This window comes from Eschscholzia californica, unplaced genomic scaffold, assembly GCF_041429995.1.
Source record: "Eschscholzia californica isolate CP2 unplaced genomic scaffold, dmEscCali1.0.p SCAF_3, whole genome shotgun sequence".
Lineage (NCBI taxonomy): Eukaryota > Viridiplantae > Streptophyta > Magnoliopsida > Ranunculales > Papaveraceae > Eschscholzia > Eschscholzia californica.
Window position 1 is genome coordinate 39595165 of NW_028238420.1, and position 70550 is coordinate 39665714.

The window sequence follows — 70550 nt, forward strand, 5'->3', positions numbered from 1 at the left end:
CTAATCAAATCATCTTCAAATCTAACAGTTGGAAAGAGTAAGCCCCCACAACTCTTTCCAATAAAGTCTATCTAAATGTTTCTAACTACTCAAATATTTTCTTGCGGTAAAATCAACTATCATTTTCACATTCGATAATGTTTCCATCTGTAAATTATTATGGTAAAAGATGATTCACGTAAAAGCTACTCCCTCCGTCCCGTTCTCTTTGTATTTGTGGGAAATTGAATTTATTAAAGACATGTTATTTATTGTTAAAAGATAAAAAAAAATTTCTTAAACTACTCACATTTAACATTAAAATATAAATACAACATTAGTAGAAGCGTAGAACTAATTAGAACTTGTTAATAGTACTCGAACTAAAAGGTGGTTTTAAAAGTTTCATTATGTTAATAATTAAATAAATGTGTTATAAAAGAAAAATGAACAAACATTTTGAGACATCGACAAAAAGTGAATAAATAATTTAAACAAAAAAGGAATAACAACCACAAAAAATAGGACGGTTCGAGTATATGATTGGAGTCAATCTCAAACTAAAAGAGCTTATCTGATTTGGAAGTCTGGCAATTTAATTACTTCAATCATGCATTTATTATTAGTTCACCTTTTTAAACTATAGCTAGAAATCAAATAAATTATCCTTAAACTAGTGGGTATCTGATGTGTTTATTTGTTTGATGGGACATGAAGTATAGTTATACTTATATATGTATATATGTATATATATATATGTGAATAATTGATTGCACGTCTCATATAATAATTCTACATTATTAATGACTTAGCGTACTACAATCGAGAAGCTGTCAACAAAAGATTTGATTAAACATCTTCATAGGAAAGTGGTTAGATATAGATATCTATCGTGTTGTCTGTATCTATTATGATAATATTGACAATTCAAATTAATTATTGAATACTTGGATACCTACATACAGCCGTAACGTGTGAAATAGATTAAAAATCTAGTCTGATCTCATGATTATTTTTTGTCTCTTGTTTTTCAGTTTGAGTATAGATCACGAAACAGAAAGTAAAAGATCATATCAAAAACATATGTGCATTGAACATGATAATTATCAAACATACATAGCAAATGTAAATAAGTAGTGAGACCTTTGAAAAAGTTATGTAGTAATTCGTCACAAACTTAATGATTTTTCCACTCTTTCATAACTAAAAAGGGTGAGTTTGAATTTGGACAATATAAATATATTTAAATTAACATCATCGAGCATTTCTTATATTTAGTAGTTGGAATTAGCATTATCTTGCATAGTTTTCATTTTCAACGAAAATTAAGACTTTGTTATTACTTTCTTATATTTTAGAGTGGATTTGTACTAAAGACAAGGATCCATTTTCTAAAATATTGTAATGGTAGATCTTAATTTATACAAAAGAAAAGATAAGATTCACATGTTGGTGTCCCTGTCAATTTCATAAGATATTGATACATGCATGCATAAAGGAACCCCCATGAGGCCATGACTATTTAATGGATGCATTAAAGAGAAGAAACTTGTGGGTGTAGATGCTTTGCTTGTCTTAGTTTAGTTGGCTTTGCTTGTCTTAGTTTAGTTGGCGAAGAGTATAGATCAATTTTCTTGTTCAAGTATTAACACCTCAAAAGGAATTGGAATAGTATACCAATTCATTTAAGATGAAATCTAAAGAATTAGAGACTAACTCATCAAAAAGAGAAAAAAGGAAAAGGCAACAACAGAACCCGGAAAATGATATATTCTTGTGCTCAGATCATATCGACCGAACAAAATTGTTTAATCTTTTCTTACTAATTTAGCACAAATATAAAAATACTTAAATTTATTAGTAGATCTAAGCTTCCATCAAAGATTAGTGGTATATAGTCACTGCATTATGTATTGGGCAAATATTCGCCGCTTCTAAAGGTCGTACAAATTATCCTATCGGTCATTATTTATACTTTTAATAACTTAAGTTTAATAAATTATAGGTTCTATCCGCACTACAAGGAATTTAAACGGAGTTTTTTCGAAATTTTAGACTAGATGCACTACCAACTCGACTAGCAGTTGTTGGCTTTGAATTATTAGAATGCTAGTTATGCCTATTATATTTAAAGTGGACCTCCCTCCCTTGATGCAGGCTAGCCGATAAGCCCGTCCACGAGTATTGTCAACATGGCCCATGATGAAAAGTATCATCGATGACTATAATTCATAAGAATCAGAGGTCAAACTGACCAATTTCATCCCTGAAAATCAACATAATAACCTCATAATTTAAGATGCAAAAACACATTCATACACAAGTTGGTGAATTAACTAACAATTACACTCCTTGATGATCACATAAAAAACTAAATTACAACATTTTGTCTCTTAAAATCAGTATAGAAATTCGAAAAAACCTCAGAGCAAACACTTAAGAGATCCAACATTAAGTTGTTCCAGCACGAGATGGAGCATGGGTACATTTTCAGGTTTTATGGTTGATATTTATCTTCTCATTTTCCTCACTATGAACTTAAATTGCTGTAACTATAAGGCTTGGAAACGACAGTTTGTTTTTCCACCGTCTCTTAGTTTATAAAATAGTATAAAAAAGAACTTCGAGTAGGCCAAGAGTATTTAATGAAGACATTCCCAACAATAAACAAAACGGAAACTTAAAGACTAGAGCCATCGAGAAGCACCATGTGTTCAATTCTCTGAAGCAAAAGCGACCTTCTGCAATATCATGTTCTCAGCAGAACGAACTGCTGCACGTGACCCTGTGATTGTAACTTTCCTGCAAGCAACATCATGTACCAAGGAAACACATATTAATATCCGCATTATATATATATATATATATATATAGGGAGAGAGAGAGAGAGAGAGAGAAAGATTTCCTTTACCTATCAGCTGTACCAGGCATGAAGTCACCTCGATCCGATATCTTAATCCTTGCTCCACTAACCTGCACAATATAGAAAATTGAATATCCATAACTGATGCAAAGTACTGGAAGGAGAGTAAATTTTTTTGCTTCAGCTTTACACCATTTACCTGGTTAATCTCCATAAGACCCCTTCCACCACGACCAACAACCAAGCCGATATGCTCGTCGGCAACACCAATTGTTGATGAATTGCTTCGATCTTCCTGTGATATCAACATCGAAATGTCACATGTTAACAACAAATTATAGAAGAAGTGTCATTCAAATGCCTACATTTTAGTGGAAACGGCCAAGAAGGTCAAAATTATCCCCGTAACCTGATTCTCTTTAGGCTCTGTGATATGGACTTTTGGACCGTAACTGGCAAATGTTCACTGAAGTTTAGAATTATAATGGACTCTAATATCGTTATCATTGACTCATTGTGTGTGATTACTAACGTACTTGAGTGTACTTTAACTCTTTTCGTTTTTTATCAACTCCAAAATCTTGGCATTATTACATATATCTGGATGTAACAAATTCCAGGTTTCCAATTTTGTTCGAATATCTACAAGTACTAGTATGAAATTTTTTAACTCCAAAATCTTGTCACTACTACATATATTTGATGTAAACTAATTAAGATGATCCGTCAAAATTTTGTTCAAGTACCTATAAAAACTAGTATGAAATGCTTAACTGATGTTTTACTTGGTAATAAGATGATCCGTCAAAATTAGAAACTAATTGAGTGCAAATTCTATAAAGGCAGGTCCGGTTGTCCAGTTTAAAACTGGTTAGAAAACTCAACAAATGGCCCGTAATAGGAAAAGGTGAGGAACCCCACACACAATAAAAGCACTAATGAAACAGATATGTTATGTGTTGGAGCCGTTACATGAATCGAAACCACTTCAAAATCGTTTTAATTCATGCAAGTTAGTGTAAAGAAAGATGAGAACCTTGTTATTCTGAAATTTTCCTCCAGCACCATTCGCTCCATAGTTGGTTGTATTATATGGTCCTGGTCGACCAGGAGGAGCAAAATATCCATATGCAGAACCAGAGAAATTAACACCTGAAAGTTCAGATAGAGGAAACATTACAAATTTACCTCCCTGCACCAAGCTTACTAAGAACAAGACATGATTGTCCAATTTCTAGAATATAGTTATCAGTAATCATGTAAACCAGAACTTCACTCCTTCTGGTGTCCTTTCACATTATGTAGGAAGACTTAAGAGAGATTAAAACAACTGTAAATGTAAGCAAATTATGGGAGAAAATGGTTTACAGTCTACTTTGGTGAATAGCTAGGCTAATAAGTTCAGTTGTTTTTAGATTTCATTCCTATTGAGAATTATATATATATATACGAATTTTTATTTTGAAATGGAAGATTGGTAGGAGAGAAATGAAAAGGAAAAAGGTATAGCACAAAAAATTGTCAATAAATGACATTGCATATAGATTGATTAATTATTTTTAGTATAGATAAAGCACAAGGTTCTTTTCGCTTTTTCTTTTGTTTAGATATATCCAATAAATATTGAACCATAAAATACGAAATTGTCCAAATGAGAGTCATGTAGCTCAGGGGTTGCGACAACTTACTAAGAGAACCTTAAGTAATCTAGAAGCTACTGACATTTAGTAGTTCTTTTAATAGGTTACTGTTAAACTTGCCTACAAATATTCATGAGCTTATTTTTCCGAACACATGATACTAGAAAGTTTTGTCACGTAAGCACCACAATGTCATAAATGGGATGTGAATGAACAAACACATTTTGCGGGTACCAAGTCAAGCCATAGTAATTTTCTGTGCTCAGAAATTTCTTTTGCTATTTGGAAGTTTCAAAGAATTACGAATTCATAGAAGTTAGAATTAAGAAATCTTTAGTATTATATGAAAAGAGTAGTTAAAAATTCGAACTGTAAAAGTATTTTAAATTTGTGCTCAATAAAACCTAAGTTTTCTCTACCGTTGAGAACTTGGGATATTTAACTTTATTTGAAAATTGGGATATTTAATTTGCATTCGAGCTCTACAGGAAGTTTTAAGCTTTTAATGGAATTCTGCTGCGACACAAGTAGATATATATATGCCTTTTTTTGTAGATTGTGATGAAAATTTTACTAAACAATACAATTTTGGCTGAACAATTCTCTCATCTTATAGACGTTAAGAGACGAAAACTACACTACAGTTAAACGATTCCATCGTACTCGATACTCGAACCGTTATTATCTTTATGTTAAACTAAACATGATTTCATTAGCGCATCTTCGTAGGTAAATGTCGAAGTAGAGGATGCAGTACCAGTAATGGAGGGAATAGGATTTTGTAAAATATACATGCATATATAGAGAACACATACCTGCATATGAAAAAGGTGCATGGATAGATTGTGGGTAATTAGCATCTTCTGCTAGCTTTGATACAATCAAAGAGATTGCCCGCATTTGCTCATCCAGAGACCCAGTCAGTGTCACTAGCCTATCATTCAACCCAACAAAATTCTGATCCTGAGGGGATATCTTAATGCCAGCTCGGGAATCTTCGATAAATGACCTGCCCAAAAAATGGTTTGATATTAATAGTCCATAATTTAGTTTACTTATCAGTAAGGTTCTAACTGAAACTGAACGATTAATACAGCAAATACCACTTTGAGGCAGAGAAAATAAACCGACAATTTACACGTTGTTAGGCAATATCAAGTTCCTATTTCTCATGTCAGGGTTGACTCACACTCGCATGTGATGAGTGGGATCGGCCAGACACCAAATTCAGGTTGTCATCCACAGTTTCAAGAACATTCATATGTTACCCCTAAAATCTGGAAGGAATTCATATTTTTCATTTTGCCCCTACATTGAAGCTTAAGCAGCATCGGTTGACAATTAAACAAGAATTCTGTTTGATTCTTTCAAGAAAATAATTCTATTACAAAAATCAAGTAAGCGACCAAATGAATGGCAAAAAGACTAAGTTTAATACTAATCTCCAAAATCTTAGGGTAAAGATATTCAGCTGGTTAATGCTTTCTGACAAAGGATTCCTTTTCTGGCGAGACATCACTTGAGAAGGGGGTTTCCTGAATGGTGACTAGGAAGAGAAAACAATCCATAACCAAAAGAGAACTAATAAAACATAAAACATATATATCTTTTTCAGCATATTTAGTTTTAATAAGTATCTTTTCTGCACAAATAACAGGGTTTTTAATGAATATGTCACGTAAGCCTTTCGGGAAATTCACAAGTGAAATAACATGGTTAGAACTTTATTACTTTATCGTAGCTCCTTCTTTGCCAATTATGCCACCACAAGATCTGTTTGGAACAATGAGCCTCACTTTTGTTCTAGCATCCACATCTTCCTCTTCTTCAGCTTGAACCTGGTTAATGCAACAACCAAAAGTTCATCATAATAGCAACAAACAAATGAAACATAACTACATAAGTACAGTAATAGTGGTTAGTGTGAGAATAGTCTCACGTGAGAGAAGGGGTATCTAGCAACCAAGAATGTTATGTATAGGTCCTCTCCACTCATTGTTAATTGGTTTTGAGTTGGATGACCACAAACTTAATATGGTATCAGAGTTAGGCCCACACGTGCTCCACGTCACCCGAAAAGCAAAAAAAAAAGCACGTGCTAGGCTCAAAGAATGCCACGCGTCAGGGGGCGTGCGACGTGCGAGAATAGTCCCACATGAGAGAAGCGTATCTAGCAATCAAGAATATAATGTATAGGTCCTCTCCACTCATTGCCAATCGGTTGAGTTGGATGACCACAAACTTAACAGTTAGACCACAAAGCTTACCTCGCTGAGTAATTTGGCAAGAATAAGTTCCATTGCCTTCAATATTTCATCAGTTCCTCCTGACACCATGATTATCCTATCGGATGTTCCTGGAAAGTATTCCTGACTACGAGAAAGTTGAATCCTTGCTCCCGAATCTGATTGGAATTCGGTAATTGTGGAGCCCCCCTTTCCAATAACTGAACCAGCAGCCGAATTGGATACGAGGAATCTAACATAGAACGGCTTCTCTTTGTCATCTGAAAAACCCAAGCATCGTCATTAAAGAAACGAAAAAGTATAGGAATGCTAGCATGCACGAGATAGACATTCCCAAGAATGGCCAAATCGAAACTGATTGTAAAAAAAAGAATACGCAAATTAAACCACGGAGTTCACCGGCCATAAAGACACAAATCCCAACTTAACACATAAAGAAATTACTCTATGAATGAAAATTTTCAGTACCCCCCTAAACTGGTACGAATTCAGCCACAAGGAACTACCCTTAACACATAAAAAATCGTAATTCCCTCTCAATCTTATTACGAATAGAATCAAAACCTAAGGTAATTTTAAACTAACCTATTTCTCATTCTACCTAGTGTTTTAGATCTGAACCTTACAAATTTAGAGTATTCAGATAAGAACAAAATTTACAACAATTTTAAGTCCATAAATGATTAAAGTATGAAAATATGACATATTTAAAATTAGGTTTTGATAAAACTTAACAAATTTTATTTCCATTTTGAGCTAAACCAAGTTAGACAGATCTCAATTAAAGAGAGGCAAAATGATTAAATTGTATAAAAAGTGAATTCATTATTACCTGATGCGGGGTATTTATTGGGACCAGATCGCCTTGGTGGAGCCTCTGGAGATGATACATATGATGATGAATCAGGCGAATCCATTATTTGCTTTCGTATTCAGTGGATCAAAAGACCAACAAGATAGCGAAGATTAGAGAGAGAAAGTCACAAAGCTTGCATTCGAGTTGAGAAGAAGAAGAAGAAGAAGGGATGATAAATAATAATAGGTGATAAGTCTTCACTTTCTCTCTCTAAAACTTTTTCTCTCTCTCTTACCTTCAAACAGTATTTGTTCGCTCTGTACAGCCAACTTGTTTTATTTTGGTTTACGGTGAGATGGAGAGAGAGAGGGGAAAGAGTGGACTTTTGTGGTCGTATTGCCGCGGGAAGCTGTGAGGAGATTGGGGACTTCATTTAAAATATTGAATTTTCTTTTCAGTTGTTTTACAAGTCCTTCACTTGTAGTTTCAGTTTTTTAACCCTCCTCATCTGCAATAGAATTATTATTTAGCCCTAATTTTGCACCCAGTATTTCATTAGAAAACATCAACTCATCAAGTGGGTCTCGTGATTTCGTGCAACTATCTTTGGAGTATGCGTATTTCAAGTACTTTGTCTTCAACGTGTTAAAGCATTGTGGTACGGATAATACATGGAGATATAATTTTAAATAGTTTGACCATTGGTCCAGTACCTCATTTTAAATTTATTTTATTGCAAAAATTGCAGATCTATATACTTTCTATTAGTTTTACAAGTATAATTTTGCGAGAAGACTGAGTTAAAATCTAAAAACCACATTAGGAGATGTACCGTTTTTTTTAATTTTCGTCTACCCAAATTCAAAGTACGAGATGCGCGGACGGATAATATTGGTAGATGTAGTGGCTGGCGAAATCACATAATTTGTTACTCTAATAATCAAATTAGGTCATGGAAAAAAATATTAGATCATGAAGAAATGAAGATCAATTGTTTATAGAACGTGCATCCTTTCACTCCATATAGACGCGCTAGAGATATCTTAATATGTATATGAAATGCACAATGAATTAAGTGATGGAGTAGTGCTGTCCTTTCCCTGTTTCCTTTTTATAGTCTCCGTTAGTTGAAGATATTGTGACAGCTAAGTTTTGCTGTTGATTTGTGGTTCAAGGGAAAGACTTTGCTTAATCATTTGAAGAAATGCATTAAAGAAAGATCAAAGAGTTGAAAGTATTGAACTAAACAGTAGGTAGTGTTAGAAGATAGCCTCAAACTGTAATTGAACCATTAGCTAAAAACTTCAAGAGCAATTAGATTTTGTTTTACCCAAGCTCAAATTTCAACTGATAATCTGTTGTTTGCAAAAAGTTCAAGCTGGGAGCATGAAAACTAGGCAGACCACTCCTTGAGATACAGGAAGCAGCTATTGCTCAGTAGTTTTGGTAACCACCATGTGAAGCTGTTAACCTCCACCGTTCACGATTAAGACAGCAAGATGGTTCCCATGGAAGTCGAAATCCCCTGAGGCCCCTGACCTGCACCCATCATTCGAGTCCGCGACCTCCACCCATTATTCAGAGCCCGCGACCTGCACCCATTGTTCGAGGCGAAGGACGAGCCGCGACGAGTAAGAGAGCTAAGTGCTGGCTGCTGAGACAGCTAGATGGTTCCCATGGAAGTCGAAATCCCCTGAGGCCCATGACCTGCACCCATCATTCAAGCCCGCGACCTCAACCCATTATTCAGAGTCCGCGACCTGCACCCATTATTCGAGGCGAACGACAAGCCGTGACGAGTAAGAGAGCTAAGTGCTGCTGCTAAGACAGCAAGATGGTTCCCATGGAAGTCGAAATCCCGAGGCCCATGACCTGCACCCATTATTTGAGCTCATGACCTGCACTCATTGTTCGAGCCCGCAACCTGCACATATCATTCAAGACGAACGACGAGCCGTGACGAGTAAGAGAGCTAAGTGCTGGCTGCTAAGACAGCAAGATGGTTCCCATGGAAGTCCAAATCCCGAAGCCCATGACCTGCACCCATTATTTGAGCCCATGACCTGCACCCATTGTTGGAGCCCGCAACCTGCACTTATCATTCAAGACGAACGACGAGTCGCGGCGAGTAAGAGAGCTAGGTGCTGGGTGTGCACCGTTTGGCATGTGAGCCCTGGCAGAAAAATCGGTGCAGATCTTGGCTTAGTAGCAAATATTCAAATGAGAGTTTCTCCAAGTGTAGATTTTTCAATGGATTCCTATGAAAACTTCACTGATCACATGGGCAGTGCCAAGGAACCCCATTCTTACTAATGGAGTAATGGTATTCTTTGAAGTAGAGCCTTTATGAGCAGCAACTATTTGCAGCCTACTCGAATAGATGGAGAAACCTCTCAACCCATATCTTGATTCATCCTATGGCGATTCCATCTACAGTTCTTATTCATCGAACGTGTCGACTTTCAGTAAGTGGGAAACAACAGAATTTTGGGATACTTAGAAAACCTGTATAAACTATTGGAGTAGAGGCTCTAGTGTTCATATGAGAAGAAATCATTAGTCACAATAGTACAGAGACATCAAGATCCATATAATTTTGGCCTGATTTCATTCCTTAAATTCTTCTATCATATTTAGTTCTAAGTAATTCTTATATGCCCTTCTACAAGCTAGATTGGAAATCAATAAATCACTGTCAAAAGAACATAAATGAACCAGAAAATTCTCTAAGCAGATTCATTACATGGCTTGAAGGCACTGGTTTATGTGAAACTTAAATTGACTATATTATGATGTGGAAATCAAGCTTAAGCCTACAAAATTGAACTAACTTATTGCCCAAATCAATTCAAGTCAGATTATCCCCAAATTCAGCTAATAAAGATTAGAAATTGAAATCATTCAAATCACACGAAAGGGTAGATCGATGAAGATATAGAAGAATTAATATCACCAAAAAGATCATTCATTCAAATCTCAATGATAATACAAGGTGATTTTGAGATTAGCATATACTACTAGTACTACTTTACATACAGTAAAAAAAACCTAATTAGCAACTACCCAACTTACTTGAAAATAACAAAAGCAGAAAGATTAGAAAACCCTAACATTCGAAAGACTGAAAATTTTGAAACCCTAAGAACTAGTGAACTTAGTGACGGCCTTAGTTCCTTCAGAAACAGCATGTTTAGCAAGTTCACCAGGTAAAACCAAACGAACAGCAGTTTGAATCTCTCGTGAAGTAATGGTAGGTTTCTTGTTATACCTAGCAAGTCTTGAAGATTCTTGAGCTAATTTCTCAAATATATCATTAATGAAACTGTTCATAATTCCCATAGCTTTACTTGAAATTCCAATATCAGGATGAACTTGTTTCAGAACTTTGAAGATATAGATCTTGTAAGTTTCAACGCTCTTCTTTGTTCTCTTCTTCTTCTTGTCTGATGAAGCTGATTCCTTTGGGAGTTTCTTCTCAGCTTTGGGTTTCTTCTCGGCAGCTGGAGATTTCTCGGCCTTCTTCTCTTCTGTTGCTACTGGTTTCTTCTCGGCGGGTTTCTTCTCTGCCTTGGGTGCCATTTTTAGAGAGAGAAAGAACTTGAAAAGAGACTGTTTTAGAGAGAGAGAAAGTGATGATAGACTAGATTTGAGGATACTGTGGGTTATGGTTTGAGATATATAGGTAGTCTATGGGTGCTTCTAAAGGCACCGGGCCAAAAAGCTGTTAGCATCCATCTCTATTAGCACCAGACCCAACCACTCCTTTCTCTATTAGCACCAAACAACTATGTAGGCACCGGTTCCTTCTCAGTTAACTCTAACTCCACCATCCATTTCTCACAAAACCAACCAGAGATTCCAATTTCAAACTTTCTCTCTCTAAGCAAACTGAACTCTACTCACCAAATCGTTCCTAATCTCACGAATCTAATCGTAAACAACAATTACCTCTTTATTATCAAAACACCGCCTTCTAACAGAAACCAGATTTGGATGACGAACTTGGCTAATCGCACCGATTTCTCATCTCCTCCTCTGTTTTTACTATTACAGTAGAAATTGAGTAAAACCACTACTGCTACAAAAACCAGAAAACTAGTTGGTGTTATTTGCTGAGCGGTTTTATTATAATCAATAATAATCTTATCTTCACAAGTTTCAGATGAAGGAATTCGAAGATGGGTTTCACTAATTGAACTGAAATTCCAAGATAAAATCATAAAATGTTATGAATTTGACAATGATTTCAAGTTGAAGCAGAAAAACTCGCAAACATATATTCATTCAAATAAGGTAAAAGATCAATCTTTGATGAAAAAATTGGTTTTAATGGTGGTAAATTTGTTTCATTTATTGAAGATGATGAGAGAGAAATTTGAAGTAATCTTTGATTACCATCATAAGAAATCCAAGCTTGATGAATAGAACCATCATTTAATGAAACTCCAACCTCTGAAGCATTAATAGTAATGGTGGAAATAATACTACCCAGATTGATTCCAACATGATTATCATTAGGATCACCAAACTGAACATTCCTGCGAGAGTATCGAATTTGACTGCGATTACTTTATAATCTTCATCACAAGCATCATTCATTTATTTGGTAATGTTGATTAAAGGACCATTCATGAAATTGTTGTTATGTTTTGAATCAACTTTAATTGGTCTTTTTAATAAGAAGATCAGAAGACATATTGAAAAGATAAAGTAGAATGAGAACTTATTATCAAGGCTAGCCATTTTAGAGAGACAAAGATAAGACAGAGTAAACTGTTAAAGGAACTTCACAAGTAAGCATATCTCTCAATGAACCTGTAGAAATATAAAGGATAATGGTTTGCCACATGTCTCAATGGTCGCCGGTAGGTGTCGGTGTCGGAGAATGTTACACTCTTTTCTAGAGTTTCGTTTTGGAAGAAGATGGAAGAAGCAAAAGAAGGTGAACGTCACCCACATTAAAAACCGGTGCTTACAGAGACCTCAGGTCAATAGCTATTGACCCGAGTCAATAAAATTTTTGGATGCTAACAGCCTTTTGGCTCGGTGCCTTTAGAATCACCCGTAGTCTATTTATACATTTTATGATGTGAGTTTTTATTGGTTCGTTTTGCTCGACGCGGATCGTGGGTATAAACCGTTGATTTTGGTTGGACAATGAAAGGTGGGGATTAGATTGAATCGAGCGGGACGAGGATTAAGGAAGGGACAGAATCCGACGCTTTTATATTCTTACACTTCACTTACACTCAAATATCCTTGTGAGTTTTTATTGGTTTGTTTTGCTTGACGGAGATCGTGGGATTGTTGTGGGATGAAAGAGAGAGAAATCTGACGCTTTCTCCATCTTTGAAGTTTTCCAAAGTGTGCTGCTTTTGTATTCTTACACTTCGTTTACACTCTATCATTGTCCAGAGGAAAAAAAGAAAAGGAGAAAACGTGGACGGCAGGATTCGAACCTGCGCGGGCAGAGCCCACATGATTTCTAGTCATGCCCGATAACCACTCCGGCACGTCCACCATTGCTGAACCGTGAGAGATCATTCATTATTTTAAGATGAATGCAATAATTGCATTTTACAAAAAAGGAGCCGTCATAATTTGGAAGAAATACAAACGTATTAGCCAGACTACAAGGGCAAGTAGAGAACAATGGAGATCGTTAAAACGACACTCTCGAAAAGAAAACACAATGAAAGAATATAAACCAACTAAAACGATAAACCAAAGCATTAAAATTAAACCACGAGGTGAAATAACCTAAACCAATTGAGAAGATCAAACATGGTCCAACAATTTTACGTTCCACACGGCAGGAAGCATTGGGAAAGAGATTGAACTGATCTAATCATGGGTGACATACAACACATACATTCCCATACTAGAGCATAAAGGTAATAGACTAGTGGCAATGTCGAATGGAGTAAGTGACTAAAGAATAGACTAAAGCCAATGTCGAATGGAATAAGTCGATGTATGACTAAAGAATAGACTAATGGCAATGTCGAATGGAGTAAGGTGATCATCACGCAAGGCCGCAACTCCAAGTAGATAGAAGCAACTTGATAGCTAGACCTTCGGACAATGAATGATATGGAAAAGAAGATCAACTCTTGTATGTGGACTACCTCATACTATCTTCATTCACCATGATTTCACACACTTTTTCCTTGAACTTCTGAATTCAATTTTACAGCAAAAGTAAGGAAGAAGATGTTTCTTCTCTTACATTTTCATATCCTTATCTCTCTAAAATAAGCTCTTCGATAGTTCTTCCTACTATCAAAATGGTAGTATAAGAAAACTCTAGTAATCCAGAGTTTGTAGCTCTGTACTTCTTTTCTACAATGTTATCTTTACTATCAAGTATAACTCTTCATAGTTCGAGCGAGTTTAAGCAATGAAATTTATCCAACATTTGAATCAATGGGTATTTGCAGATTCAATGAGGTTAAGATGCACTTAGAAATTTAAGAAAAACATAGAAGAACAGAAATTAGGGCAATCCATAAAAGAAATATGAGCACTAAACAAAAATGAACACTAGAAATTACAGATACCACTCATAGAAGGTAACCCCTTAGAAAAGTAAAACCCTAAAATTATCCTACTACATTAAAAATTCCAACATGGGTATGATTCATACAGACTGATTAAACCATTTTAATTAGGGATTTGAGAACCAACAGCTTCTAACATCAACTTGGTTTGTTCTTGAATCAACTCAGTTTTCTGTACCAAAATTTCAGCTTCTGCAATTTGCTGTAATCTCCAATTCTCATTAAATTCCCCCAATTTTGACACACCCAAACTGTTCAAACCCTCTTTCAAAATCGATTTCCCAGGAAATTGAGTCACTTCTTCCATCAAAAACGAGTAATTCTTCTCCAGATCTACAGCAAAATCATCATGAATCATCTCAACTTTTGCAGTTTCTTCATCATTGGGTTGTTCGACTACTTCTTTTTGTTCCGATTTCTTCTTCACACTTCTAGGAACTTTGGGAGATCTTTTCGAGATAACCTGGGAAGGATTCTCTCCCCAGATCTTGTGAGAAATATCGAAGATTTCCTTCTCGTGAGGATTTTTCATGGACAATTTTTCTGTAACTTGTTTAGTGTATTTCTGGCGCAACTTACGAAGTTTCTCGATCAATTGGGTCTGGCTAATACCAGTAGTGAGAGATTTTCCAACGCGATCGTAAAGCAAAGGAGCAGCAGTAGCGGGATTTGGGGAGTCTTTTGTGATTTCGAGGAAAGCATTGAGAAGATGGATCTCATCTTCTTCTGAAAATACTCGCTGGAATGGAGATTTACTTGGGGTGGCTTTCTTCTCCGGTGAAGAATGTGAGTTTTCATGGCCGGAAGAGAGCTTCTTTCGTTTAGATGGAACTTCTGAAACTCTCGACATGGTAAGAGGGAGAAGATGTTTCAACTCTCGAGAGAGAGATGGAGAAAGAGAGAGCGGAGCGTGCGTTTGCCCTTATTGCAGCGTCCTGACTGGCTAGCACTACTCGTGAAGGCGCAACTAGGTAAACTCAGCAATAACGAATAGGGTATCTAAAAGATTAAGGCTAAATCCGGACGTGGATAGACGAATTTCGCTCCAAAGGAGTGTCAATTGGCTTAGGGTTGGGCAACAGGCATGAGATAGGTTACGTTTTGGACTACACCAACCTACATAATACTATAATAGACGGCCTTTGCTCACGATGACCCTTAGGAGAGATTGGTATGAGCTTTGAGGTTGACCTAAAACAACTTTGGGCTTGCAACCAAGAAAATATAACCACTCTTAGGTGAGTTGGCATAAGCCTTGAGGTTGACCGGGAATAAAGTTAGAGTTGAACAATTATTACTGTCGGCACTGTCTATAGGCAACCTAGCATGAGCTCAACTTTGCCCTCGTATAGATTAGGCAGGGGGCCACCTACTTAATGCAAGTCCTTTCGTAAAACTTACATAGGACCTAAATGGGCCTTAACTAGGCGAGGCTTGTACACCGCCCACTGGCTTACACGTTGTGAGATCATAAATAGTTTAAGGTAGAGTAAACCCGTGGAAAGTCTTCACGGCGTGAGCCTTGGGTGACGCCTTAGCTACGTAAGACGTGTGCGAGGTTTTACATAAGCTTAGGGCAAAGCTTTTGATCCTCTATAAAAGCTCAAGCTAAATATATTGGGCATTAAGCCCCTGGATGTGTACGTCTTTCTGATCGGGCCTTTTAATGGTCTCTGATTAGGCTTAGTCTTTGGGTCTGACCAATGGACAGCTATAGGTGCCAACATCATTTGTGATGTTAAATTATTTTGAATGAGTTATTTTTAACTCGAAATTCGCATTACTTGCTAGGCCAGTGTTTGTTTATGTAAGTCTGAGGACCCAATATAGAAGTCTAAGTCTCTAAGAGTTCAATCTCACCGTTAAACAAGTCACTTCAACCGTTAAACAAGTACAATTAGTCCATGAGTTTAGGCCGGTGGGTTAAAAGCCAAAGACAAATAGAAATGGATGCAAGTCCACAAAAGGGACATTATTTTCTACTCCTTTTTTTTTTTTTAACTATTACACTCTCTACCCTCCCGCTCATTCCATCCCATCAGAACGGTAGACCCCTCTCTCCTTTAAAACTAAAACCATTTTTCGTCCATCCATATAAATCACAGACATGTATATTCTTTTTGACTGCTGATTTGGGGAAGAAAAAAAAGTATCTGAGGTAATAAGTTTTGTGTGGAACATGTTTTTTTATTTCCTCCAACCGTTATCCTTAATTATTTTCTAATATTTTATTCTTTCTTCTTTCCCTCCTACCTCCACTAGATTTCCGGCGACCTTTATTGTATTCCGGTGACCTCCACCATTAATGTCGACTACCAGCATCACAAATACGGTTGGACCTTCTCTCTATTTTCTTCTCTCTTCTTTCTTTACTCTCTTTACTATTTCCCTCTCTCCTCTTATCCTTTCTCACTAAATCACGACGAAGGGAGAACTCACCTGGTTTTTCAGACGAGATGGCTCGTCTGGAGGAACCAGATCTAGACGCCTTCGTGTGATTTCCAAAACTTAGATTTTGAAAGAGAGAGAGAAAAAAAAGGGGTGAGGGAAAAAAGATAGAGACGTCAGAGATGGCCGACGGTTTATGCCGGTGACTTGAGGGGTGTGTTTGGTAGGTGTTTTTTAGGCTTTTAGCCTTTTTCCCTGGATACTTTTCTTTCTTCCCCGAATCAACGGGCTTCTTTTTTAAGTTTCTTAGAGTCTGTATGCTTTGTTTTCCTCAAAACTACTTTGCTATCTTTTTCCCTACTACAAGAGGGTAAGTCCTAACTTGTCAGAAAATCATGAAACTCAACTACAACTAAACAAGATTTCTTAGCTAAAAGCATCTCCAATGCAAAACTAAAAACTACAAAACTAAACAACCCGCTTATTGGGACTCCTATTTGGACCACTTGTGAGAGAAATAAGAATTTCTCTCCCCGTGACTGAACATGTGAGAGGAGAGAGAAACTCTTGTTTCTCTCACATGCGGTTAAAGTGAGATTCCCTGAAGGCGGGTTGAGTATATTTTTTGAATTAATTTTTTTTTTATCTGTCTTATGTGTCAAGTTCCAATTAAGATTCTTACTCTTAGGTGGTGAAAATAGATCCTCAATTCCTTTGCGTCTCCAATACAAAACTCTTTTTTTTTTATGAAGAGTAATACCATTAAATAAAGAGTCTATTACAAACCGACTAAAATTCAGAAATAAAGGAAGAGACATCATTCCAAGTTTTCTTATGACCGTGGGTACGACCCCATTTAGCTAATGCATCTGCATAGGTATTACAATTTCTAGACACATGAGTGAATATGATTCCTGTAAATTTGTCCTTGATGTCTTTGATCTGTTGGATGATTCTTTGTGATTGCCAGTGAAGACTTCCTCCATTGCCATTGAGAGCTAAGATTATTGCCTGATTATCACTTTCTAAATGCACATAAGGTAGTTGAAGTTGCATAGCACCTAGGAGACTAGATAATACCGCTAAGCTTTCACATTCTTCCGCATGTTGCCCTCGAACAATATCTGCTACCGCTATTATATAGTTAGCCTCTGCATCTCGTATAATGTAACCGATTCCAGCCTGTTCATTTAAACTAACAAAGGAAGCATCTACATTGATCTTTATATACGGTGTCGATGGAGGTCTCCATGTTTGGATATTCGTTTTTTCCTTACATTTAGTGGTAATACTAGACTCAGTTCTGAGTGGAGTAGTCGTGGTATTGGTAATCCTCTCTATCATCTGTAATGGATTTTGTTTATTCGTCGTAAAGCAGTTCTCACATCTGGCTTTCCACAGAAACCATAGAATTTTAGCATATAGATTAATAGTTTCTTCCTCTAGAGGTTTCCATTGTTGAATCCACTGAATTGTGGTAGTGATATGATCCGTTCTAACTTGGAAATGAAACCAAATTGCTTTCGCGAAAGAGCAATGCAGCATAACATGATCAAGAGTCTCATCTTCATTACAGTTAACACAGGAGTAATTATTGCCAATAAATTTACCAATTTTTGCTTTTACTGGTAAGCTGTTAGTGCAGCATTTCCAAAGAAATAGTTTAATCCGAGGAATTGTGTTCATATTCCATATAAAGAACCAGTCCATCTGGTCTTGTGTAGTGTAAATTGTATTGTTCCGTAAGAAGTTATACATGGATTTAAGAGAGAAATTACCTGATTTAGTCAATGTCCAGATGGCTTTATCCTCATCGTTGGGATTAAGATTGATGCTGAGAATAGAGCTGCAAATATCATTATTAAAACACATATTTATTATGTTTAAGTTCCACCTACCATTCGTAATAAGTTGAGATACCTTTTCTAACGTACAACCTCTATCATTCGTGATCGGTGGAGGATGATTAGGTATCCAATAGTCAGTCCAAATATTGATATGTTCACCCTTGTTAATATTCCAAAAAATAAGGCTCTCAATCTGATGGTAGTGTTTAGATATAGATTTCCAAGGCCAAGAATGATGATTCTTGGGTTGCTTGGGTTTATGAGAGTTATGAAAGTACTTCCCTTTAAGCACTTGAACCCATATAGCATCCGGGTTATTGATGATGCGCCAGTTTAGTTTGTGCAGAAAAGCTTGATTATCAAGTTGAGGAAGACGCAGACCAAGACCACCATGTTTGCGAGGCTTGCAAATCGAATTCCAGTTGATAGTATGGAAAGTTTTGGATTTTCCCCACCAATAAGTCCTTTCAATAGACTCAATGCTGTCACTGATGCCTTTGGGAAGGGCAAAGCACTGCATTTGGTATCGGGGAACAGCCGCTGTGATAGTTGAGATAACTACCGAGCGGCCAGCTTGCGAGAGGAGATGTGTTTGCCATTTGGCAAGTTTATTTTTGATTTGAGTTATGAGGGAATTAAAGGCTTGTTTCTTGTTACGATCAATAAAAAGTTTGGTGCCCAGGTATTTATCTCCAGAAGACGACTGATGAACCTTAAGTTCTCTAATAATCATACGTTTGAATTTAGGGTGCGAGTTTTTAGAGAAAAAGATGTTCGATTTAGCATAATTAATCATCTGGCCAGACGCTTCACTGAACTCCTTAAGAATTTGTTTAAGATTGAAAATATTTTCAAGAGAGTTTTGCCCGAAAATGATACAGTCATCAGCGAAGAGGAGGTGTTTGATAGAGAGGTTCGAGTGAGGAATGGGAAAGCCTGTGAATGAGGAATCATTGTGATTCTTCTCTAAAAGACGACTAAGACCTTCCATGGCAATGGCAAAAAGAAAAGGAGAGAGAGGATCACCCTGTCTAATGCCCCTGCTCACATTGAAAGTACTGCCCGGACGCCCATTGATGAGAACCGCCATAGAACTGGTAGAGATGCAAGTTTGGATGAGATTGATCCAAGTGCTCGAAAACCCCATCAAATTCATAACATTCTCCAGATAACTCCATTCAATTCTGTCAAAAGCTTTAGACATGTCCAACTTGAGACCAAAGTAGCTTTTGGCACCCTTAACTTTTTTGAAAGAATGAATGAGTTCTTGACTGATGATAATATTATCAGTGATTTGTCTACCAGGAACATAGGCTCCTTGAAACGGAGAGATTATATCAGCCAGAATGGGTTTCAGTCTATTAGCTAGAATTTTGGTAATGATTTTATAGGTGGTGTTCAGCAAGCTAATATAGGACGGTAGTCAGCCGGCGATTGGGGTGTTTTAGTTTTGGGAAGAAGGCAAATATGAGTGTGGTTAGACATAGCTGGCAAGGTAGAGTTCTGAAAGAAGGAGGAAATCATAAGCTGAATGTCTTCCTTGACAGTCTCCCAATTAGACTGGTAGAAATACGGAGGAAAGCCATCAGGGCCAGGAGCCGCCCCTGGCTTAAGAGAGAAAGTGGCCATCCGAATCTCATCATACTGAGGAAGCACTGTGAGAGACTCATTCTGGACCGCCAAGATTTGAGGGTAGAAGCAATCCTTAATATTCGAGGACATCGTAGATCCCGCTGTGGTGGAAATCTGCTGAATATGATTAGAAAAAATCATCGATATTTCTACTTCATCATTGGCCCAAGCATTATCATCCCTCTTAATGGCCAGAATCTTATTCTTACGAAGTCTAGTGGTGGCCTTGGCATGAAAATATTGGGTGTTTCTATCTCCCAAGTTAATATTAGCTATTCTTGATTTTTCCTTCCATAGACTCTCTTGTTGAAGAAGTAGATTTTCGATCTGGGAGTAAGTATTTTTGAACTCTTCTGCGTTTTTAATCATCTGAAGATTATGGGTGAGCTGCTTAATATTAGTTTCGCAGGGCACTCTATTTCTGAAGTGTATTATTGAGATTTCTGTATTCCACCTGTGACGCCCCAAGCCCAGCATTTGCCGATATTGTCCTCCCTTTCACCACCACCCTCGCACAGATGTTAGGAGGTTTTGTTCTTGGCGAGAACACAACGGACTCGCCCAAAAGGCCTCGGTATGGGCGACGACACACGATTCGTTCGACCATCAGAGATTCAGAGTAGCAGCGACACCATGGACCCCCCACAACGATTTTGCCCTCACTTAGCCACCACTCATCGTGGTGAGGTTTTGTCTTGGCGAAGGCACCACGACCCTCCCAAGAGGCCTCGGTATTTACCAAGCTTGAGAATACACCTATAGCTCAGGCTCCGGGCACTCTCGTGAGCGATGTGGGACTATCACAATCCCCCCACCCTCAACAAAGAGCCTCGACTCTGATACCACTTATGCCGGCCCAAGCCTAGCAGTTGTCGATATTGTCCTCCCTTTCACCACCACCCTCGCACGGATGGTAAGAGGTTTTGTTCTTGGGGAGAGCACCACAAACTCCCCCCAAAGGCATCGGTATGGGCGACGACACACGATTCACCCGACCATCAGAGTACGCAGCGACACCGTGGACCCCCCACAACGATTTTGTCCTCACTTAGCCACCACTCAGCGTGGTGTGAGGTTTTGTCTTGGCGAAGGCCCCACAACCCTCCCAAGAGGCCTCGGTACTTACCAAACTTGAGCATACACCTATAGCCCAGGCTCCGGACACTCTCGCGAGCGATGTGGGGCTATCACACTACCACTTGACTCGTGATCTTTGAGATCCTAGTTGAGGTTTGCATTAGAGAGGATTTTTAAGATAAAACTCTAAAAATCTTAGGTGACACTCAGATTTTCTAAGCTTGAGTCTTGCATTGGAGATGCTCTTATCTTTAAAGATAAAGATAAGATAAGTTTTTCCATCAATGTTGTTGTGTTCTTTTATCTCATTTTTTTCACCTCATTAGATTCTTTTTTTACTTAGTTCGTATTTAATTTATTCCTGAAGGTTTAAGATCAAAGTTCTTTCCTAAAAATTCTTCAAATTACTCACAATTTTTTTTTGAACACCTCTCCTCTCTAGAATCTAGTTTTATATTTATTTAAACTTCACATCTAGTTTGTAAACTTTAGACTTGGTTTTTGGAAAAAATACAATTTTGATCTTTTTCACATCTTCTCTCTGAATTCAGTCTTCTCTAGATTAAAATTCTTCGAACAATCTTATATTTTCTGGTAAATTTCTTTTATTTTCAAGCATTTCGAGGTTTCTCTGACTTAATAACATTTTGTTATTGTTTCGTTGACGAAATGTTATTTTGTGTATGAAACATTTTATCATTTCTTCGAGAAACCCCTTTTTGTTATAAGTTGATTTTGTTTGAGTATGAGCTTTAAAGATCCTCATATTTTTGGAAAACTACTTTCTCGCACTAAAACAAAGACACATTCTCTCTCTTCCCTCGTACTGTAACTTTCTCTCTTCAGTTTGTCACTCTTCTCGGATCTCACGCTCTCCGACCCTCTCTCAATCTCGGAAGAACTCGTGTATTCTCTCTTTCTTGCACACTTTCCATCTCTTTCTCAATCTCTGTATAACTCTTTCTCTCTCTCAATCTCCATGTCCATGTTTGATCAATTAAAACCTGAAGAAAGTTATATGTTGTTACATAAAATCCGACTGAAGAAATTTCCCACGTAGGTTATAAATCTCAATTCATCTTTGGACAAACACTTACTGGTTTTGATTTGCTTCCTACCACTCCAGGATGAAGGTGAAGTTGCTGATTTGTTCGATTTTCAGAGAGAGAGAGTAAATACAAATTAAATGACCTAAAACCTACATAAACTACTTTATTTATACCCAAGTTCAATTCCCGGATTTGCACTTCCACGGGATAGAACCTAGGACGTCCGCATTGCAGAGTAGATGCACCTGACCAACTAGGCTACCAGTTGTTGGCAATATGTTTGGATACTTGAAACCTATATGTACTACTATATTTTCATTAAAAGAAAACCTTATTATTTATCTTCATAATTTTCATCACTTCTATACCAATAAATTATGGAACTAATTTCGAAATAACAAATGACAACCAAGCAAACGAATCTGTATTTCCGTGAAACACGTTCCATGGAAATATTTCCATCGAAACTTTTTTATTTCAATGGAATTGTTCCCCTGGTATCATACGCAACCTTTGTTTTCTCTCCCATCAGGAAGAAAAAGGTTACCACGTGAAACACGTTCCATGAAAATATTTCCACAGAAACTCTTTTATTTCAATGGAATTGTTTCATGGTATCAACCTCAACCTTGGTTTTCTCTCCCATCAGGAAGGAAAAGGTTAACACCTGTATCAAATGGACCCTTAACAGTAAATTTGGATTAGGTTTGTGTAGGAATTGAAGAAGGTTTTGGGTTGAGCTTTTGGTTGGGTTTTGGGTTTGTATAAAGTAAGGGGCGCCAATAAATTTTAAGGGAGACACTTCAATACCCGTAAGTGACCCAGTAGTGGAAAAATTTAAGGGCCAGGAAGACATGGCCCTGGCCTTACATAGATACATCCCTGGCAAGCAGAGAGCTCCCCCCTAAACCCTAGAAAAAAAACTCTCGCTTCCTATCTCTCACCTGAAACCATGGTAACGATTTCTCATCTTCTTCTTCATTTTCTCTGATTCACTAAAAATTTGTCTTTTTTGATTCATTTTGTATTGCCTACTTGTTTCATAGATCTGTTAACCTAACTGTTAATTGTTAATTTTACTTGAATGAAACTGAAATACTGTATTCATTATCTTCAAGCTGCTTTTTTTATTTATATGTTCTAACATTTAGGTTATCTTTTGACTGAAATCTTGAACATTTATCATCCTATTGATCTAATCAATACATATTTCAGCACAAAATCTTTGTATTCGGTTTCAGAAACCAAAATAATGTGGTAACGTTAGAGATCTGATAATCAAGCCATGACTATGACTTTCCATGGTATCTCAAACATATAGACATACAAATATTGTAATTTTAGGGCATATTTAATTACTTATAGTTTCTCATTTGTGGAGGTTGATTCTGAACTAACATGTTTATTTTTTCTATTATGTTTTTATGTTGGGTTTTATAGTCGAAGAGAAAGGTCAAGGAACAAAAGGAGGAAGCCCCAAAACTTGGACCTGGTGGTCCTGAAGGGCAGATTGTTTTTGGCGTTGCCCATATTTTTGCATCGTTCAATGATACTTTCATCGTAAGTAATTAACTAGTTTCGGGTCTTTCTTGTTCTGTCTCATTCCTTAATGTTCATATCTTAAATGATTTTCTTTTAACTGCAGCATGTTACTGATCTGTCTGGACGAGAAACCCTTGTTCGTGTCACTGGTATGTCTAACTTTACTTGATATTATAATTGTATGGCTTTATAGAAAAAAAGACCGTGTTAATTATGATTGTCGTTTAGCTTTCTTTAGTGTCTCCATCTGCAAGTTATTGAACTAGCTTGACGTTCTAATTGTATTTTTTTGTTTCGGTTCTTATTTTAAAAACAGGTGGAATGAAGGTCAAAGCTGACAGAGATGAATCTTCCCCATATGCAGCCATGCAGGCAGCCATTGATGTTGCAAAACGATGCAAGGTTAACTCTCAAATATGCCTTCATTTGTATATGTAGTGATCGATAGTCAAAGCTGAACCTTATTTCGAACTTTTAGGTTGCCACGATATTTGTTTGCTTAGCCCTAGTTAACTGAACACTGAACGTTGTTGCATTTCAGTAGATCACTATTCAATTTTCTTCTTGGTCTAAAAACAAAGTTGTCTCTTTTTATAATTTTTTTTGTTTAGGAACTTGGTGTCAATGCTCTTCATATTAAGCTTCGAGCTACTGGAGGAAACAAGACGAAGACACCAGGTCCAGGTGCTCAATCAGCTTTGAGAGCCCTTGCTCGTAATGATATGAAAATTGGTCGAATTGGTACGTCTCTTTCTACATTTGAACTATTCTTCTGTAACTTTTCCAATTTCATTTTGTTAACAAATATTCAAAACTCCGGAGTATTTGTTTAATGTTACTTAATTCCGTCTCTTTTGTTTTGTGTTGTGATTTTTCAGAGGATGTTACTCCTATTCCTACTGACAGCACTCGTCGAAAGGGTGGTAGAAGGGGAAGAAGGCTTTAAGTTATTGCCCGTTCTATCTTGGTGGTTCAGTATGGATTTTGCTTCTTTAGTTTTGATAAACACAACTTTATTTTAAGCTATTAATCATCATTTTCTCTTAAAACTTTGAATTAGGTTTTTGTTATGAATGAGATTTAATTATTATATTTTTGATTTCTTTCTCTTTGAGTTAAATAATAAGAGAATATTCTTAAGGGCAAGCAACGATTGGGTTTCTTTAAATTTAGCAATCCTTGGTAAAACCCATAACCTGGTCCCAACATAAGACCCAATTGAAGTGTATAAATTGGTGCTGTAGTCACTTGTAACATCCGAATTTTTCTGTATTTTGATTTGCTTCGAGATGTTCTATTGGAGGTGCAAAAGGGATGATTATATATGTCCTAATAGGCTAATATTAAGGCCAACTCTGAACTATTCTTAAACAGCTCATTATTTGACATTCTTTGAGCCTAGACAGGTCTGTTTCTTTTGTGATTTAGAGAGGCCTTGGGGTAATACATATACGTGTAGCTCTGATGTTATAGTAAGGTCGTGGACAACTAAATCAGTGGTAGTGTGGACAACTATCAGTGGTAGGTATTCTGGTATCTCGTTCTTGGTGACTTCGTCATATAGAGTTAGACCATAACAAACACACAGGCAGAGACACTAGTAGGTGGCTGAGAATGGTATGGAGTTGATATATGCAGTCAAGATAAGTAATTTTACTTCAAAATCTCCGGATATCTGGCTACATAGCCATTTCCATTGATTTTGCAGCTTAATTTCCTTAAGGCCAGCGCTTTGGGGAAAGCTAAATAGTTTCTGGCGTGTGAAGACTTGGTCAATTTTGTTTGACAATTTTATTTAGGGGGAAATCAAAATACTTCTCCACCTCAACTCTCTCTCTCTCCACCTTACCTCTATCTTCTCCGATTAGGTCGCCGGCCGGAAAAATTTTCGGCCGGCGACCATTAAATTTTTTTTTTTTCACTCTCTCTCTCTAGAAACTCCGGCGAAGGGGTTTCCCTTCGCCGGAGTTCTGGTTTGTTGAAGAACATACCAGTTCCGGTCTGTTCTTCAACATACCGAAACTCCGGCGAAGGGAAACCCCTTCGCCAGAGTTTCTAGAGAGAGAGAGAGAGAGAGTGAATTTTTTTTTTCTTCATGGTCGCCGGCCGGAAAATTCGGAGAAGACAAAGAGGTAAGGTGGAGAGAGAGTGAGGTGAGGTGGAGATAGATTATGGTGAGGTGGAGTGTTTTTTTTTATTTCCCTTTAAAATTTATTTCCCCGGAAAATCTCTAAAATTCTACCTATTCCCTTTAAAATTTCACACCCCTGAAACTATTTAGCTTTCCCCAAAGCGCTGGCCTTTCCTTAAATGCCAGTTTTAGTAAGTTATCGTATTATACTCTGACAGATTTGTAGGTTCCTGGAGAGTTTAGTAATTACTCTGAATCTAGCTTTGATTACTGATGAAGGCCGCCAACAACTGCTTGACCAGTTGGTTTGGTTGGGTATTTACTTCAAATACCTGGAAGTTACAGGTTCGAAGTTCAATTCACGCCTCTAAGACAGCTTCAAGCGTCTGTATATGCCTTTAGCCTTTTACGACTGAAGATGTCTTTAATGATGATACTTATCTAGCTTATTCAGTTCAACATTTCAACTCATGTATTTATTTATGGTGTATCCGTAGTTCCATAAATATAATGACCCTCAAAATGCTACCAACAGAAAAAAAAAAAAAAAAAAAAAACTTTGATGAGGGCCAATGTTAAGTTGCCAACTTTGTTATGTACCTCTGCATCAAGGGTTCAACCATTACCTCTACATCAAGGGTTCAACCATTCAAGAACCACCTCAAACCTATTACCAACACCATCAAGAGTTCAAATCATTGAGAACTTCCCAAGTAGGCCCTTTTTTTTGTTGAGGGTCCCAAATAGGCCCTTGAACACATAAGAAAAAAAATAAGGGATTTTGGATTGGACCTAGAATACAAAATTGTTACTCAAAAAAGATTGAAGAAATTAGAAAATTTATTGAAGATTTTGGGAAAATAGGAGTGAGAAATAAATTAAGAAACTGAAGTAGAGTGCTAATTGTCGTTAGTCAAGAGGCCTCCTGTTGAGTGCCCAGGACATTAAAAAGCAACTCTGGGAAAGAGGGTCCTAGCAACTTTGGGAAAGAGGGTCCTGGAACGTATCACCTTTATAAAGGATGAGACGGAGTCAGTTAAAAAGTTAGGTCATGTTTGGAGCGCGGGAATAGAACGTGATTCTTGCGAATCACATTACCGTAACGTGATTCCTGGGAATCAGATTACTGTAGTTTGATATTTGGTTTGAACAGGAATGGGAATTTGATTCCTGACATATTCCCAATTAGGTGTTTGGTTCGTATAGGTATAGGAATGTAAATATTTGTAAAAGTTCACTTTCACCCTTAAACTACATAAAATACACATCAACTTTTTTTTTTAGCATAAAATATATGCATCAACTTTGTAATATATTAAAATCCGTATTATTTTTTCAAATTCGTAGGTATGAAATAATAACACGATACATCAAAGGGTCAGAATTTAAAGATAATAAATAAATATCTTCATAAGAATTTATCTAAAATAAAATTTTGTTTATAAACTTAAATAGAAATTTATCTAAAATTAAATTTTGTTCATAAACATAAATAGTATTTATTAATACCAAATCCTACAAAAATAAAATAAAATTGGTAATTCGATATTTTGTTAAGGATATATTTGCCAGTAAATATTAATATATGCGATTCCGAGGGAATGGGAATCACAAACCCACCTCCCCCTTGGGTTTGCTATTACTCCTCTTTGAGGGAATCACATTCTCGGGCCCACACCATTCTCGCAAGCCAAACAATGATCTGACATGTGATTCCCGGGAATCACATTCTATTCCCACGTTATTCGCGCCAAACATGGTCATTATAAGCTTCCATTAACTTAATATGGCCATATGGTCCTGTATGCCATCCATTTCTTTTTATTTTGCTCTTCTATGTACCTGCATGAGTTTGTCTTTCATTACGGATTTTGTACATTGAATTATTTTTCCAGTCGTCTATAGTTGGTGGGCATGTTTTTATCAAAAACTTCAAAAACCGGATGCCATATCAATATCCCTTTTTCTAATGTTATTTTTGTACGGAAACTTGAGATATACACAAAAACACATTAGATAAAGCAATATCTTCGTATGTGGAAAAAGAAAGAACATCACGAGCTATATTTTTGTTTATACTTGATATGTTTTTAAAGTGGGCTAGGTTTCCGCCGCGTCCTACGGACGCGACATATCCCTCTTGACTTCGCCGGTAAATTACATTTTATGTGAAGGAATAACATATAAAAAAATCACTAACATGACAGATTTAATAAAAAAAATTGGGAGATTTCTTTTGTTGTTTTTTTTAATGAAATTTCTTTGTTGTTGAGAGAGAGAAACCATTGTGTAGAGAAAGAATTTGGAGAAGAAATGAGAGAATTTCAATTGTAAGTCAAATAGTTAGGTGGTTGAGAGAGAAATTATGAAAGTGTGGGGGAGTGGGTTAGTTATTTTGATCTCTCATTTTCTACTGTAAAGGTGGTAGTTTCTAAGATTTAATCTGTGAGAGAAAAAAATAGGGAGTGAAATATGTGGGTAGTAATTTTCTAACCAATTTTGACTATTAACATAGATACCCTTCTTTTTTTAGTCTATTTACATAAAAGATTATATATCATCCGTCGGATTTGTTCCCAACCAAATCTCTAAAATAAAATGGCCGGTAAGACTTATACCCTGGATAAGCGACTGAGCTGTTTTAATATAATATATAGATCTGGATAAGTTAAAATGTGAAGAGAAGATGAATATGTTCAAATAAAAGTACGTATGTATTTGTAGAGAAATTGTAGAGAAGATGGATATGTTGTAAAGAGAAAGAGTTAAAATTTGTAGCGTAAACGAAGAGACAAGACTCTTAGTGAAAGCTGCAAAAGAGAACGAGCTAAAATAAAATTAAGTAGAGTTAAAGATAAAAGGATGAGACTTAGTAAAATCTGGAAAAAAGAAGAAAGTTATAATAACAAGGGGTAAAATCAAAGTTAACGAGAAAAAACTAGGTGAAAACGGAGACAAGTTAAAGATAAGATTGGGTCGAGTTAAAATTGATGGGATAACACTTACTGAAAGCTCCAAAATAAGATGGGTTAAAAAATAAGATTGGGTAGACTTCCAGTTGACGGGACAAGACTTGGTGAAAACTGTACAAAAATGGGTTAAACATATGATTCAACAGAAACTCGGTTATAAATAGTCTTCCCTACTAAATTTTTGTCACAACAATCATACACTCTTACCACATTTGTATAACAACAATGAAATATAGTGTAGACACAACTCATGATCCCAACTATTATTGAAGAACTTGAAGAACAATTTGAAGGTGGTGGAACCAGAATTTTTTGTTTGCAGGCTGAATAATTCTAATCATATATTAACTTGAGAAATTTCTATAGCAGCTTCAAGAAAATTAACACATAAAAATATCAATGTAAGTTATAAAAAATTCTAGATTGCATCACAATCTAATAGTACAACCACATTGGATTGCTCCACCTTATTCGTCTGAATGGCAGAATTTTTGAAAAATGTTGACATTGCCCCACGAGTGCAAATGTTTATTTGGAGGTTATTGAATGATGCAAATGTTTATTTGGAGCTTTAAAATTCAATAAAATTGAGTCGAAGATATGCTCAATGTGTTGTGGGGTTATGACTCTTCTAGTGTTCTAAGCGGAATCTCAGACATCTAATGTCTAACACTAGTATTCCCACGATCTCATGCATAAGCTAACAATGATGAACTAAGAAAACTAGTTGCATAAATACCTTTATCGCTAGTTTTCTCTCGAACCTTTCCAATCGCTATTGAGAAGACAAAAAACTCCAATTGTAGCTCCTCTACTTGGGACATCGAGCAATCGCCTTGATCTCCCACCTTGTTGCTAGCTAGAACACCAATGGTGGTTAGATGAAGAACACCTTCTTCTTTGACTAAATAGATAGTTGGGAATTAGCTCACTTTCTCTTCTCTACTTGATGTGGTAGAGTAAGAAAGCTTGATAAGAAATTCCACACCTTATTCAAGTCCCAAAGAGACATTATATAGAGTTCTAAGTTAGAGTGCAACCCTAATTAGATTCCTAAAATGCTCTTTTGAATAAGATTAAAGAAATAGTGAAAAATAAAAACTAGTTGTTATTTTTCTTCTTTTCCTTATTATGGCCGTCCCACTTAATGGAATATGACCTGATCTGCCCGGCCGCGTTGTGGCTGCCCTTATCTCATGGTCGGCCACCTTCTTGGGCCCAAATCATCCCTTTGGTGTCCCAGCCCAAAATCTCTTCTTTCGGGTCTTTTGTACTATCTTTGCCTATCTTTTAGGCCTATGAGTATTATCCATATCTTCCAATCAAGTTGACAATCTTTCTATAACCCGTTGTAAGATCTAGACGAAGTTAGCCGCGAATCGCTTTGCGATCGACGATCGTAGTTGGTTTCTAACTAAACATTACGATCCCTAAATCATCCAGACTTGATGATTTTCTCATCAATTGTCCTATCTGACATATTGCTCGCATTGCATCCTTGGTCGAAGGACATCTCATTCATGTGTAACGATAAGGAGGAAGATACGAACCACCTATTCAACGATTGCCAATTTGCAAAAGAAGTTTGGTTTTGCTCCCCACTAGGCGTCCGAATCAATCCAACACAAACAATATTTGAAATGCTTATAAGATGGATCACAACAAAGGCTGATGATGAAGGGTTTCATATGAGTTGCTATATACTCTGGTATATGTTGCAGGCTAGGAATAAATTGGTATTTGAAAACAGATCTGATAGTATGAAGGTTATAAGTGATGCTATTACTATGTGGTCAGATTTCAAAGAAAATGGTAATTCACATGATAGTCAAACATGAGGTTCAATACAAGATCAACATCAAGTTACTACATGGTTACCTCCATCTCCAGGGTACCACAAGATAAATGGCGACGTTAGAAAATGACGATAGGGCTTCAACTGCAATAGTCAGAAACACTAATGGAGAGTTCTTGGCAGCGAGTTCCGACTATTATATTGCTGAAAATTCAATTATTACAGAAGCAAGTGCAGTTCTTTTGGGTGTGAAACTAGCAATTGAATCGAATCTTAACAAAGTGATCATCCAGGGAGATGCAATCACCGTTATTCGGGCGTGCAATACCAATGATGGTCACATCCCATGGAGAATCAGGAATATAATATCAGTGATCATGAATGAAAAGGAAAGGTTGGAGAGGGTTGAATTTCGATACACCTCGCGCACAACAAACAAAGTTGCTCATACGTTAGTCTCCCAAGCTTTGGAACTCAATATTAGTAACCGATGGAGTTGTCATGAAACAACACCTAACATTGTTATTTTGCTAATTTCCGAGCAAAACCATATTGTAACCTCAAACTTATTTGAATAAATTTAGGCGTGAGCCTCTTTCATGGAAAAAGAAAAGAAAATGTCAATAAAAATAGGAGTGAGCAAAAGTAGATTGAATCGGTCGAATCAAACTACACCATTAAAATCGTGTTTTTTTTTCCAAATCAAATCGATCTCTATTAATTTGGTTTAACTCGTCTTGAGCATTTTGAAACTTCTAAAAGACTAAAACCACATTGACCGATTTCATATCATAAACTATTATAAAAGTTGTTACTTATTCCTTAACACTTCTACATAATGAAAATATTAGAATTTTATCGTAAAGTTGAGGGATTATCTTTTTTACAATTAAATAATTTTTGTAAATAGGTATTGAGATAAGAGTGTATAATAAACAATTTGGTAAACTTCATGTGTACATCATACAGATTTGAATAAAGCAAAACCAAACTACACCAGACTTAATAATGTGATCGACAACCAACAGATGTTTACCCATAGATAATAATGTGATTCTTACATATTGAAATAATAAGATACACTTCGATAAAAAAGCATACAACAAACACAAACATACAAGGCTTCACTTTTATTAATGTTCACCAGTAAAACATGCCTCGATTTTCATATAATTACTTGCTAAAAAGAGAAAGAGAAACAAACTCTAAAGGATCGTAAACATGAACATTGCTGGAATACTCATGTATACGTAGAGTCAAAGAAATTGAAAAATGCCAAAGGATGGAAGTTGCCCTACAGGAGGAGAAAACCCCCTTAATCATAAGAAACCGGTTTCAGTGTGAGTTCTGATCAGCTCCAAACTATATTCTTCCTCATCTCCTATATATTGGAAGCATATATAGTTCACAAACTGAGCATACACCACCCCCTGTTCACCATCGACAACCAGCCTAACACCACCAGCACCCCACCACGCCTTTGGGTTGCGGTGGGGCACGTGATTATAAGCCAGAAGTCGGTCGATGAATCTTTATCGTTACATGGTGATGAGGAGATGGTGTAGAAAGAGGGTGAATGAAGAAGTAATGTTAGGTTATTATAAAGGACTAAGTGTTTATGTTGGTATGTGAAGGTCATGAAAAGTGTGGGGTGACTCAAATTGAAAGAATATTGTTTTTCTTTGTTTGCTTTTTGGTTAAAGCAAAAGTTGATAGGTGAAAGGCCGGATCTTCCAGGGTATATGCGGCTATTGCTTCTGAGGGTCTTAACTTTCACTTCCTCCTCTCTCATCAAAAAAAAAAACTTTCACTTCCTTCATCATAACTACACAATAATAAGCCCTCTAAGTCTCTAATACCTTCCACATCTCAAAAAAAAATTCCACCTTTGGATTTCCGTCAGACATCTATTGGTGGTTATCTCGAGGAATATCCATGAGTTGGATCTGAGAGTGACGAGCATCGATGTCATAAGGGTTGTGCCATCGACAATAGTCTTCAATTTGTAGTGGGTATAATCACTTTGTTACTTTTTGTACTAATGTTAATCGCGAACGAGTGCGTATAACTTTTGTGCATACGACTTTCTCGTACTCTAGCATGGTTTTTTTGGTCTATTAAGAATAGTTAGAGAAATATAATACCTAAATGACACCCAATCGGAAAGAAAGAAATGTTGCTCCTAAAAGATGCCAAATAACAAGAGTTCGCTCTCGAAGTTAGAATGTAATAAAGTTATTTTTGAAACCTTAGAATATATCATTCAAAGAGTTATCATCAATATCAACAATGATCTGAGACAATTCAGACTCCAACCTCATGAATCAACAAACACAACATTGCATCATTTTCTAATAGTACAACCACACTGGATTGCTCCGCCTTATTCGTTTGTTAAGATAAATGTGGATGGAGCATGTTCCAATCAAGGAGCGAGTTCTGCTCTTGTTGCTCGTTCCTCGAATGGAGAATTTCTTGTCGGTCTATCATATCGACTTTTCTGCTCTACATCCGATATTGTTGAAGCCCAAGCCGTTTTAGTTGGAATAGAACTATCTTTAAAGCAGAACTTTTTGAAAGTTATAATCGAAAGAGATTCATGGACTCCCATCAAAGGGATTCCACCTGCTACCATTGACCCTCCTTGCCAGTTACAACCTTTCCTCTTGGATATCCAACATTAACAGAATTATTTTGAATCACTTCAATTTCTCTTTTTCCCCATGACATGTAATAGGGCTGCCCATGAATCGGCCGCTTTTGCCTTGAATGAGAATTTGTACAGAGAATGAAACTCCACCAACATTCCATCAAGTATTATCTCTTATGTAACTTCAGATTATTAATGAAATTATAGTTTCTTGCGTTTTCAGAGTCAATGTTATTAGGCCTTAATTTTTGTTTAATCTTCTTCCATTAATAATCACTATGCATCTCCTAACTCGGATGTGGTCAATGTGTTGCATAGTGAAGTCATTATATAGCTCCTCTTTTTCTTATAAAAGTGTATGTAGTGGTATAGTTCTTTTTGCAGTGACATCACATGTGACAACCAATCAGCCTTCAAAACAAGAAAGAACAACAAATCACATATTATGTCTTGAGTGATATCTTTATTGATTCATTCAAATCTGGCCATTTGCATTAACCATTGGTAGTGAAGGTATCAAGATTGCTAGCACATTTAAGGAACATTGGTTTAGTAAAAATAATGAAAAACAACTAAAAACCTTTACCCATTCTAGGTTTTAATATAAAACCAAACTCATTTTATATTGAGTTTGAGATGATTTATTTATTTTTATGAACTATAAAAGCTAAAATAAAGAAATGAAACCATTGGTCCATCTATTTTTAAGATGCTTGAGTGGTTCCTAATGTCGGATGATATCGTTTAGGGGCGCAATGTCTTAATTTGCTTACTCGTCGTATGGCACCGGGATAATATTATACCTACCATAGTAAAAACGTTTTTACTTTTTACACCGGGATACTTTTTTTTTTACCACACATAAATTTAACAGAGATCTATAACCTTCTTACAAAAGTAAAAACAAATCCTATTCTTTGTAGTGAAAAAAGAAAGAAAAATGATAGAGAACAAGAAAATTAACGTATTACTATGTAACCAAAATGGAATTTACAAAGATTTAGAGAGATAATATTTAACCTACTTTTGATGGGTTTAAAGTTAAACCAAAGGTATGGTGTGAGATTTATTGAATAAAATTCATTAAAAACATGTCATATAAAAAAGCTTTAAAAGCTTTTGTAGGTGGTACATGGAAAATAATTAGTGATATACAATTTGGAAGTGGTACTATATGGAGAAGCATTTCAAAGCATATTATTTGATACCATAACTATCACTTCCTTCCGGCCTTTTAAGGGCTTTTGGTTGTGGTGGTTATCTAAACCCATCCACTACTCTCTAAACCCTATATCCCAAACAATTCCACACAATCATGGATATGTTTGAACTTTTTAAAGCATTTTCTTGAATAATCATCTCCCATTTACACACTTATGGGAGTAGCATCTATACAGCATTAGAGAATCACATAAATTCTAGACTGCTTATGTTCACTCGATCGCTTTTTTTTTCCCTTTTTTTTCTTTTTATTACAGAGATATGTGTTCAATATTGTCAATAGTCAGAGACTCAGAATACAGCAGAATATGGGTGTTTCTCAAAATTGACAAATCAGGAAAGTTGTATCAATGTTGACAAATCAGGAAAGTTGTATCAATGTTGACAAATCTAATTGATTTTATATAATTACCTCAAGAATTTAGACAAAGACGTCAGGATGGCCGAGTGGTCTAAGGCGCCAGACTCAAGTTCTGGTCCTCTTACGAGGGCGTGGGTTCAAATCCCACTTCTGACATATTTTTTATCTTTCTATACTTCATTTTTCCTTTTTCTAGTAGAGAAATTTAAAGGCACTTCATATTATTCTTTTGCTTTAGTGAAGTCTTTTTTACAATGCTCATTAGACTTTATTTTATTATGAATGAAGTTAAAAATGAATGGGTTATTTCCCTAATGGCCCCCTACTTTGTGACCAGCTTCCCGCCTGGCCCCCTACTTTACGAAAAATACTCATATGGCCCTCTTCCGTTATAACACCGTCACTCTCTCTCCTCCATCATGTTTTCTCTCTCTGCCAACTCACGCCACATCATTTGTTACGCCACCTCATCACCTTCTCCGGCAGAGGTCGCCGGCCGGCCAAATTTCCGACCGGCGACCTTCAAACTAAATTTTTTTTTTCTCTCTTCCTCTCTCTCTCTAAAATTACTCCGGCGAAGGGAGATCTTCGCCGGAGTGGTCTGTTCTTGAAGAACATACCGAGATCTGTTCAGTGAAGAACATACCGAGATCTGTTCTTCACTGAACAGATCTGGTCTGTTCTTCACTGAACAGATCTGGTCTGTTCTTCACTGAACAGATCTGGTCTGTTCCTTGAAGAACAGACCACTCCGGCGAAGGTCTCCCTTCGCCGGAGTAATTTTAGAGAGAGAGAGAGGAAGAGAGAAAAAAAAAGTTTTTTTTTTTTAGTTTGAAGGTCGCCGGCCGGCGACCTCTGCCGGAGAAGGTGATGAGGTGGCGTAACAAATGATGTGGCCTGAGTTGGCAGAGAGAGAAAACATGATGGAGGAGATAGAGTGACGGTGTTATAAGGGAAGGGGGCCATATGAGTATTTCTCGTAAAGTAGGGGGCCAGGCGGGAAGCTGGTCACAAAGTAGGGGGCCATTAGGGAAATAACCCAAAATGAATTTACTCCAAAATAGCATCAAATCTCCTTCCAGCCTTCGGTTATAACATGCTAATTTATTTCAACCTAGGTTCTTTTCGTAGGAATTTGCAACTAGATGGTCGGTCGTCTCAGGAAAATCTTATCTCATTTGGGCTAAGCTAGTGGCAATTGGGGACGCCTAAACGAAGGAAATGCTCTTTGGGCGTAGAGGAAATTCATCCATAGTTCGATTCCATAAGTTATAGTATTTTTGTATTTTATTTCCTGTTAAATTCTACCTTTTTGAGTACTGAAATATTAAAGACACTTCGAATTATTTTTGTCTGATTTATCTCTCATCTTTTGTGATTTATTAATGTCTTTTAGACATTGCTCATTAGAGTTGTATGTTACTAGAAATGCTCTTATATTTTGATTGAGAAAAACAATTTTATTTGTTACGTTGTCTACTTTTTCAAATTGTTTTTAATAATCAAAACACATTACGAATATTGACATTGATCTTGAAGTTGAGTTGCATCGCTCTGTAAGGATATTTATTGCTTTCAGACATATTCAGGCTACAACTGTCACCCTTTGATTTTTGTTAATGGTATATTTGCTAAAACTGAATACAATGGATACAATTTTACGGTTCTTACAAAAAATGACAATGATGTTTGGGTGTTGACCAGCGCCTACACCGTAAAGTTACTCCTAAAACATATAATAATGTACTAAACATTGGGAAATATACCCGATGTTGCTTCCTAAAATTGCTCAATATAATCGTCTTACACTTTCTCTTAATGATGCATTACTGTTTCTTCTTGCCCATGCAGTTGTTGATGTAGAGTGACCAAAATCGGTTGTGGTTTTTCTGTAATTTGGAGAAAGTCATTGATAGTAGTGAATCTTTATATTATGTCTAATAAAGACCTTGACATCCTAAACGAGAACAAAAATATCTTAACATGAGGTTACAACCATGCCTATCGGGCACATAAAACTCTATCAAATTTTAAACTAAAAAAAGAAGTGGGAAGATTTATTCTCAAAATAATTTCGTAATAACAATGCGGGAATATTTTTTGTGTAAATCTGAAATTAATTTGTACATTAAGATATTGTTGGGTGAAGAAATTTTAAAGATATAAAACCCCTTCTTGCTGATTTCTATCTCCAACTCCCTATCAAAATCTGTTTCTCTTTCCAAGTCTTACACACTCTCTCATAACTCTTTCTCTACCAAAAGCATATGCACACCTCTTAAGGCTCTCTTTACCCTTACCCAGGGGCGGAGCCAGGATTTCAACTTGGCCAGGGCTAAGCTTTAATTTTACGAGAGCCAAATGTTTAACTAAAAGTCAATATAAGTAGGTTTATACCTAATATACATGTAAAGGTGTTATTTAAAGGCAATTTCTATTGACAACAATAACGAGCATCTCATATTTATGTAAATATTTTGAAAAAGAAAATTAAATAGTTCACAATAGTTAAAATTTAGTCAAACCTGATTGCGAAAATGATTGTTTTCCCCTTCCCGTAGCTACGAAATGACTTGGCAATATTCCAATCTGGTACCTGACAAAATATAATATTTCATGAAAAAACTTGAGACTAGAAATGAATTGATTCATTAAAAGATTCATATACTAATATAAAACTTTAACATTTCATCAAAAAAAAAAAAATATATATAAAACTTTAACATTTACATTGCAAAATGTGTACCCATTTAAAAGATTTGGTACATATCTCATGAAGTATGACAAAATACGTACAAAAGAAAGGTGGAAACATAAGACTACCAAAAGACACAAAAAACCACCAAGATGAAATATTATCCGACCATCAAAAGAACACCACTTGAGATATATAATCTTGTCACTTGAGTTGAGCCCTACGATCTTTCAAAGAATAAAATTCATCTATTATCGAATCATCATCAATTTCTTCAGCAAGTTCTCTCTCAATGTGTAACATCATACAATCTCTAAGAAAATCATCATCCATCTTGGAGCGAAGGTTAGTTTTGACAAGTTTCATTGCTGAAAATGCCCGCTCTGTAGTCGCTGTAGAAACAGGCAAAGTTAGTACTAAACAGATCATTCTGTAAATTAAACTATAACACTCTGATTTTCTTGTTTCGACCAAATGTTTGCATAGCTCTGAAATAGTAGACAAATTCTTAAACTCCGGATGTTGAAGAACGTCAAGTTTATAATGTTGCAATTGACATCTCAAAACAATCATCTCTTGAGCACTGAAATCTAATGGATAGAACTTTTTTGCTAAAGTGCAAACATGGTCAATCTTAAATGCCTTATATTCATCTCTCGGATCCAAAGTTGAACTAAGAATAAGAAGCTCCATCGTACTCTCTGTGAACCTTCTACGCAACTCCGTTAACTGAAAATCTATTGCAGCATTGAATAAATCCACATGATAATGATGTCCCATCGTAATAGTGTCACGTTGTTGACAAGAACGTGACGTGCCTATTAGATAACGAGCGTTCATATCAGGTACTGTAATGTAATGCTTCTTGCAAAATAATTCCACATTTTCGATGAAAGTATCCCATCCATCATCTCTCAAGTTTTGAAGAAGTGACTTTGTAGTTGTAACTAGATTCATAGCATTAACAATATCTTGAGATTTACATTGAAGGGCTTGATAAAGCATATCAGTGATTCCCATAATTCTACTCATCAAGTGCAATATGAAAACAAATTCAAATGATGTCATTGATATGTAAAGACCCTTAGATTCTCCACGCAAAAGGATATTTGACGTGGTCTCCATGATTTCTTTTAAAACTGTGCACGTTGCACCAAACATTTTAATCAAGCTATTAATTGAAGCTAAATGAGAACCCCACTGAGTAGTTGCTGGTCGTTGCAAGGTTCCAATTTGGTTGGCCCCTGTACTTGTATCAAGATCACCAGTATCTAACATTTTTGCAATCTCGTTTAGTTGAGAAGATCTTAATTCATCTTGTCGTAAGGGAGAAGCACAAAAAAAATTAACAATTGCATTTAACATTGAAAAAATTTGGTAAATATCGCTTACTTCTTTAGATGCCACAACCAATGCTAATTGTAGTCTGTGGGCAAAGCAATGCACATAATATGCGTATGGACAATCTCTTAGGAATAAGGCTTGTAATCCGTTAAAAGCTCCTCGCATATTGCTTGCCCCGTCATACCCTTGACCTCGCATGTTTTCAGTTTGGAGGTTATGACGAGAAAAGACATCTAATATCGTATGCTTCAGATTTAATGCGGTAGTGTTCTTCACATGTAAAACATCAAAAAAACGTTCTCTAACTAAACCATCATCACCAACGTATCGCAAAATAATAGACATCTGCTCCTTGAAGGATTCATCTTGTGCTTCATCAACAAGAATACAAAATTTTGAATTCCCAACCTCTTCGCGAATCTTCTTCCTCACTCTGTTGGCAAGAATAGATAATATCTCTTTTTGAATCATTGGAGATGTGTATTTTGCATTTCCAGGAGCATTTTCTAAAACAACTTCATCAATGTTAACGTTTAGAGAAGCTAAAAGTTGTATCAATTCAATGAAATTGCCACGATTAATGGAACTTGTAGATTCATCGTGACCTCTAAAGGCACATGCTTGATAAGCTAAATAACGTACACTATCAATTGTTATCTTGAGTCTCAATCGATTTTTCCTTACCATATCTGTAGTTTGCACATTAATCAACTTGTCGATGTGACGAGGTGTGTTCTCCAAATCTCTACAAGCTCTTATTGCCGACATATGTAAGGAATTATGGTCTCCCATATGTGTTAAGAATGCACACCTGCTCCCATCATTAACTCTTTTCCATGCTTTAAAACCCTGAACCGTGAATGACGTACGGTTTGGTGGATTTGTTTCAAAAATGAATCATGGAAGACAAAAGGCTGCGTCTTTTGCAGGGGAATACTCTAGCCAATTAAATAGAGTAAACCAAGAAGCCCGGAACCTACGAAATTGTTTTCCCCATTTAGTTTGTGGATATTCTTGAAGGATTGGTTGATAAGGCCCGGCATTGAGATATGCACGCCGAATCTCATCTTGTCTATTAATAGGATGTTGCCATATTTGCAGACGTAATCCCGGATCTCGTTCAAAAGAAGTCGAATCAAACTCTTGTGGAGGTTCAACTTGTCGCGTACACGCTCCTTCATCTTCAACTCTTTCTTCGTCGGTTGTTAAAGAATTTGGAGGAGGTTGTTCACCAACATTAGATGCAGAAGGTACGTCAGTTTTTGTTTTCTTTCCCTCTTTTGGTTTAAAAAAAGAATCTATTGTATTTCTTCGCCTCGGCAATTTAGGAGCTTCTGACATTTTATCCTAAACATAAATCAATATCAGTCAAATTTCCACTAAACATGAATCATACATCAACTAATGTCAATCAAAAATCAAATAATCTAAATATGAATCAATTAATCAATGGAAAATGGACAATTAAATCTTAAACCCAAATAACTGAATAAGTCAAAGTTAAATCTATATCAAGACAATGGACAATTAAATCTAAAACCTATTTAAATCTTAGAGAGGTTATTTAGTTCATTAGTTTTGAATCTGAGGTTTCTAAAATCTATTGAAATCTTAGATAGGTAATTCCAATTTTTCAATTCTAGCGTGAAATCTTAAATCCTATGATGAAATTGAAATCAATTTTAGATTTCACAATTAAAATTAAATCTTAAAACCCTAATAAGTTAAATCAATGGACTATGGACAATGATTTTCATCAATTTCACAACTAATGAACTAAATAGTAAATAACCTCCATGAGTAAGAACTAAGAACACAAAACATTCAGATTTTAGAAATATCAAAAATATGAACAAAGTTGTAATAAGTTCAAGTTACTAACCTAATCCTTGAGAGATTAAGTTAAGATTCAAGATAAAATTATAAAACCCTAGTTGCTCAGAGAGTCAGAAGATCGGCTCCTTGCTGTCTTTGATTGAAGAAAAACCATCACCAGAAATCCTTGAGAGAGAAAGTGGAGATTAAAGAAGAACTCATGAACTCTAGAACTAGAACTCACTAGAAATCCTTGAGAGTTGAGAGAGAAAGTGTAGATTAAAGTTGAACTCGATCACTCGTAAGTCATAAACCCTAGAACTCTCGGCTCCTCCTTCCTGTCGATTTGGGGGAAGTTCCTTTCTCTTTCCCGTCAGTAACAAAAAAAAATTTTACACCAGGCTAAATTCCTAAATTACCCCTACCCTCTTGAGAAATTTACGAAGACCGACCCAGGCTATAGCCTGGGTTGGTCTTCATGTACCTCCGCCCCTGCCCTTACCAATCTCTTTCTAACTCTTTCTGGCTCTCCCATTTCCTCTCCATGATTCCATCTATAACTCTTTCCCTCTCTAGGAGAAATTCCAACCTCAGTTTGTCTTAGGCTCAAAAAACCATTTTTTCACCCAAAATTTTCAGCCTTAGCTCAGTCTCAAAAATTCAGCTCAAACCTCAGTCTCTCTTAAGACCTTAAATTTAAATTTGAAATTTCCACCAATTTACTTAATAAGTTCGATTAAACAACATTGATTACAACTAATAATTGATTAAATTTTTTAATCTACTTAAATATGACTAAACAATAATAGAAAAATTAAAGATTTCTAGAAGGGATTTTTTGGGTCTCTTTTTCCGAATGTTGTCTCTCCCGGCATGTCTGCCATCCACTTGTCGTGACATCAAGATTCTGTAACCATGTTGCAATCTAAAAACTTTTCCGGTGTGATTTTCTTTTATAAATTTGAAGTACTCTTTGTAACTGCAATAATCAAAATTGATTTTTAGTTTATGTTATGAAATCAAAGGATAGAAATAAAGGAATTAAAAGTAAGAAAAATTACTGGTCGTAGTCGTTCTCCCCGCTTTTTGAAACTGTACTATCCTCAAAGTAGAGATAAAGCTTTGACATTCAGAGTTTATCTCATTGAAACGAGATTTACAACTCTTGAGTGTGCGTTGATACTTTGCACTCGCATTATATTTATCTGTTATTTTTTGTCAAAATATTTTATATTTATGATATTTTCCGACAACCACATCAAATGTGATTTTTAAATAACAATTAACAAGTAAAATATCTTCATTTGGTTTATACGGAATCCTTTTAGCTATCTTGATTGAAGTCGTGCCTTTTGCTCACAAGAATCATCAAAAGTTTCAACTACCGTCGAGAGAATGTGTGAAGATTCATAAAAAATTTCATCATTCTCTAATTGAGGCGACGGGCAACTAAAAGATAACATTTCCATAAAACTTTGGCTAAAAATTTCGTTATCATTCATGGGATCCGTTGAAGAAGATTGAATGAGAAACTTAAACAAAAATTAGAAGAGATTGGAGAGAAAAAATTGAAAGAGATACAAGTTGAATGAGGGATAGGGTGGGATGAGAGATTGAGTAGGTTCAACTCCCATTTTAGCCGTTAGATTTGCTCCAACGGCTAGGGATTGCCCCAACATGACCGTTGTGGCTGAGCCCAACCGGCTGGGGTTGGAGCTGGGGTTGGAGCTGGGGTTGAAAATTCAAATTTTCAGCCCCGGCCACCCCAAGTTGGAGTTGCTCTAAGGGTTGCTATTTCTCTTTCTTACATGAGGGTGAGCAATCGTCGTGACATCTTCTTTCTTTGCAGACTGCTTCTTCTATTTTGATTATGTGTGTGGACTTGACAAAGACTTTCTCGGACTGGTCCGGCCAAGTCAAATAGGAATGGCATTTGCCTATGGTAAAATCCCATAATTTTTGGTCCTTTGGCTTTTCTTATTTGACTGGGTTGTTTCTCTAGCACCTACCCCAATATGAACTTCTTGAACAAGGCCCAAAAATTATAAAGGGAAATCCCAAGGGTCCCCTTTGTTATTTATTACTAGATATCACAGGCCCAATAAAATGTGAAACAAAAAACAATAAAAATACACAAAAAAACAAGATAAAGAAGTGATAATGAAGAACGACATATTCTTAGTGAACAATGGATAACTCTACTTTGATAGTATCTTTATAAAATTACCCCAGAATAATACACATTGATAATGGTCGCTTAAATTGCTGAAGGATAGCTAGGAGATGTTCTTACACTAGAAAATCATTATGAGATACCTTTTTTTTTCTAATTGCCTGTGGATTTTGAATTTTTTTTTTGTTGTAAGATGTGGATCTGAGTTAGACATAGGAAATCAGAGTGTTTGATACATACACATAATGTGACTAGTGAATATCTCAAGTGAATAGTTTAACACCGTTTTTTTTGCGAGTTCAGAACTTCAATCCAAAGTGTTTGGCAACTCGAAGTAAATAAGTTTGGTAAACTACAGTTTTTAGGAAGGTTCTACACTTTTACTCATCTGACCTCAATGGTGTGGTAGTTTGTTCGATTAAGGGACCTAGGTAATTTCCTACCCTAAATCCAGTAACATCTCATCTTCTCCTTAAAGCTATTATGGTTTGGTATATATCCATCACCCATTGATTTATTTAGCATTATTGACTCTTCGTCTTCGAATCCCCATTCATTGGAGAGCTTGAGGTTTGATAGTATAGGTTTGATAGTATTGATAACGTGTGTGGCTCTAAAAAGCTGTTCTACATGAACAAAAATGATAAAACGCTTCTCAAAGTTGGAGATATAGGAATACCTTGAAGCAACAATCCTCGAGGATTCTCTGTTTTTAATCTTTCCTTCTCTTTGATAGAAAATCTTTCTCAAAAGATAGTACTTTGATCTTCCTTTTATATTTATACTTATTTAATCTTTTAGAGCATCTCCAAACGTCCAACCTCTATATTTTCACTCCTTAAATAGAGTTTCACTCCAAACACAAAACACTATTCAAGTATCTATATTGGCATCTTTATTATTTTATTAGTTTTAAATTTATAACTTATTATTTTTATTACTTATAACTTCTAAAATTTGATAAATTAAATATAATTAATATAGATTATATATAAAAGCATTATATTAAAAAATACATATAATATTACAATGCGTACATTACTACAAATTACGAAAATATAAACTAATATTAAAAAATACATATAATATTATAGATATTACAATGCATACATTACTACAAATTACGAAAATATAACCTAATATTGTTACGTAACTACTCCCGTAAAATTATTTAGTACTCCGATAAGTCTCCACCTTCGCCTCCACTTCTAGATTCGCCTTCGTCTACACCTCCATACCCACCTTCGTCTACACCTCCATACCCACCTCCGTATCCACCACTTCCGTATCTACCAATTTGATGTCTACCAATTTGATGTCTACCAATTTGATGTCCACAACCTTCATACTCACCACTTCCGTATCGACCACTTCTATATGATCTTATTTATTATCTGATTTTGTATTTTGTTACGTATTTTATCTTACGTATTAATTATGGCCATTTATAATTATATAATTAATTAAATAGTATTATTAGTTTACTAGAATACAAAAGTAATAGGACACAAGTATCAATTCATAAAAGATATTAAGGACTTAAGTATAAATTATATGGCAGCTAAGGACCAAAAATCTATTATGTCATGTGAAGGCTCACTATTCACCATTCTCTACATTATAGAGAAGTAGAGGAGCCTTTGGAGCTCCAAAACCTCTATTTATGAAGAAATAGAGCACGTTTGGAGATGCTCTTAGGTGGAATCCATGGTTATTGAACTTAGGTTATTAAACGTATAAATAATGTAATAAGTACGCTGGGCTTTAGGCCTCTTTTATGTTGTTGTGCTTTAGGTCTCTTTCATTATAAATTCAACTTAAGCAGTTATCGTGTTTATCATTTCTTCATAATGTATTAATGTCTTGTAATGACTAAAGTAGATCACAGTCGACTTCTCAAAAAAAAAAAAAAAAATAGAGGCGGAGAACGTGTTAGGTTGCTTCTATTACACCTGGCCCATTATTATATAAAAGCCCAAAAATCATTAAGGAAAGCCCAAATTGCTTCCTCCATGTTTGTAACCCTATCACTGTGTATAGTCAAATCAATGGAAAGCCGAAACGCCTTACTCAGTCATTTGTAACCCTAACATTATGTATTGTCAAATCAACATGCAGACCTATCTACCCCACCTGCCACATTAATGTAGTATTAAATTTGGATCTTTTTGTATTTCTTCAATATATACTCCCCGGTCTTCATCCTTTCATTTTCTCAGGAACTTTTTTGTAGTATTAACTTCCACTCAACTTAAACAGTTTCTTCAACAAAATCATGAAAACATGGAAACCAGAAGACCAGGTATTCTTGAATTACTTTTTCTTCTCTACTAATTTATTTTCAGCTCATCTTTTAATCACTTTAACTATTCTTTGATCTTAAAATGAATGGGGTCTTGCATTCCTCTTAATTTGATATGTTTGGATACAATATAGTTATAGATCTGCTTCAACACTTCTCCACTCAATTTATAATCATAAAGATATTGTTTAATCTTTTTTCATTCTTTATCAACTAACTATTGATTTTTTTGCATGTGTAATTTCTCTCATTCAAACAGGATTGGCATGGAGGGGGTTTGAATGATATCTTCAAGCACTTTGTATGCCATTCTTTCTTATACTTGCATAAACTTTAAATCTTACTTCTAAGTTTTCACTGCATTTTGTTTTTTTTTAACCTTTTGTAGGGATTGTTAACCATAATGATTTACTCTCTCAAAACAAGTAAGTCTTCTTGTTCACCTCTTTGAATCACTTTTTTTGTTGGATATTTATGAATTATTTGTTACTAGGTATACATTTGTGCCATCAACACAATGCAACTATTTTAACAAAAAAAAAGAGGGAATAACGCCCAAAATAAGGCCAGTCCAATCATAACCAAATATATAAAACAGGTCCAATGCGTGAGAACCCTTGTGGAAACTACCGTAACACCCTTGATTTTTTTTATCTAATTTACGAAAGATGCCGTTGAAATTTGTCCGGGACAGTGCGAAATTTTCTGAAATTTTCGTGCGTCAAGAAGTTGATGTGACCGTTGCAGCGCCTTGTCCCATCTACCGTAAATTTCTCTCCCACGCCTATTCAGTTCGGCTTCTTTACTCCAAAACCTCTCTCCAAAACCGTTCCCTCTCCCAAAACCTACGAAATTAACTAAAAAATAAGGCCCCAATCCAAAATCGGGAAAAAATTTAAAGGAGGTCCTCTGTGTCAGATCCCAATTTGGACCAACCAAATACCCTTACATTTTTAACAAATTTACGATTCGTGCCACTAAAAAATTACGAATCATGCCACTCAAAAATTACGAATTTTGCCACTAAAATTGCCCGGGAAACGCGAAAAATGACAAGATTGCTTGCAGAGTCTCCATTCAACAACTTGGTCAACGCGTTTATAAATGACAAGATTGGCACAGACAACACAAGTCGACCAAACATGACGATTTTTGAACTCCTCTGCTTGTATTCCTCTTCGACAGAAACTTTCAACCTCGCTAGCAAAATATTAAAGGTGAAGCCTCAAGATATTTCTGTGATTCTAGGCATGCCATTGAGAGAAGAGGTAACAGAGGTTTTCCGGACCACCAAAGTACTCAAGAAACCACAATTAGATTTTTGTGAAAAGTACTTCAGAGAGATGCCTCCAAAAGTGACATGCATTAAAATAGCTAATGCACTGAGAAAGGCGGTTGGGGAAGAGGATGACATGGATGCCATCAGGTTGATAATCATGTTTATTGCTGCGAATGTTTTATTTCCTTCAACAACAGGGTACTCGATTCGAACACAGATTCTGCTCTACCTGGAATCAATGGAAACAATTCACAGTTATAATTGGCCAGTGGTGGTGCACCAATACATCATAAACCACATCAATAAGCACCCGAACGACCCAATTAGAGCTTCAGGCTGCCTACTAATCCTGCCTGTGAGTATGTTTAAGTTTATTTCAATTATATCTTAGAATTGAAGTGCCTTATTCAATTTACAAATGTGTTTGTCTTATTTAAAGCTATGGTTCTGTGAGCATACTCTCTGCTATGAAAGAGAGGAGAGGTATAAAGATGAAATCCCAAGGATTGTAAGGTGGTCTCTGTTGAAAATAAATGAAACATTTGACGAGAAGCTAGCCAGTCAGACATCTGAACAGGTATAAAATAAGAGGGAATGAGCGTTGGGCTCAAAACTGAGCCCAAAATTCAAACCCAACCCAAAGTCGGCCGAAATTATAAATTAGGTCCAATGGGTCAGAGAGCTTTGCGAATTTACCGTCGCCCCCATCAATCTTCTTCAAATTTACGAACCGTGCCACTGAAAATTTGGGCGCGAAAAGAAGGATTTTTTGAAAAAGCGGGATTTCCTGGGAGACGTGCGTCAGGTGAACTGATCGTTGCAGCTGGCCAGTCCCATCTCCCATTAATTTCTATCCCACGCCTAATCTAATCAGTTCCAAAACCTCTCTCAAAACCGTTCCCTCTTCCAAACCGTTCCCTCTCCTAAACCGTTGCACCTGATTTAAGTTGACGAAGGAAATTCCCAGAAATAATCTTCTTCTTTCCTAACAAACAAAATCAAACGAAGGTTTTCACTCTCTGTCTTCATCTTTCTCTCTCTGTTATATCATTCTCATTAGATTTAGGTTTTTTTTTTCTCTCTCTCTTCATCTTCTCTCTCTGTTGTATATTATTTATTGAATGGTTTTCCAATCAAAAACAAAGAGTCATAAAACAACGTTAATGACTGTATATTGTTTTCTCATTTGGACAGATGGTAAAGGCAAGTTCATCGAAGAAAATAGAAAAGAGAGTAACTATTGAGGAGCCTCGATCGAGTAGATCGAAAAACTCTATTGAGGAACAGGTTGAAAGAAGAATGAGCTCGAGAAAAAAGGTATTTATCTGAAATTTGAAAAATTTTCGGTTTCATAAACTTATTCCTATAACATAATGTTGTTCTGACATAAAGATGGGGTTCAAAACTTAAGCTGTATACTGTACACAGAAAAAATTCCAGGTGAAGTTCATTGTGTCCAGGTAAAAATCAAATAGTAGTGGTAAATCAGTTGATTTCTTGTATACAGAAAAATTTCACAGGAGAGTTCATTAAGTTTTCTATATCTAACCTACATGGATAGATAGTTTATTTCTTAACAAAACACATCGAACTCTTTCTTATTTTCACATGACAATGGACTTCAAATGTCTGGTAAAATGTATGGTTGCTGAAATCTGTGTCGAGTAAACCAAATGATTTCTTGTTCACTGGATGGTTTCTTGTACACTGAACGGTTTCTTGTACACTAGATGGTTTCCATCATTTACTTTCTGTGTCTTCTTTGACTATTGTATAGTTTTATAAAGTAGTAGTAAACAAGTTGATTTCCAGAAAATTCAAGGGTTTCTTATGTGACTGATTGGGATTATTTTCAGGTTGTTCAAGAAGAAAGTTCTGCCTCTGAAAAAAAAGGCAAAGGAAAGCGAAAAATGCCTGAGGAGAAAGCAGAAGTAAGCAGAAAGAAAAAGACAACTCTCATAGTCCCTGAAGTTTCCTTCCCCAATGAGCCAAAGAATAAACCTGATGACTTGGCTTCAAAGTTGAGTAAGGCGTACAAGTATTCACTGAAGAATACATGGACGCAGCTTAAGATTACTTATTCAAAGTTGTCCAACAGGCAGAGGGAGTTGCTTGCAGAGACTCCATTTCATGAGTTGGTGATGGCGTTTGTCCAAGACAAGATTGATGTAGACAACCCCTGTAAACCCAACAAATCAATTTTTGAACTCCTATGCTTGTATTCCAGTTCAATCGAAAGTTTTAACATTGGTGGAAAAATACTAAAAGTACAGCCAGAGGATATTTCTCTGATTCTTGGCATGCCCTTGGGAGGGAACGTAATAGATGTTTTTCCAAGCTCCAAGGTACTGGAGAAACCTCAAATAGATTTTTGTCAGAAGTACTTCAATGATGTACCTCATGTATTAAAATTACTACTGCACTGAGATCAGCTGTGGATGAAATGGATGCCATTAGGTTGATAATAATGACAGTTGCTGCATATATTTTATTTCCTCCATCATTAGGGTACTGGGTGGCACCACAGATTCTACACTACCTGGAATCAATGGAAACAATAAAGAGTTATAATTGTCCAGTGGTGGTGCACAAAGTACTTGATAGAGCACATGAATAGGCACCCCAACGACCCTCTGAAAGTGTCCGGCTGCCTTCTTATCCTGCCTGTGAGTATGTTTAAGTTTATATCACTTATATCTGAACATTGAAGTGGCTTAATAATCATACAAATTTGTTTGTAAAATTTAAAGATATTGTTTTGCGTGCACACTCTCTGTTATGAACGAGAGGAGAAGTTCAAAGGAGAAATCCCCAGGATTGTGAGGTGGTCTCTAAGGAAGATAAATGAAACCTTTGATGAAAAGCTAGCCAGTCTTACTCAGGAGCAGGTAACCAATACTTTAGTTAAGTTGTAATTTTATTGGTTATAATAAATCTGGTGGTTAACCAAAAACTTTTTGGTTTCTTGTAGACTTTTTGATTTACTGTAAAACTTAAAGATTTACTGAAGTCTTTTTAGTTTACATTAACATATTTACTACACAAGTGTTAATATTTGTTTATTCCTCCTTCAGGTAAGTGAAGCATTTGTCTTCCCCCCAGAAGAAAAAGAAAGGCAGTGGTTGCAATCACCCGAGGCCGTGTCCAACGATACTGACACGCTTCTCGTGGTTGAACAACTTCAGAAAAGAATGGAGCAGCTGCAAGAAGAAAATGCAGCCCTTAAGAAAGAAAATGCATAACTTAAGGAAGAACTGACAAAAGCGATAGAGGAGAGGGATGAGGCCTTTAAAGGTTATTCTGATTTGCTGGCGGAGGGAAATGTTCTAGCGGAACATTTAGTTAAATTAGAAGATGGGGTTTTAGTCCCTGCAGATGATGATCCTGCAACCAAAGGAGAAGTTAAACAACAAGAGGGTGAGTAGAAAAAAATGAAGGATCTTTCAGGAGAGGGAGCAAAAGAAAATAAGCAGAAAGAGAAGGGGAAGGGTACAGAGACTGATAAGGATAAGGATGAGGAGGAAGAAGATGAGGAAAAAGATAAGGACGATGAGTCGGATAAGGATGATGAGACAGAAGGTGAGGAAGAAGAGTCTGAAGAAGATGATGCTGAAGGAGATGATGATGAAGATAGTGGGGAAGGTGAGTCTGAAGACAGTAAGGAAGAAGAAGACGACGACAGTGAGGAAGAAGATGATGACAATAATACAAGAAAGGATGAAACAAAGGGAAAGAGCAAAGGTGCAACTAAGGGTGCAAGCAAAGATGCAACCAAGGATGCAAGCAAGAGTGCAAGCAAGGGTTCAACCAAGGGGGCAAGCAAGAGTGCAACCAAGGATGCGAAAAAAGGCAAACTCTAATTTCAGATTGAGAATTTAGTTTTATTTAATCTAATATTGTTCTCTACATCTTAGTACTGTTTTTGTTCAAATGGTTTTAGGGTAATTGGAAGGATAAGTAAACAATTTGCATGTTTTTAGTATTAATTAACAAATTATGGTTGAGTAAATTATATTTTCTCTAGAAAATTATTATGTGTTTGGGAAATGACTTAGTGTTGCTTACACTGAAGTTATATCAGACAATAGCGATGAAAGTGAGGAAAGCGACGAGGAAGATGAAGAGCATAAACAACGCAAACTTTTATTTTACCTCACAATTCAATTCGTAACTTCACTAAATGGTCCTAAATTCGAGTCTAAACTTCTTCTTATATCCATTTATAACAGAAGTAAGTAAAGAGGATTCCTCTAAGGAGGATGATGAAGAGAAAGTTCAAATAAATTTGTCAAGTCAGGAGGGAGGTTGGGTGGCAGATACAATGGAAAAGGAGAAGCCAAAAGAAATAGGTAACACTGATATAGAGTAGTCCCCACCATTAAGTTCTCAGCACAATTATTAGAAAGTTGAATTTATTACTACGCATGTGTATTTTTTAAAAGGTTATAATGTGAAGAGGATGGCTGACGATAAAGACGAGTATCCTAGTTTTGATCTTAACATCGACCTAGGGACTCAAATCATTGAATGGACTCCACCAAAAAAGTACGCCTTGCCGAGTGAAAGAGATGAAGAGTCAACACAGAAGGCCAATGAATTCAGTTATATTGCAGAGATGGGGAGAGAATCACTGGAACAAGTGTCCAAAAACATGGAACACTACGTGTCGAAAACAATATCACCCCATGTCAGTCCTCCCAAAAGAGTAGCATCTAAGAACGAGAAAGGGTCTTCGCCATTGCCAACATCACTTGTCAGAAGGATTAAGTATAATCCAAGAGTGAGAAGACAAACGGAAAAAGGAGCTGCCAGTGAAGTCCTCGTGATTGATTTGGAAATGATAAAACTGAAGAAAGAAGTCCATGTCAAATTGAGAGATTGGCGGAAAGGGGGGTTATGGCCTTACGTGCAAGACAACGAAAAGCAATTGATGCAAAAATTCATGAACCATGGGTGGACAAGGTATCAGGATTTTTTTCATTGTTTTCCATTGTGCATTAGCAAGTTTCTGGTAAACTTCTAAATTTCTGGTAAATTAGTATGTTTGTGGTACATTTCTCAGTTTTTCTAAACCAATCTGTTTCTGATAAATCTTTCTGTGTACAGCCTGGAAGTGTGGAGCAAAGACAAGCACCACTGCCTCAAAGCAAAAGATTTAGACGAGCTCATGATGAATGGAAACTGTGACTCCCAAATAATTGACTGGTTTGAAGACCACCTTATGTTCTCAAAGAGGAACAAAGACCGTGAAGTGCTTTTCCTATCATCTTTGCTTTATGTAAGTTTCCTTGCAATTACTGTAATTCATTGTAACAATTTTTTGGGTATTGACTAGTAAACTTACATGACATGATGCAGACAATGATTAATCAGCAGTTCAGTGAGGCTACAATTAAAGTCAATTTCTATGACAAAATTAAAAAGGAATTCATAAAAGGTCATATGACTCATCTGTGCGCGCCATTGAATACACCAATCACGGATGACTCGCTCGAGGGCCATCACTGGACCTTGCTGGTTTATGATTTCGAAGAGAATGAATGGACGCACTACAATTCATTAAATTGTGATTACGACTTGAGTAACCGATGCAACTATAATGCCAAAACTTTTGCAAAAACTCTTGCAAAAACTCTTGCAGCAAACATGATTAAGATGAAGTGCGGTAGGGAAAAGATGCAGAAAAAAATAACATTCATCAAAGATGTGGAATGCCCACAACAGGGGGATAGGTGAGTACAAAATTCTTTTATAGCATACTTTAGTATTTTACAAGTTACTCGAAACTCTAACTATTTTTGGTCCTCCTTTGCAATATTACAGTCCTGATTGTGGACTCTACGTGATGCTGAAGTTGGAGGAAATTTTCCTCCAAAGCATACAACCAAACTACCCAACTAAGTGCTCCCAAAGGGAAGATTATCAAGACCAAGCTAGGAGAAAGAGAGTAGATGTAACCTACCAAATTTTGAAGGAGTCAGAGGACGAGTGGAGACAGACGATTGCAGAAAACTCTTAAGAGTATCATTATCTGGAAATTGGGTCTGACTTTTTGTTTTTGTATGATCTATTAAGAACAGATTATTATGACATTATTATGGTTCGTAACTTGGAACATATTTTATGGTTTATAACTTGGAACATCTTTTTATGGGTTATAACAGAACTGTTCCTAGTAAACTCGATAATCGTTCAGTAAACATAACTGTTCCCATTAAATAAGATAATATCCTACGCAAAAATGTAGACTACATAAGTAAGAATGGGAAACATATATTCCACTTGATTTACACAATAACAACACAGAATCAATTAAGTCTACTAGAACAAAAACGAAACGGTACGGAAGGCAAAGGTAAAAAAACAACACAGAATCAAGGTCAAACATAGTTTTGGACCCAACCCTAAATAAAGTTACCAAGAAACAAAAAAAATCTTCAGAATGTGAAAACCTCCAACAAAGAGACAATACAACATCAGATTTACTAGAAACATGTCGATTTACTAAAGACAAGCAGGTTTACAAGGTTTAATACAAACAAAATACTTTCATTTCGAGTAAATTACAAGATTTACAAGCTTCCTAGAAACTATTCTATTCGAGTAAATTACAAGATTTACTACAAACAAAATTGAAAACTGAACAACATAGGTATATTACCAGATTTACTCGAAACAAAATAGAATACTGACTTACTTTTGACATCACAATGTCAACAAAAAAAATGCTCGCTTCAGAATCTGAAAAACACCAACACTGTGGAAGCTATTCAAAATTGTAGAATTCCCAATAAGAAATTTTCACTTACTCAAATAGGTTGGTTGCACGAAGCACTGTTGTGATAATAGAGTTGTTTACATCTACCGCACACCCTCTGCCTTTTACGAAAGTTCCCGGAACTTTCAATCCTAACAGTTCGCGGTCTCCCGGGACGCTTCTTGGTTAAGGGAGGAAGTATCATGTTGGCTTTATCGAATGATTTGGTGCATCAAAATTAGGGGCAGGGTTGATGGAAAGACTGTAGGTCTTACAATAAGCATCCGTTGTGACGGCAGGATCAAAAATTTTTGAGGAATCACCTGCATGCACTTTAATACACAAGATAGCATGTTCACATGGAATACCTTGAACTTGCCACTTACGGCATGAGCAAGTCAGATTAGCAAGATCAACGGAGAAGCTGGGGTTCGACATAACTTCATATTTGAATTCAGCAGATTGAAGACACTTCCAACTGCAGGCAACATTAAATCTGGACTTCATTGTCTCATTGACTTTCGGGCGTAGGAATGAGTTCCAGGAGGCCGATTCAATCCTTCGATCGTTCATCATGTTCATTATTTTTACCCGCAACATATCAAGCATGACAGAAATGGAAAGAACTCTCTCGTCTTTTATCCAAGAATTGAAAGACTCAGATAGAGAAGAATAAATCAAACCATACATATTACCCGGAAAATACACATAGACCCAGTTTTCGGGATTGACGGAGTACAAAAATGACTGCACACCATTGCCGCCCATGACAACAAGTTCTGTAGTGTACTTTTGAAAGTCCGAAACCGTTAGCGCCCGAGCTGCTTTAAATAGTAGTGACTGGAAATAGTCAGACTTCTTTGCACCATTTTTGACACGCAAATTCAAATTGTTGCGTAAATGCCATACACAATACGAATGGTGGGCCTCTGGGAATATGTTGGAAACTGCATTTATAATACCATGGTGCCGATCAGACATAAACGTCAACGCTGGACTACTAGCGACAACTCGTGCCAAATTGCAGAAAAACCAAGTCCAATTTGGATCGTTCTCTACATCAACAACAGCGTAGGCAACAACAAAAAAACCTGCAATGAATCAGTAATTGGAATTAAAATCGATTACGGACAGGACAGACATTTATTTTATTTTGTTACAAGGTGACCTAAATTTGTCCGAAAACTGGGTTGTGGTTAGAAAATCAGGTAGTTTTCAGAAAACTATACAAGGACGTACGTACCATCATTTCCATTCTTTGCTACCGCTGCAAGTATGCATCCATTGTATTTGGTTTTGGCAAAGGCACCATCAACAAATATTAATGGTCGGCAGTGCTTGTAGCCTTCGATACTCGCTCCGAGAGCAATAAATATTCTAACAAAACGACGAGAAACTGGATCGACTTGAAGATCAATATGACTATTTGGGTTAGATCGAGATAGTGCATCCACATACCACTGGAGCTTCGCATATGAATCTTCTTCTTCACCATATGTTAAAGAAATAGCAGCATTCCGAGCTTTATATGAATAGTAGTAGCTAAGAGCTATACCATAATCCTTTTTAAATGATGTAACAATATCTTTGGTACTCTTTGTAGGATTCTCTCGGATGTCATCAGCTATTAACTGGCTGACAGCTACTGTTGACAGCCTTGGCTTACGAGAAGACAATACAAAATCATCACACGTATGGACAGGGTTGAAAGCTTTGAGAACAAACATGGAACGGGACTTCAGAGGAACAACAACATGAATGGTCCAACCACAGCTACGAGTTTTGCATACACAAGTTATCCGAGATAGATCATTCTTAAGGAATTTATAATTGTATCCATGTTTTATGGAATATCGACTAAGAGCTTGTCGAAACGCAGGAGCACCCCCGGGAAATTCCTGCCCAATGGATGTAAAAACTTCCGGCCAACTATCTGATCGTAGAGGTTCACTCCTAACGAGGGCAGTAGATGCATCAGCATGAGTTGAAGGAGAGATAAAATCTTGTGGGAAACTGCATGAAACATAACAATGGTCAATTGCCAGAAAATCTAGTTGACAGAAAAGCTTTCTTGTTTCCGGAAACCTGTAAGTGCACTGGAAACCTATGAGTTTACCAAACAATATACGCACGTATATAAAATGTCCAATTTACAGTTAACTCATTGATTTACGGAAAACAAAATAGTTTACCAGAAACCGAAAGGTTTAACCGATGCCGTCGACTTTACGAAAACAAACACAGTTTACGCACGTATATGGTTAGGGAAGTACCTAGTTGACAGCAAATCATATTGTTTACTAGAAATCAGTTGGTTTATTCTAAATCAATGAGTTAACTGTAAATAAGACATTTTAAGCACTTATATAAATAGGGTAATTACTATTTCCTAGGAAACCAAATAGTACAATAGAAATCAATGAGTTTACTACGATTTATTATGCAATATGAGGAGTATTAAAGTAGACTACCGCTGTCTTTCCTGTTGAGCAATTCTAGCGTGTGCTACAGCTACAGGAGGAGGGGTAGAACAAAAAAAGTCGCGCTCCACCCTGAGTAGTTCAAGTAAACATTGATTCAAGTAATCATTGTGAAAATAAAAGAGAAGTACTAAAGAAAGTAACATAAACATCCATTCACCAGAGAGGACCGGTTGATCCAACGTTCAAAAGCATTTGACTAAAAGGAAACAGAAAGAAAATGAGAATACGAATCTTGTTATCAACAAGGATTCAGTAATACCATAACAATATCAATTTACTTCCATACGTGAATGATACTGTGTTTGACAGGGTGGTTATTTGTTCAATGCCATCCATTAATGTTTAGTTAAGATAGTCAGAAACATTCAGGTGAAATATTTAGGATAACATTGAAGACAAAAAAGATAATGGTCTCATGGTTTCAAGTAAGCATTAAAGACAAAGGAATAAAAAATCAGAAAGTTTCACCTGAAAGAAAAAAACAAAGTCAGAAGGAAGATAATGACCCAAAATCTCTGTATAAATAAGCTTTCTCAAATGAAATCTTTCATACTTATGGGCGGGCTTTCAAATTTTAGCTGAAAATTTGGCTGAAATTTTGAAATTTGAAAGAAATAGATAAAGATGAAACTGTTTTGAGAAGGATTTAGAGAGAGAAAGAAGCAGAAAAGAAGGAGATTCCACCTGAAACAAGATAAACAAGTCAGAGAAAGATTTTTGTTTGGAGATTAACTTTCTTCTGATGTATAAATAGAACAAGAGGATAGAAGAAAGATAAAATCTTCCAAAAATCTGGGCGGGAGACTAAATTTTCGGTAAAAACTGCTCCAAAATTTCCAAATTTTGAATCCAAAAACTGGTTTTGAATAGGTTTTAGAGAGAGAAACAAAAAAAAGAGAAATTCGTGGGATTTAGAGAGATTTGGAAAAATTTGAGTATTTTAATTTCTTAATTAACGTCAAATCTAGGGAAGGAATTAAATGCTCCCTCACCATCAGTCACTGAACGCGTCAGGAAGGAAACAATAAGAACCAACTTTCCATGGGAGGGGCAAAACAAGTATAAAAAATTAAAAAAACCTGAAAACTCTTAGCTGTCCTGACATTTGGACTTAAAACGCATTTCGGTCCTTGTTTGGGCTGAAAGCGTATTGAAGGCTGAAAATTTGGACCATTCCCTCATTTTTTGATAAAATAACATTTACATACCAGTAAACTTAATGTAAACTAACTTATTTACTCTAAACTCATTGGTTTAGTGGGAAATTATTGGTTTACTGAGAACTTATTGGTTTACTGAAATGTTTTTACTTTATGATGTGAAATCTAGTGAACCTAAATACTAGGCTAATTAGATTAAATTAAAACTCGCAAGTGCACGAACCGTATGGGAATATGGGAAGTATTACGAGGTCGATCCCACGGAGATTTGTTTGGAATTAAACCTAAACCTAAAATTAACTAACAAACTAGGAAAGTGGCAATTGATTTTAGAGAAGATATTTGGAAAACTAAAAATTGAAACTTAGAAAACAAAATAAAGTTGTGATGAAAACCTATGAGATTGTAAATCTAGGATATTGGAAATGACCACTAACAATCATATTCGAATCTAATATCTAATTGAAATTATTATCCCTCTTTGATAACTCAAAAATTGTTAGAAATCAATCTTCAATTTTCGGAAAATAAGACAATTAAACACTTTAACTATGATCAAAACCCATAACCTACTTCACTTAAAATATATTGAAATTCAAATCCAAGTTGTTAGTTTATTAGACTAACCGAAGTACGATTAATTATAAAACATTAAGGCACATTAACAAGAGATAATAAAATAAATACGATATTAGAATTTCAAATACTCATGTTAGGGTTTCATCCTCTATCCTAGTTGAAGAGATAATAAAATAAATACGATATTAGAATTTCAATAATAATAAACAAGTAAAGGAAAAGAGTGAAGAAGATAAAACCGAATTGATATTTGATGAAGCCCGTTACTCCCGTCTTTCTCCAAAACTTGTCTTCAATATAGCCCTTGAATCTCCCAAATTCTTGCACCCAAAGAAGCTAATTTATCTCTAATGTTGCTCATCTAAACTTGCTCTTTTCACTAGTGTGTGGGGGTGTGTTTATTATATTGGCTTGGTCCTCTTTTTATAATATCTATATAGATATAAATTTGGAAACAATTAAAAGAATTGGAAAGCATAGATGTTAGGAAACCCATTTATTTGGAAATCCAAAATTAAGAAACCCGTCATACTCAGGAAACACCACCACTTATAATCAGTGGGTTCTCATCAGTGGATGCTGACGTCATCGTCACTTTTAATTTAATTCTCACGTGGGCAGCAATGCCATTTCTATTTAATTCAAATTTAAGTCCCTCGAAATCCAGAATTGTCCCCTATAATCTGAGTGACTGCAAAGTCTCTCGAAGAAGATGAAGAGAGTGAGGAAGAACAGGATGAAGATGAGGAGACAAAGGATGAAAAAAAGGACAAAAGCAAGGGTGCAAGCAAAGATGCGAAAAAGGCAAACTTTAATTTCTGATTGAGAATTTATTTTGGTTTAATCTAATATTGTTCTCTACATTTAGTATTGAGTTAGTTTCAAGTGTTTTTGTTCTTATTTCAAAAATAATAAACAATTGGCAGGTTTTAAGTATTAATTCACAAGGTTTTAGGGTATTGAAATTCTAATTAGCAGAATTAGATCCTCTATAGGAAACTTTTCCATTCACAGTAAATTATTATATGTCTCGGAAATGACTTAGTGTTGTTTACACTGAAGTTATATCAGACAATAGCGAGGAAAGCGATGAAAGCAAGGAAAGAGAGGAAAGCGACGAGGGAGATGCTGAGAGTAACCAAGGCAAATAATTATCTTAACCCACAATTTAGTACGTAACTTTACTAAATGGTCCTCAAAATCAAGTTTAAAATTCTTCTTTTATATCCATTTATAACAGAAATAAGTAAAGAGGATTCAGATGAAGAGGAAGTCCAAATAAATTTGTCAAGTGAGGAGGGGGGCTGGGTTGAAGATACAATGGAATAGGAGATGCCAAAAGAAAGAGGTAACATTCTGATATTAAGTTGTCCCCACCATTAAGTTTTGTTCAGAATTTAGAAATTTAATACTACACATGTAATTTATTTACAGATTATAATGTAAAGAAGATGGTGGATCCAAACGATGATTATCCTAGTTTTGATCTCAACATGGAACTCGAGACGCAAGTAATTGAGTGGACTCCACCAAAGAAGTTTCCCGTGCCGATTGAAGAAGATGAAGAGTGTACACCCGGGGTCCAAAAATTCGACTATATTGCTGAAATGGGAAGACAATCAGTGGAACAAGTGTCCGCAAACATGAGACAATTTCAATCACCCCATGTAACCCCTCCCAAAAGAGTAACATCCAAAAAAGGGAAAGGGTCTTCGCCAGTACCAACATCACTTGTGAAAGGAAAACAGAAAAGAAAATGAGAATACGAATCTTGTTATCAACAAGGATTCAGTAATAACATAACAATATCAATTTACTTCCATACGTGAATGATACTGGGTTTGACAAGGTGGTTATTTGTTCAATGCCATCCATTATGTAATGCCAACAAATAAACCTGAAATATAAGAAAGTTTGAAAAAGAATCCGAAACATTCATGGTGAAACATTCAGGTTAAATATTTAGGAAAAATATGAGGAATTAGAATGAAGGTAATGGTTTAGGATAGCATTAATGTTTACTTAAGAAAGTCAGAAACATTCAGGTTAAATATTTAGGATAACATTGAAGACAAAGAAGATAATGGTCTAATGGTTTCGGGTAAGCATTGAAGACAAAGGAATGAAAAATCAGAAAGTTTCACCTGAAAGAACAAAACAAAGTCAGAGGAAGATAATGACCAATGTAGTTAACTTCCCAAAATCTCTGTATAAATAAGCTTCTCAGATGAAAACTTTCATACTTATGGGCGGGCTTTCAAATTTTAGCTGAAATTTTGGCTGAAATTTTGAAATTTGAAAGAAATAGGGAGAGATGAAACTGTTTTGAGAAGGATTTAGAGAGAGAAAGAAGCAGAAAAGTAGGAGATTTCGAGATATTTAGGTTTGATTTCCAAGGATTTACAGAGATTTTGGGAGCAATTAACGTCAAATCTCCATCCCTCATTAAATGGTCTTAAATGCTCCATCTCCATCACGCTGACAAGGCGTCATGAAGTAAGAGTGTTTTCAATGGAAGGGTAAAAGAGGAATTTTTAAAAATCAAAACAGAAAAGTGTGAGTTGTCATAGAAAAGTGTGAGCTGTCATGAGTGTTTGGACTGGAAATGCATATTTCGCTGAGAAGGGACAAAACGCAAATTTCCCCCCAAAAATTTGGATCAAATGTTCATTTTTTGTAACCCTAATTTAAGCATATATTTAGAGATCTTTCCCTTCTCTGATTCTCAAACCCAAAAGGAAACCAAGAGAGTGATAGAAAGATGGAAACAGAGAAGGGAAATGGGAAGTGTTATTCTTTCCATTTCTTTGACTTTCTTCTATTAAAATAGAGGAAACAGAAAATACAGTAGAGAGAGAACGAAAATGGAAGTAAAGAAGATTATAGAGATTTGAAAGATTCGATTGAAAGAAAGAGATGGGTGATTTTGAAAACAGATTTCATAGGAGTTTCTCTTTATAGAGGGATCAGAGAGCTGTGATGGATTTTAAATGGAGAGAAATTTGAATATTTTATGGAAAGAAGATATCAGAGATGACTCTTGGTTTCAACTTATTACTATATTCAGGGAGATGGGTGGAGTGAATAGTGGGGTATTCTTGGCTAACATCTACAGCTGCTTCTTTGATAGAATTTAAGAGATTTTCTCATCAGTAGAGAGATACTTGCAGATTGTCTTTTAGAAAGAGACTTCATGTATAACAGAGAAGATAGAGATGAAGATGATCCCGCGGAGATCATTTCTAGAGAGAAAAACATAATATTTTCTCTCTTAAAAGGAAATGAAGATTTTGAGAGGGCTCGGCTAGAGTATTTCTGCTCAGTTTTGCATAAAACTGGGAGAGAGAGGAGCTGGTAGAGATCTCATCCATGGGAGGATCATCTCTCTAGCTCAATTAGAACAGAAAATCAGAGAGAGAGTTGCAAAACAAAACAGAGCATCAACTTGTCATCATCTTATCTTCATAACTTTTCTTTTCTTTGTGAGAGAGTGAAGAGAGTGATTGTAGAGAGATGGACAGAGAGTTCAAAGAGAGGAAAGCTTAATATTTTTATCGTCTTCTTTGTAATCATATTTGTTCTTATTCTTTTAGTGAGAGAAAGTGAGAAAGAGAGAGTGAAGAGAGTAAACAGATTTTGAAAAGAGGTGGTTGTTGTAGAGAGAGAGAAAATCAGGATCCATTAGTCTTTTTGTGAGAGAAAGATTAAAAAAGAATGTTAAGGTGTTGAGTTTTCTATGTCATTGTGAGAGGGATTTGATAAAAATCATCACTCCATCTTTATCTCTGAGCAACCACGAGCATTATTATTTGGTTATCTCCTTCACTTTTATCATTGATTTTGTAACATTATTTACAACTGATAGGATGTTTATGAGCAATCAAGAGTGTTTGATGAAATCCATGTTGTTATTTACTTTCTAGGTGTGATTAAATTCGAGGCAGAGTAATATTTTGGTCGTTCATGTCTAATTTGCATTATTCTTGATTATAGATTAGTTCATTCATTATTCATCTTTCTTAAGTTGATATTCCATGCTTAGAATAAAATGCTTTGATGGGTTATACTTCTTAGTTGATGCATATTAAATGAGCAATTAGTATATAGGGAATGATGTATGTAACTTCAGTATTTATCGTTTTAATAAAGGTATCTTCCGGACTTTAGACCATTCGTGTTTTAAAGCTTGGGTAATAAAAGTAACTCGTTGACTCATTAGTTCACCTTTAGAGTTGTTTCGTGGATAGATTCTGAACCCTTAGCCCTATTTGAGTTCATCTTTTATCCGTTTTAGTATTTTATTATTTTATCACCACAACCCAATTTTGAAAAGAAACTGTGTTAGTTTTAAGGTTAGAGAAGATTTGACTAGTCTCTGCGGATCGACCCCGGTCTTACCGGGTTTTTACTACTTCACAACCGTGCACTTGCGGTTTAGACCTTTTAGGGTAACCTTTTAGGCCCACCACAAACCTAAAGTCAAAGGTCCTCCTTCTGACACCAAATGTTTCTACTGTGATGGCAAGGGCCACTAGAAGAGAAACTGCCCTAATTTCCAGAAGGACAAGAAGAACGGAATGGTAGTTTTCGGTTCAGGTATTAACAGGTAATTTATCAAATACTATAAATTTCCAATATGTTATTGGATATCTAAAATGCCCTATCATTGTGAATGTACAGTTGCAGCTGGGAACTGAGTATTTGGCTAAAAAGGACAAGATCCAAGAGGGAGCAGAAGCCTAGACTTCTAAGGATGCTGAAAGGGATCAGAGTCTACTTTAGGCACTAATCTAGATTAAGTGTTTTTCTAGTTTTTAACATCATCTCTGTACTAAGTATTATGGAGAATCAATAAAGAATTTTATTTCTATATTGAGATGTTATAAAGTACTAATTTAACAATACATACCAAAAGATTCTAAACTTGGTTAAACCTGCAAAGAGACTTATGACTCTCATAAACAGGTTCATCCAAATCACAAAAGGATGAGGACGGTATGTCCAAAATAACCAAGAATGCTTAAAGAAGCAATGAATCGACTGACAAGAAAGAAGGTCTTGAGTCAGAAAAAGATGGTTGATCGTCGGTGTATTTCTAATCTATCCGAATTTGGAATGTCCAAAAGGGATAAAGATGAAATACCACGAATCAAACCCTATCCTCCAAAATCCACTAAGTCTAGACATAGCTTCCCACAAGTTTACCGAAAATCCGTCTAACAGCTAAGCTTGTAAAAGCGTTACAAAATTTGGCTAAAGCCTAACGCAATTTCTTTAAAAGAAATTTGGGCTTTTTCCACAACCGATCAAGAGAACAAAAGTGTTTGTTGCTCATGATAGTATTCTTATAATAATTAGCATACCTAGTATTCTGGGAGAAAAGTACTAACTATTACAAGAATAAGTGGGAGAAAAGTACAAGTGGAATTAATTCGATCATAAGAAAAATCATGAAAAGTCATGAAGAACAATCATGAAAATTGTACAGGCCGATTAAGTTCGACCAAGAGCAACAAAACTGTTAAAAGACAGTAAAACCGCGGTTCCTCGGAAAAGGAAAAGGTGGAGATCGGATCTTAAAACCTACCGCAGAAAAGCGAATGTAATTCGTAGGAGAACTGTCAAAGTAGTTGAAAGTGTCTTTAAAGGAAAAATCTCGAAGTAGTTGAGAATATTCCAAATTGTTGTTCAAAAGCCCTAAAAGGTCAAAAGTAAAATCTCAAAGATTCAGAAGATAAAGGTTATTTCTGAAGAGATAAAAGACCTGCGCAGAGATGGAAACTGTCTCTAGATTTTGGCTAGAAATCAAAAAGGGAGATTTGCTGTTTTGACCCCCGTTCCTATATATTTTGATCCAATCTCGCCACGGACCCTTGGTCAATCGTCTGAAGCTCTTGGTTTGTGGAAGGTTTTGAGTATCTGGATACAGACGTCCTCTGTTTGAAATAGCGGATTGGGTGGCCATGAATCAAATGATTTCTAGCACAGTGGTAGAGGGAAAGAGGGAAAAGCTCTGGGTTAAGAGTAAGAGGAGAAATGGAAGATGACTGAAGTGGAAAAGAGAAGATGTGGATGTTAAAAAGAGCAGAAGAGGAAGATGACTACAAGAGACCTAATGACCTTGCATGCATGGGGCTTGGTTGAGGACTCGCCACCCGAGTTGTCTGCTCAACCTAAGAGGTCGATTGACATTCCTAGAGGCCTAGAAACCTTAAAACCTAACACAACTACCGCCTTAGGAAACTAAAAACAGACAGAAACCGACAAAGAAGAGTAGAGAGACAAAAGGTAATAATACAACAAGCTATAAATGTTACTTATCTCGAGAGAGTGATGGAGTGGTTGCTGGTTATAGTTCGTTTAATGACGTTGGTTTGATATGATTTCTCACCTATATGAGGGATACTTGTCATGGGACTTGTATTGGTGCATGCAAGCGTGGTAGTGGAGTTGTTGATGCTCAAGGATAGTAATGAAGGAAGATGGTGAGGTTTTGTGAGGACGATTCGTATACGACTGCTTTAATGCTCTTGAATGCTTTGAAAAGTTTTTATCAGTGATAATAGTTGGTAGAAGACGGTCGGGATTGGTGAGGTTGGTGGTGATTAATGGGGTTTTGATTTGGTAGGATTTGTGTTTAGGGTTTTCTCTAGGGTTTGGAAAAAAGGAGAAGGAAGAGGGGAAAACGTTTATGACGTCACCAGACTCTCTCTCTCCTCAAGAAACCATTTCGTTTGAGATCCTTTCCACTTGTATGAATGACTTTGACGACATGACTGCTAGATGAGCTAGTATAACTAAGAATGTCTGATTTAATATTCGTTTGGAGAAACTAAAATAAGGAAGCAAAATTAAAGAGAGATGAACATTTTAACAAGACCACAATGTAACTACTCAAACAATAAATGAATAGTTTAATTTGTCAGTGAGGAACACAATCAAACAATATGTAAACAAAATATGAATATTAGATAACAGAATAAAAAAAAAAAACAGGATCAAAATATATCTAATTCTCAGACCTTGAACATATATAATCTTACTACAAAACAAAAAAGATTGAAAGAAGCCTCTCAATTGTTCTTAGGTTTATAACCACTTTAAATAGACTAACCACTGGTATAATTCTTTGTCTTCCATTGATAGAACTCAAGGGTAGGTTTTTTTATATAGAATGTAACCGTATGATCAATTGCCATGAGAAGTGAGAGAGTCATGAACCGATATTAAGAAAAAATGGAAGGATGATTAGTGGGTGTATCTTACTACAAAACAAAAAAGAACGAAAGAAGCCTCTCAATTGTTCTTAGGTTTATAACCACTTTAAAGAGACTAACCACTGGTATAATTCTCTGTCTTCCATTGATAGAACTCAAGGGTGGGTTTTTTTTTATATAGAATGTAACTGTATGATCAATTGTTATGAGAAGTGAGAGAGTCATGAACCGATATTAAGAAAAAAATTGAAGGATGATTAGTGGGTGTAATTAATAGAAAAATGAGTTAGACAAAGGAAATCAGAGTGTTTGATACATACACATAATGTGACTAGTGACTAATCTCAAATGAATAGTTTAACACCATTTTTCACGATTTTAGAATTTCAATTCAAAGTGTCTGGCAATTCAAAGTAAATTACTAAATTAGTTTGGTAAACTACAGTTTTTAGGAAGGTTCTACTCATAAGACCTCAATGGTGTGGTAGTTTGTTCGATTATGGGACCAAGGTAATTTCTTGCCCTAAATCCAATAACATCTCATCTTCTCTTTAAAGCTATTATGGTGTGGTTTATATCCATCATCAGTTGATTTTTTTAGCATTATTGATTCTTCATATTCGAATCCCCATCCATTGAAGAGGTTGAGGTTGGACAGTGTTGATAATATGTGCGGCTCTAGAAACGTTCATTTTGTGATGTTTTTGTTTTTTGAGATATTTCCCAAATGTCTCCTAGTTTATGACCGGCTTCCCGCGTAGCCTTATAGTTTATCGAAAATATCCAGATGACCACCTTTGACTGTTACCGTCCATTTGACTTTCTTCAATTCAAACTTCATTAGCTATCGTAGTGTGTTTGTAATCTTAGTTCAATAACTTGCTTTACTAAGACAAACCTCGTAGCTCTTTTCTTCAAAGAATTTCACGAAATCGGGTAAGGGGACGTCTCTTGTTCTAACACGTGAAAAAGTTGTTCTACATGTACAAAATGAAAATACCTTCTCAAGGTTGGAGATCTAGGAAGGCCTTGAAGGCAACAATCCATTCATACTTATACTTGTTTTTTCAAGAGTCTAAGATACATCTATTTCATTTTTCCCAAAGGATAGTACTTTGATCTTCCATTCGTACGTATACTCATTCAGAGCCGTGTGGTGGGGGGTGCGGGCCGTGCGCCCGCACAGGGCCCCCCACCACAAGGGGCCCATTTTTCGAATGGTTACAAGTTCCTGGGTTAGTTCAAAATAACACTACTATATTAAAACGCACATGTTCAACAGCAAAGACGGTGTAGCTCAATGGACAAGTTAGTGACTTTTAACTCATATGGTCGTGGGTTCAAACCTAATAGCAAGCAGTTTTCTACTCTTGCTTTTTAAGGCCAACTCAAACTCTCCATACTTGCATGTCTTTCACACAAATATTTGTCTTCCAATCTTCTTTTTCTATTTTTTTTTTTCTCTCTCACTCTTTATACAATTTCCTTTTCTCATATGTCCCTCTCTTATAAATTTCTATCTATTCTCATTTCTCTCTTTCTCTCCCTCAAGTCTCTCTAGACTATAATTTTGGATTGTGTAAGAAAGAAAAATCAGTGACCCTACTTTCGAATAATAGTCTGTACTAATCAAGGACAACTTTATTAGAAAAATGTTTGACCAATCTTATAAAGTTGTTATTCACGTTCACTCAATTTAGATTCATCATTGTTTTAATACAACAATTTATAGGTAAACTATTTTAAATTTGTATTATCACTTTGCATGTCAATTCTATTTGCGTCACATCTATATAAAAGGCCCCGATTAAGTTTGGCACCGGGCCCCTAAATTGTCAGGCACGACCCTGTACCCATTTCATCTTTTAGGTGGAATGTATAGTTATTTAACTTGGTTATTAGAAGTATAAATAATCTAATAAATACGTTGGGCTTTAGGCCTCTTTTATATTGTTGGGCTTAGATTTCTTTCATTATATATTCAACTTAGGCGGTTATCGTCCTTATTACATCTTCATAATGTTTCAATGCTTTGTAACAACTAAAGTAAATCATATGCGATTTCTCAAAAAAATAAATTAGAGGTGCCGAACGGGCTGGGTTGTTTCTATAGCACCTGGCCCATTTTTATATAAGGCCCACAGATCATTAAGGAAAGCCCAAACGCCTTCCTCGTTATTTGTAACCCTAACATTATGTGTCGTCAAATCAATATGCAGAACATCAGTAGAGTAGGTAGACGGTAGAGGTAGACCCATCTTCCCCACCTGCCACATTAATGTAGTATTAAATTTGGATCTTTTTGTATTTCTTCAATATATACATACTCCCAAGTCTTCATCCTTTCATTTTCTCAAGAATTTCTTTACTTTTCAACTTCCACTTAACCTAAACAATTTCTTGCCAACTTTTTTTTTCATATAATATCTCACAAAATCATGAGAACGTGGAATCAGAAAATCAGGTAATCCTTAACTACTTTTTCTTCTCTAGTTGTTGATTTTCAGCTCATGTTTTAATCCTTTGAGCTATTCATTGTTCTTAAAATAGGATCTTTTAATTTGATTATATATTGCTAGCTTCAACAAATTCTGTAATTTTTTTTTAATAAAATGTATGTCTACTATATTAGTATCAGATCTGGTTTGAACAGTTTCCTGGTGAATGCATAATCATAAAGATATTGTTTGATATTTTCCATTCTTTATCATCTGACTATTGATTTTTCTGCATAGCCAAACAAGATTGGCATGTAGAGGTTTAATTTTCATTATATCTTCATGCACTTTGTATGCCCTTCTTTCTTATACTTCCACAAACAATAGTTCTTATTTTAAGTGTTCATTTGAAATTGTTTCTTTTTTTTCATTTGTAGGAATCATTAACCACAATGACTTGCTCTCTCTGGAAACAAGTAAGTCTTACTGTTCATGTGTTTATAAATTATTTGGTACTAGTTAAGAAGAGTTGTGCACTCTTGATGAACAATGGATAACTCTACTTAAATACTAATATATTTATAAAGCTGCCGAAAATAATACAAGTTAGTGATGTTCTTTAATTTTCGTTTGTAAATGACTTCGGCTTAACCGTGTTGGTGGAAGTCCATAACCAGTGGACAAAACTAGGCAGCACAAACAAAACTAGTCATCTTTATTATCAACATTAAGGTTCTGGCAGGAGAGAGATAGGTTCTCAAAATTACTCACCTCTTCTCCACCATAAAGTTACTTAGGGTCCGTTTGATAAGTTGGAAAGTCCGAGTAAGAAAATCGATTTTTTTCGGATGGGAAAGAAAGTGAAATCATTCACATGTGAAATCAAGCTTCCAAGTGTTTGGTTGGTTGTGGGAAAATCGTGAGTGCCTTTAAGGAGCTGTCTAAAAGCACACACAAAATTACTGTAGGCACACACAAAATTACTCAGAATGGGTGCCTTTTGAAATAAGGATGAGCACCCTTAGCAGTCTCCATTAACCAATATTCATCATCCTGGTTCTCTCTCTCTCTAGTTCATCCTATTCCTATTACCACATGGGGTTTCAGGTATAAAGATCAAGAACCAAAGAAAAAACTCTACAAACCATGAATCAATAAAGCAATCTTTATTGCCATTAACAGAAATTCATCAAATTCAGATCTTATAACTCAAGATGATGAAAAAAAAAAATCCTAAAGTGGGTCTTCATCGGCTTGTTGAATATCTTATGTCTGCTTGAATCATCACCTTCACTGCCTTTGTTGCTTAAATCATCACCTTCACTGTCAATATCAACATCAAGATGAGGAAAGTTTGGTTCTTCTCATTTATGTTATCTTCCCCAATCGATGAGGAAAGCTTCATGTCTGTTTACCTTTGGTAACCCTAGATTTAAGTTATCTTCCTCAATCAACATATAGTGCACTTCGAAATTAATCGGCATGAAGAAGAAATTTCGAAAGTTTGTTTCTAATTTAAGTTATATTCCCCAATTTATTGGTGTAAATCTTTGATTCTCTCCAACATCTCTCTCTTCTCGTTTTCTCTCTAGCGCCTTCCTTCTCAGATCTGCCCGAGAGAGAGGGAGAATGAAATAAAACGTGAATTTACCGAAATACCCTCATTGGCGGAGAGAGAGCGTGACTTTTTTAGCGTGGGTAAGAAATTGACTTTCCAACGTTGGAGATGGTAAAATAAATGGGACAATTTTCCTACTTTTTTTTCCATCAGAAAGTGACTTTCTCACCTAAAGTGTCATAACAAACAGTGGAAAACTGATTTTCTCACGAAAATCGATTTTCTAACTTGATTTTCCCACGTATCAAACAGACCCTTAGGTCGGTTTGATACACTGAAAATAGTGTTGAAAAAGCCATTTTTTTAGAAAAAATGAGCATTTGGTCCAAATTTTTGGGGGGAAATTTGCGTTTTGTCCCTTCTCAGCCAAATATGCATTTCCAGTCCAAACCTTATGACAGCTCACACTTTTCTGTGACAGCTCACACTTTTCTGTGACAGCTCACACTTTTCTGTGACAGATTTGTAAAAATCCCTCTTTTACCCTTCCATTGAAAACACTCTTACTTCCTGACGCCTTGTCAGTATGATGGAGAGGGAGCAATTAAGACCATTTAATGAGGGATGGAGATTTGACGTTAATTGCTCCCAAAATCTCTGGCAATCACACCTAAATATCTCCTCTATCTCGAAATCTCCTTCTTTTTTGCTTCTTTCTCTCTCTAAATCCTTCTCAAAACAATTTCATCTCTCTCTATTTCTTTCAAATTTCAAAATTTCAGCCAAATTTTTAGCTAAAATTTGAAAGACCGCCCATAAGTATGAAATATTTCATCTGAGAAGCTTATTTATACAGAGATTTTGGGAAGTTAACTACATTGGTCATTATCTTCCTCTGACTTTGTTTTGTTCTTTCAGGTGAAACTTTCTGATTTTTTATTCCTTTGTCTTCAATGCTTACCCGAAACCATGAGACCATTATCTTCTTTGTCTTCATTGCTATCCTAAATATTTCACCTTAATGTTTCTGATTTGCTTAACTAAACATTAATGCTCTCTTAAACCATTACCTTCATTCCAATTCCTCATATTTTTCCTAAATATTTAACCTGAATGTTTCACTCTGAATGTTTCTGATTTTTTTTTAACTTTCTTATATTCCAGGTTAATTTGTTGGCATTACATAATGGATGGCATTGAACAAATAACCACCCTGTCAAACACAGTATCAATCACGTATGGAAGTAAATTGATATTGTTATGTTATTACTGAATCCTTGTTGATAACAAGATTCGTATTCTCATTTTCTTTTCTGTTTCCTTTCAGTCAAATGCTTTTGAACGTTGGATCAACCGGTCCTCTCTGGTGAATGGATGTTTATGTTACTTTCTTTAGTACTTCTCTTTTGATTTTACAATGATTACTTGAATATGTTTACTTGAACTACTCAGGGTGGAGCGCGACTTTTTCTATTCTACCCCTCCTCCTGTAGCTGTAGCACACACTAGAATTGCTCAACAGGAAAGACAGCGGTAGTCTACTTTAATACTCCTCATATTGCATAATAATTAATAGTAAACTCAGTGATTTCTATCGTACAATCTGGTTTCCTATAAAATAGTAATTACCCTATTTATATAAGTGCGTAAATTGTCTTATTTACAGTTAACTCATTGATTTACAGTAAACCAACTGATTTCTGGTAAACAAGCTGATTTGCTGTCAACTAGATAGTTCTCTAACCATATACGTGCGTAAACTGTGTTTGTTTTCGTAAAGTCGATGGTTTCCGTTAAACTAATCGGTTTCTGGTAAACTATCTGATTTCCGGTAAACTAGATAGTTCCCATTCATATTATTTCTCATTAGATTAGAAATTATCCACTTTGCACTGGACACGTAATGTTTGTTAAATTTTCTGGCAATTGACCATTGTTATGTTTCGTGCAGTTGTCCACAAGATTTTATATACGTGCGTATATTGTTTGGTAAACTCATTG

At 35.9% G+C, this 70550-nt stretch overlaps 7 protein-coding genes, 1 long non-coding RNA gene and 2 other non-coding genes across 15 annotated transcripts in view; 4 read left to right on the forward strand and 6 right to left on the reverse strand.

Annotated features, from left to right (window-relative positions):
* Positions 1-2307: 2307 nt before the first annotated feature.
* On the reverse strand, positions 2308-8184 carry LOC147550198 (protein BTR1-like). Its single transcript, XM_086671919.1, has 8 exons — positions 7561-8184; positions 6750-6988; positions 6214-6320; positions 5298-5491; positions 3879-3994; positions 3042-3137; positions 2891-2952; positions 2308-2781 (listed from the first exon to the last, which is right to left on the reverse strand). The coding sequence occupies exons 1-8, from the start codon at positions 7643-7645 to the stop codon at positions 2694-2696; spliced, it is 987 nt and encodes a 328-aa protein (XP_086528045.1). The 5' UTR covers positions 7646-8184; the 3' UTR covers positions 2308-2693.
* Positions 8185-10473: 2289 nt separating this feature from the next.
* Positions 10474-11205, reverse strand: LOC147550199 (histone H2B.3). Its single transcript, XM_086671922.1, has one exon. It carries the CDS (start codon positions 11101-11103, stop codon positions 10663-10665), a length of 441 nt encoding a protein of 146 aa, XP_086528048.1. The 5' UTR covers positions 11104-11205; the 3' UTR covers positions 10474-10662.
* Positions 11206-12962: 1757 nt separating this feature from the next.
* Positions 12963-13044, reverse strand: TRNAS-AGA (transfer RNA serine (anticodon AGA)). The gene has a single exon. It is a non-coding gene; the product is annotated as a tRNA-Ser (tRNA).
* Positions 13045-14008: 964 nt separating this feature from the next.
* LOC147550201 (putative transcription factor At1g11510) lies at positions 14009-16013 on the reverse strand. The gene has a single exon (XM_086671921.1). It carries the CDS (start codon positions 14932-14934, stop codon positions 14188-14190), a length of 747 nt encoding a protein of 248 aa, XP_086528047.1. The 5' UTR covers positions 14935-16013; the 3' UTR covers positions 14009-14187.
* Positions 16014-22870: 6857 nt separating this feature from the next.
* LOC147550202 (small ribosomal subunit protein uS11y-like) lies at positions 22871-24711 on the forward strand. The gene is made up of 6 exons (XM_086671923.1): positions 22871-23032; positions 23518-23637; positions 23723-23768; positions 23936-24021; positions 24231-24360; positions 24498-24711. The coding sequence occupies exons 1-6, from the start codon at positions 23030-23032 to the stop codon at positions 24563-24565; spliced, it is 453 nt and encodes a 150-aa protein (XP_086528049.1). The 5' UTR covers positions 22871-23029; the 3' UTR covers positions 24566-24711.
* Positions 24712-34821: 10110 nt separating this feature from the next.
* TRNAL-CAA (transfer RNA leucine (anticodon CAA)) lies at positions 34822-34905 on the forward strand. The gene has a single exon. It is a non-coding gene; the product is annotated as a tRNA-Leu (tRNA).
* Positions 34906-37435: 2530 nt separating this feature from the next.
* On the reverse strand, positions 37436-40957 carry LOC147550204 (uncharacterized). Its single transcript, XM_086671245.1, has 2 exons — positions 40671-40957; positions 37436-40135 (listed from the first exon to the last, which is right to left on the reverse strand). The coding sequence occupies exon 2, from the start codon at positions 39578-39580 to the stop codon at positions 37649-37651; it is 1932 nt and encodes a 643-aa protein (XP_086527371.1). The 5' UTR covers positions 39581-40135; positions 40671-40957; the 3' UTR covers positions 37436-37648.
* A 3882-nt stretch (positions 40958-44839) lies between these two features.
* On the forward strand, positions 44840-58301 carry LOC147550205 (uncharacterized). Of its 2 annotated transcripts, XR_015238019.1 has the most exons (6): positions 44840-45078; positions 45338-45379; positions 45467-46712; positions 46797-46934; positions 49432-50038; positions 58046-58301. XR_015238019.1 is itself a non-coding variant. In XM_086670313.1 (4 exons), exons 2-4 carry the CDS (start codon positions 46128-46130, stop codon positions 49597-49599), a joined length of 891 nt encoding a protein of 296 aa, XP_086526439.1. In that variant the 5' UTR covers positions 44840-45078; positions 45338-46127; the 3' UTR covers positions 49600-50018. The 2 variants fall into 2 exon arrangements, 1 of the variants encoding a protein (XP_086526439.1); XM_086670313.1 differs by lacking the exon at positions 58046-58301 and having other exon boundaries at positions 45338-46712; positions 49432-50018.
* On the reverse strand, positions 53316-55746 carry LOC147550206 (protein FAR-RED IMPAIRED RESPONSE 1-like). Its single transcript, XM_086668432.1, has 3 exons — positions 55586-55746; positions 54358-55127; positions 53316-54205 (listed from the first exon to the last, which is right to left on the reverse strand). The coding sequence occupies exons 1-3, from the start codon at positions 55744-55746 to the stop codon at positions 53316-53318; spliced, it is 1821 nt and encodes a 606-aa protein (XP_086524558.1).
* An 8498-nt stretch (positions 58302-66799) lies between the features above and the next one.
* LOC147550207 (uncharacterized) overlaps positions 66800-70550 on the forward strand; it is a 6232-nt gene continuing 2481 nt past the window's right edge. For 3 of the 5 annotated variants that reach the window (XR_015238021.1, XR_015238022.1, XR_015238024.1), the window contains exons 1-5: positions 66800-67017; positions 67429-67467; positions 69714-69785; positions 69877-69915; positions 70002-70082. This is a non-coding gene — a long non-coding RNA (uncharacterized LOC147550207). Of the gene's footprint in view, positions 67018-67288; positions 67343-67428; positions 67780-68861; positions 69786-69876; positions 69916-70001; positions 70083-70550 lie in introns of those variants that run through there. The other 2 variants (XR_015238023.1, XR_015238025.1) reach the window with 2 other exon arrangements.

Coding starts and splice junctions, on each gene's coding strand:
- LOC147550204 (XM_086671245.1), bottom strand. CDS start 39,580: ATGGGAGACCATAATTCCTTACATATGTCGGCAATAAGAGCTTGTAGA.
- LOC147550198 (XM_086671919.1), bottom strand. CDS start 7,645: ATGGATTCGCCTGATTCATCATCATATGTATCATCTCCAGAGGCTCCA. Junction 6,989..7,560: donor CAATAAATACCCCGCATCAG/GTAATAATGAAT, acceptor TGGGTTTTTCAG/ATGACAAAGAGAAGCCGTTC. Junction 2,953..3,041: donor GTCTTATGGAGATTAACCAG/GTAAATGGTGTA, acceptor TATATTGTGCAG/GTTAGTGGAGCAAGGATTAA.
- LOC147550201 (XM_086671921.1), bottom strand. CDS start 14,934: ATGTCGAGAGTTTCAGAAGTTCCATCTAAACGAAAGAAGCTCTCTTCC.
- LOC147550206 (XM_086668432.1), bottom strand. CDS start 55,746: ATGTTTATGTTACTTTCTTTAGTACTTCTCTTTTATTTTCACAATGAT. Junction 55,128..55,585: donor GCTCAACAGGAAAGACAGCG/GTAGTCTACTTT, acceptor TGTTTCATGCAG/TTTCCCACAAGATTTTATCT. Junction 54,206..54,357: donor AGCAAAGAATGGAAATGATG/GTACGTACGTCC, acceptor GATTCATTGCAG/GTTTTTTTGTTGTTGCCTAC.
- LOC147550205 (XM_086670313.1), top strand. CDS start 46,128: ATGACAAGATTGCTTGCAGAGTCTCCATTCAACAACTTGGTCAACGCG. Junction 46,713..46,796: donor GCTGCCTACTAATCCTGCCT/GTGAGTATGTTT, acceptor TCTTATTTAAAG/CTATGGTTCTGTGAGCATAC. Junction 46,935..49,431: donor CCAGTCAGACATCTGAACAG/GTATAAAATAAG, acceptor TTCCTCCTTCAG/GTAAGTGAAGCATTTGTCTT.
- LOC147550199 (XM_086671922.1), bottom strand. CDS start 11,103: ATGGCACCCAAGGCAGAGAAGAAACCCGCCGAGAAGAAACCAGTAGCA.
- LOC147550202 (XM_086671923.1), top strand. Junction 23,638..23,722: donor CGTTCAATGATACTTTCATC/GTAAGTAATTAA, acceptor TTTTAACTGCAG/CATGTTACTGATCTGTCTGG. Junction 24,361..24,497: donor TATGAAAATTGGTCGAATTG/GTACGTCTCTTT, acceptor GTGATTTTTCAG/AGGATGTTACTCCTATTCCT.